This window comes from Bufo gargarizans, chromosome 3 (assembly GCF_014858855.1).
Source record: "Bufo gargarizans isolate SCDJY-AF-19 chromosome 3, ASM1485885v1, whole genome shotgun sequence".
Lineage (NCBI taxonomy): Eukaryota > Metazoa > Chordata > Amphibia > Anura > Bufonidae > Bufo > Bufo gargarizans.
Window position 1 is genome coordinate 282,016,397 of NC_058082.1, and position 72,089 is coordinate 282,088,485.

Sequence of the window (72,089 nt, forward strand, 5' to 3'; positions counted from 1 at the left end):
ATTAACTTCAAGTGGCTATGGCAGCACCAGGAACTCAGCCGAGATCCACACAGCAGCTATCCACAACTCCATAGTGGGGGAAACAACAATTAATAGAGAAGGTTAAATGACCATAATAGCCACACCTGGGGAAAGAAGGTGTGGCAAGCACCAGAAACGGAAAACATGTCAGATCAAACCACTTGTTGCCAGTCTCACCGATCTCCTGCCACCTGTCGCAGGGAAAGTCAGTGACAGCCTAATACTGCAATAAAGTTTTATTCTCAAATATCTTTCTATCTGGGCCCCCCCCCCCCCTTTTTATTCTGAGTAGGCATCTTCCTAAATATTGAAGTGGGATTGATGTTATATCGTGGAGATAACAAACTGTCTTTTGTATATTAATAGTGGAATGCCTGCACCAAAAATAAATTATTGGTTTCATTAGGGAGAGTGAATAATATTTAGTGGAGGAGATATTGCTCTATGCCTCCTCTGTGGTAGAGAGAGTGCTTGAGGGAATGTTTCCTCCTTGATGGTACCAGGAGCGCCGGCATCTTTGTTCAGCCTATAATGGGGTATTGTATCCACTGCAACAGCGCCTGTGAGTGAATGTTGGCTAAACTGTTGCTGGAATTCGCAGTTGTTGTAGGCTTTTTGTGGCCTTCCCAAGAATCAGCATAGATGGAACATAGGTATAAAATTGTATTGGGTGTATATAATCTTGACGAAGAGGGCGATTCAGCCCTTGAAACATAAAGACTGCCTGTTAATTAAGATTATCTTTCATCATCCACATCGTCCCTAATGTGCCATTGATCTCAGTCCTGGCAGCGCCTCCTGCAATCCTGAATTATTTTTCCAATTATTTGCCATACCTGTCGTATGCTCCTGAGCACTACAGAGGACCATGGCTGCAGTCTAGGACAACCACATACTGGTCGGGATTTTAAATAACCAGCCAGGCGTTCTACAGTGGCTACTCACAACATTATTCGGTAAGCATAATTTGCTTTTCTAACTACTGTCTAATAACTGATACCGCACATGCGGCGCCATTTTCTTCCTATTTGTATTTCACATAAATCATGTCTGATTGACACTGACATACATACATCTCCCTTTTAATTGTGAACAGCAGCACCGCAGTGTGCATGTGGAAAGGGTAAGGTATTAGACACACGGGCTGCAATAGTAGCGGCAGCAGAAGCACCATAATATGGAACATACAAGACAGTAGATCGGCTGTCTTTAGGTAGTAATAATAGTAATGGTAGTGGTAGTAGTGGCAGATGCATAATATTAATAATGGTGGAAGTAAGGGGTTAGTAATGTGGAGTGGCAGCTGAGGCGGTCGCGGCAGCAGCAGCCATATGGTACATGTTTTCAGGTAGGCAACATGATTGTAGGCAGGACGGCAGGCAGACAGCACCAGTGTCAAGAAGGGGCACCGTTAGCAAGGCCGATCTATTCATCAGCCTCAGGAGTGTGAAAATCCTCTTGAATCCAGGCTTGGAGTGATGAGTTGGACACTGGCGGAGGACAACTTGGTCTGTTTGGGTGACCCCCTACCCCCTATAGCACTGAAAACCCTCTCAGAGATGACACTGGAGGCTGGGTAAGAAAGAGGGAAAAACTGCTTCATCATGTTGAGGAGACTTAACTGGTTGCTGTTGCTGCTTGTGATGACAGAAGGTGGGTGAATGCGGGGGATGGAGAGGTTTCTCTTTTCAGACATGCAGGCTACGTACATAGTGTTTCCTGGTAATAACATAATTTGCCCTCTCTTTCGGAGGAAGAAAAACATTCCACCATTTTAGTTTGATAGCGAGGGTCTAAAAGCATGGCTATCCGGTAATCATCAAACTGCTTGATGTCAATGATACACCTGTCACTACATAAGCAATTGAGCATACAGCCATTCTGGCCAGAGTGCCCAAGGAGTTCTTTCTGGCTCTGCCACAACTCCCCCACTGAGACAATTAGGTGTCCTGCCTGGTGCCCTTGTCATCATCCTCTTGCTCCTGCACCTTCTCCTCTACCTCTTCCAGTAGGAGGCCCTCATTCTCCTTCTCCTCCATGGCAGTTTCTCCTTGTGGGTCCCCAACAGCTACAGAGCGAGCAGCAAGATGCTTTAGCTGTTCTTCTTCCACTGTCGTCCCCTTCTATGTAAACAAATGCTTCATAAAATATGAGGGGAATGAGATTGGACATGATACAGTTGTCCCTGATACATTTTCTGGTCTATTCAAAGGGCTTCAGCACTCCACAGGCTGTTTGGCTGCTGCAGGTCCAGAAGAGCGTTCCTCATCAAATAACAATGGCTGAAATGCAAAGACATTGCCAGCACCTTACACAAGCCAGTGTACTTTTTGAAAAAGTGACTAGGTTAATGATTTGCGTCTTGCAGGAAGCAATGTGTTGTTTCCTACAGGTTCAAGGTGACCATAATGTTGCCGCCATTGTCGCTAACCACCTTGCTCAGTTGGAGCTAGCAGGGTGACACCAAGCGGAATGTTTGCTGCTTTATGTACTTTAGCAACTGCGTGCAACAATGTACCCAGCTGCTGTTGGGGATGGGAGCGTGTCCATGGAGAAGGAGAAGGAGGTGGAGGAGGCGGGTGAGTGCCTGGTGTGTGAACCAGGCTGACACAATCATGGGGGGTCAAAAGGACCTTGCCTTATTGCCAGGATGCTGCCTTGATGCTGCTTCAAAAAAAGAATTGACACAATGGACGAGAAAGATATGTACTTTCCTTCCCCGTAACAGCTGCTCCAGGTGTCCACTGTGGCATGAACCTTACAGCACAGTGAGAATCGCAGAGAGCGGCCCACATTCTCCACCATGTGAGAGTAGAGTGCAGGGATGGAATACTGACTAGGAATCTTTCAGCTAGGCTGAGCGCATGCCATCTGTAGCTAGCCAGCGAAGACCTGTCCTAGGTTGCTAATATAGCTTATATGTTTATACAGCTAGACCTGCCAATAACCTTAATACAGTTCCTATTTTTGTGTGTTAAAGGCATGGGCAGAGTTATTTACGGTGACTTCATGTTTGGATGTCATAAAACTGTTATATATTGTGTTCACAGAAGCAGAAAAGATAATATGCCTTTAAGATTCATTATATGGATGTGAGGTAAGCTCAATGACACAGCAGAAACAACAGAAAGCATAGAGTTAAACTGTTGTTGCTGGGCAGGAGTCTTGACTAATCACAGCCAGCCTCACACACAGCAGGAATTTTGACTAATCACAGCCAGCCTCACACACAGCCTGTGTGGAAAATTCCCTAGCAGGAGCTGCTATAATCATTACACCAGAGGAGAGAAGCTGAACAGACATTCACTCCACTAAAAGCTGTGTTTTATGGAAGCAGAAAGGCCAAAATAGGTATTTAAAACAGTTATATAATGTTCCTACTGTTAATATAGTGATTAGAACTGTATACTGAACCAGTTATATGTGTGTTTACTTACAGTTCCACCAATTGCAAACTACAAATACTATACAAACAATTGCAACCATTCAAATTCCATATTGCATACAACCATACCAGATCGTACTCAACCAATCTGCAAATAGTTACTGCTAACTGCATACTGCAAATTGCGACCAAATTCAGCAAGTAAACTATTAGTTAGACCTCATATATACCTCTCAGAGAGATCATAAAGTGCTTAAATAACTTAAAGTGAGAGTACAGATACTCAAGAGAGAAATACTGTATATCCACCATTTTATGTTGAATGACAAGATTGAACAGTTGAACCACCATCTTATGCATACCACCATTTTGTGATACTTTATTCAACATGTGTTTTGTACATGGACTATCTGCTGTGGAGGCGGCAGTGTTATATGAAGAGAAGTTGAAGTTAATAAAGAAGTTATTTCAAGCATTTGGTGTGCTCTTTAAACCTACTGTTTCCATAGAACGATGCAAGAGGAATTACAGCGTAATAGACAGTCTGGTTACACTAAAAAGTCAGAGATGTCAAAATCCTTCTAATGCCACAGCGCAAAAGGCACTTCATAGTGCTGCGCCTGCCACGCCATCCGCTCCCTAAAGGCAGCAGACTTTGTTAACTGTTATGGCAACGACTGCACCGTCAGCAACTTGGTCAGTTGGGAATTAACCTTCCGTATTGGGCATGTAGAGTTGTTTTCTGGTCATGCATTCTGTTATCGATGGCTGATGATTGAGTAGAGGAGGAGGCGTCTGAGTGGGAGAGGAAAAAAGCGAGAACAACAATGTGAAAGACAACGTACTGCCCTTGGATGCATCCTGGCTGCCGCAAGGAAGACTGCTACTGTCTCTGCCCCCACCACCAATACCATGGCTATATGTGCTACTATTACCATCATCAACACAGCTATGCATGGGGTCTCCAGTCTCCTCCTGAACCTTCTGTTCAGGGCAGTAGAAATGCTGACTGCTATAACACAAGTTGTCAACACAGAGACTTTCTTGACTATATGCCGTAGGGCATGTTGGGGTTTTCTTGCCACTTCTTTTTAAAAAAGGAAGGCACTCCACTAGGAAGGGGCAGTGAAGACAGAGCAGTAGAGAGTGAAAGGCTTCTCTGGGGCTGCAAGGAAAGGAGCAGGAGGAATGCTGTGACCCCTGGCTCCACGGCATGGTGTCAGTTTCAGAAGTCACCTCCACGTCATCCTGTGCAGTGTTCCGAAATACACTGCAAAACACTGAAAGTGTTAATATCACTGCATTGCATGTATAATGTGTATGTACCACAAATCCCATAAGGTTGTATAGGGAGTGGGATGTCCTATGAGGCAAGACAGGACTCGCTCCACCCTTCCTCTCTAGGAGGAAAATTCTGGAGTTAATGGCTGACTGCCGAGGAGAGGCCACTTCAGAGCAGCAAGGAGCAGCTCCAGTACGGTAGGGAGATTTCACCCCCCTTGTTAGGCCTGGGCCTTCTGTCATATCTCCCGCTGTCTCACCTGTCATATCTCCAGCAGTTCCTGCCCTTCTGCATGCTGCTGTCTCTGCCAGATGGGGCAGGCGTGCGCCTTCAATATGCATCTTCCAGCCATGCTGCCTCTGTACTCTATGCCATGCTGGCATCCGATAGGGACCCACGCCCGCCGCATCCTGTCATTTATGCTTCCAGGGGTGCATGCTTCCTGCCTCCCAGCAAGGCCCATGGGTGGGGTTTAAATAGTTAAAATAGCAGCTCCCTCTCCTAGAAGTTACTATCAGTAATAGCAAAGGTGTTCTGTTCTGATCTTCTGTGTTTGACCTACAGTAGCCTGTTTGACCATTCTGTTTTTCTGCCGCCCGAATTGTCTGACCCTAAGCCTGTCTGATCCTCTGTACTGCTCTAATATCTGATACCAGCTTCTGACCTCTGGCTTGTCTCCGACCACGTTTCAGCTTCTGCCCACTTCTCACCACCGTGTCTGCTAATAGACTAAGGCTAGTTTCACACTAGCGTTCGTCGGTCCGCTCGTGAGCTCCATTTGAAGGAGCTCACGAGCGGACCCGAACGCCTCCGTCCAGCCCTGATGCAGTCTGAATGGAGCGGATCCGCTCAGACTGCATCAGTGTGGCGGCGTTCAGCCTCCGCTCCGCTCGCCTCCGCACGGACAGGCGGACACCTGAACGCTGCTTGCAGCGTTCAGCTGTCCGCCTGGCCAGTGCGGAGGCGAGCGGATCCATTCAGACTTACAATGTAAGTCAATGGGAACGGATCCGCTTGAAGAGGTCACCATATGGCTCAATCTTCAAGCGGATCCGTCCCCCATTGACTTTACATTGAAAGTCTGAACGGATCCGCTCAGGCATCTTGCGCACTTAGAAAATTTTCTAAGTTATTAATGCAGACGGATCCGTACTGAACGGAGCCTCCGTCTGCATTAATATGATCGGATCCGTTCAGAACGGATCCGATCAAGCGCTAGTGTGAAAGTAGCCTTAGTTCACACAAAGGGTACTTTCACACTAGCGTTTTTCTTTTCCAGCATAGAGTTCCGTCCTAGGGGCTCTATACCGGAAAAGAACTTATCAGTTTTACCCTAATACATTCTGAATGGAGAGTAATCCGTTCAGGATGTATCAGGATGTCTTCAGTTCAGTCTTTTTGATGTGCGCAGACCTTTAAAAATGTGAAAAAAAAATTGAAACGGATCCCTTTGTCCGTATGACAAACGGACAGACGGATCCATTCTTTCAAAGCATTTGTGCGACGGATCCGCATCCGGATCAGTCTACAAATTCTGTCCGTTTGCATGCAGATTGCCAGCGACGGAACTGCTTGCCAGATCACTCTGCTGCAAGTGTGAAAGTACCCTTACTGTGGTTCTTACATTTTACTCATTTTTTGCTAAAAATCTTTTTTCCAATTGGCCTTTATTGAAAATACGGATGGGGTATATTACATCTATTTCATTTAATGTTTGTGTGTGTTATTAAAAGATATCGACAGTATCCACTATAACAGTGACATCTACAGTACCCCACCACCTTAACAGTGACTTCCACAGCCCCCCACCCCTTAACACTGCCCCCCCACTGTGCCCCATCCATATCCTTAAAATAGGACCTCCACAGCAGCCCCCCCCCCCCCAACTTTGACCTTCACAGCAGCCTAAGCCTCTAACAGTGAGTTCCACAGCACCCCACCCCCTTGACAGTGACCTCCACAGGGGCCTGCCCCCTTAACAGTGACCTCTACAGCACCCACCCCTTAACACTGACCATAGGTTATAGTCCACTTAACTGTGACCTCTACCATTCCCGGCCCCCTTAACAGAGACCTCCACAGCCCCTTTAACAGTGACTGCCACAGTATCCCGCTCCCTAAAAAGACCTCCACTGTACCCCGCTCCCTTAACAGTGACTCATAGTACCCGACTGCCTTAACAGTGCCCTCACAGTATCCCGCTGTCACTTTAAAAGTGGCCTCCACAGTTCCCTCCTCCCTTAACAGTGACCTCCACAGTGCCTGCCCCTTTAACAGTGACCTCCACAGCGGCCGCCCCTTTATTAGTGACCTCCACAGTACCCTGTATCCTTAACAGTGATTTCCACAATATCCCACCCCCTTAACAGTGACCTCCACATAGCTCCGTTCCCTTAAAATGTGACCTCCACAACACCCCACCCCCTTAACATTGACCTCTACAGAACCCTGCCCCTTAACACTGACCACCATAGCGCACCATCCCCTTAACTTTGACCTCCACCGTTCCCTGCCCCCTTAACAGAGACCTCCACAGTGCCCGGCCCTTTAACAGTGACCTCCACAGCATCCTGCCCCCTTAACAGTGACCTCCATAGCGGCCCGCCCCTTTAACAATGACCTCCACAGCAGCCGCCCCTTTATTAGTGACCTCCACAGACTCTTTAATGGTGATTTCCACAACACCTCGTCCCATTAACAGTGGCCTCTACAGCAATCTGCCCCTTAACACTGACCTCCATAGCGGACCTTCCCCTTAACTGTGACCTCCACAGCAGCCTGCCCCTATGGTGGCTAGAGGTCTGGTTTTAGGGTAGACAGTCCGGCTTTCAGACTCCCTGTCCTCCTTACGGAGCAGGGCCTGGACGGACACAGGGATGTCCTTTTGAACAGTTCACTCTCAGACAGCAGCACTGTGCTGTCTGAGCGTGAGCTGCAGGGAGAAATTCACCGTCCCTCCCACCCGTGCAGCTGACAGAAGTTGATTTTTACCTTCATTCTTTCATTCCCCGTCAGCTGCGGAGTGGGAGGGGCGTGGTCTGACTGTCAGGGACGTGGATTAGTGGGGGTAGGGTTTTTAAGTCCATCTTTTGAGGGTGGCCTGAATGTCCACCCTACCTGCCCCTGAACTGTGACCTCCACAGCACTCTGCTCCCTTAACAGTGTCATCCACAGAGTCCTGCACCTTTAACCACTTCACATCCACCTATAGGATATAAACGTCCTATTGGTGGATGTTTAACTCTGAATGGACGTTCTGGAACGTCCAATCAGAGATTGCAGCTGCATGCTAATCGTACAGCTGCAGAGCAGGTTGCTTGCTGTCAGTGACAGCAGGGCAACCCAGAGAGAAGGCAGGGACATACACAGCGCTCACTGAGCTATGCACTTCCTGTCCCTGCCGGGAGAGTGCAGGAGCTGTCGGGTCTTTCACAAACCTCAATCAGCCCGGCACTGAGGCTGTACAGCACTGTATTCTGCTGTACAGCCTCTCTGGGGGGTGAATTTCCCCTGTAACTGGGGGTACTATGTCAGCCCCAGTTACAGGAAAAATCAATAGTGAAAAAAAAATTAAGTCAAATGTCCCCCAGAGGTCTTGTATGACCTTATGGGGAACACGAAGTGTAAAAAAAATCCCTAGATAAGTAATTAAAAAAAATATATAAATATAGGAAAAAATAAACAAAATAGACATATTTGGTATTGCCTCGTCCATGACGACCGGCTCTATAAATATATCACGTGATCCACCCTGTGTGATATACACCATAAAAATTAAAACTGTGTCAAAAAAAGCCATTTTTATCACCTTACATCACAAAAAGTGCAACACCTAGTGATCAATAAGGCGTATGTCCCACAAAATGGTACCAGAAAAAAACCATTCGCCTCATTCCGCAAAAAATTTGCCCCTACATAAGAAAATTGCTTAAAAAATAAAAAACTATAGCTCTCAGAACATGGAGATATTAAAACATCATTTTTTTGTTTCAAAAATGCTATTATTGTGTTAAAGTGGAAAATAAAATAAAAAATGTAGACATATTAGGTATCGCCATGTCTGTAACAACCAGCTGTATAAAAATATCACATGACCCAACCTCTCAGGTGAACGCTGTAAAAAAAATATATATAGAAACAGTGCCACAAAAAAGCCAATTTTTGTCACCTTACATCACAAAAAGTGTAATAGCAAGCGATCAAAAAGTTATATGCACCCCAAAATAGTGCCAAACCATCATCTCATCCCGCATAAAAATGATATCCTACCTAAGACAATTGCCCAAATAATAAAAATAACTATGACTTTCAGACTATGGAGACACTAAAACATGATTTTTTGGGTTTAAAAAATGTTATTATGCAAAACTTAAATAAATAAAAGAAAGTATACATATTAGGTATTGCCACATCCGTAACGACTGGCTCTATATAAATATTACATGACCTAACCCCTCAATTGAACACCGTCAAAAAAATAAAATAAAAACTGTGCTAAAGAAACCCCACTTTTTTTGTCACCTTACATCACTAAAAGTGCAACACCAAGCGATCAAAAAGGCGTATGCCCCCCATAATAGTCCCAATCTAACAGTCACCTCATCCTGCAAAAAATAAGCCCCTACCCAAGACAATCACCCAAAAAATTAAAAATTATAATATGGAGACTCTAAAATATATATTTTTTTGTTTAAAAAATGCTGTTGTTGTTTAAAACTTAATTTAAAAAAAAAGTATACATATTAGGTATCGACGTGTCCATAAGAACCTTCTCTATAAAAATATCACATGACATAAAAGCAATTTTTTTGTCACCTTACATCACAAAAAGTGTAATAACAAGCGATCAAAAAGTCATATGCACCCCAAAATAGTACCAATCAAACCGTCATCTCATGCAGCAAAAATGATACTGTACCTAAGACAATTGCCCAGAAAATAAAAAAAAACTATGGCTCTCAGACTATGGAGACACTAAAATGTAGATTTTTTTTCAAAAATGATATTATTGTGTAAAACTTAAATAAATAACAAAAAAGTATAGATATTAGTTATTGCCGAGTCCGTAAGAACCTGCTGTATAAAAATATCACATTACCTAACCCCTCAGGTGAACACCGTAAAAAAATTAAAATAAAAAGTGTGTCAAAAAAGCAATTTTTTTGTCACCTTACATCACAAAAAGTGTAATACCAAGCGATCAGAAAGTCATATGCACCTTAAAATAGTACCAATCAAACCATCATCTCATACAGAAAAAAATGAGCCCCTACATCCAGTCGCCCAAAAAAAAAATTGCTTTATTATGTAAAACTGAAACAAACAACCAAAAAAGTAGTCATATTTGGTATTGTCACGTTCGTAACAACCTGCTCTATAGAAATAGCACATAACCTAACCTATCAGATGAACACTGTAAATAACAAAAAATAAAAACTGTGCGAAAACATGTGCACCCTAAAATAGTACCAACAAAACTGCCACCTTATCCCGTAGTTTCCAAAATGGGGTCACTTTTTTGGAGTTTTTATTCTAGGGGTGCATCAGGGGATCTTCAAATGTGACATGGTGTCAAAAAACAAGTCCAGCAAAATCTGCCTTTCAAAAACCACATGGCGCTCCTCTCCTTCTGTGCCCTGCCATGTGCCCGTACCTCATATGTACGACCACATATGGGGTATTTCTGTAAACGACAGAATCAGGGCAATAAATATTGAGTTTTGTTTGGCTGTTAACCCTTGCTTTGTTACTGGAAAAATGGATTAAAATGGAAAATGTGCCCAAAAAGTGAAATTCTGAAATTTCATCTCCATTTTCCTTTAATTCTTGTGGAACACCCAAAGGGTTAACAAAGTTTTTAAAATCAGTTTTGAATACCTTGAGGGGTATAGTTTCTTAAACGGGGTCACTTTTTGGGAGTTTCTACTCTAGGGATGCATCAGGGGGTCTTCAAATGGGACATGGTGTAAAAAAAAAAAACAGTCCAGAACACCTAAAGGGTTAACAATGTTTGTCAAATCTATTTTTGGGTGGTTTCTATTATGTAAGCCTCACAAAGTGACTTCAGACCTGAACTGGTCCTTTAAAAGTGGGTTTTGGAAATTTTCTGAAAAATTTCAAGATTTGCTTCTAAACTTCTAAACGTCCCCAAAAAATAAAATGACATTCACAAAATGATCCAAACATGAAGTAGACATATGGGGAATGTAAAGTAATAGCTATTTTTGGAGGTATTACTATCTATTATAAAAGTAGAGAAATTGAAATTTGGAAATTTTTCCAAATTTGGAATTTTTTTATAAATAAAAATAAAAAAATTTGACTCACTTTTACCACTGTCATGAAGTACAATATGTGACGAGAAACCGATCTCAGAATGGCCTGGATAAGTAAAAGCATTTCAAAGTTATTACCACATAAATTAACAAATGTCAGATTTGCAAAAAATGGCTCTGACAGGAAAGGGGGAAATGGCCCGGATATGAAGTAGTTAAATTGACCTACAGCAGTGAAGAAAAATGGCTTGGTTGTTATGGAAACCTGGTTTAAAACTGTATGTGGAGACTAAGGGCATGCAAGCTTCTATTGGCTGATAAGAGTCATGTGAGCAGGTTTCTATTGGCTAATGCATTTTTTGGGAATATCTCGGGAACGGTATGTGTTCTGTCCTCCTTATGTGTGAAGGTACATAGCTTGACAGACAGCTAAACCTTTCCCAGCAATGAATTGACAATGGAGTAACGTCCAACTTCATCTTTATTGCAAGGTATATGGTAAAACTGAGAAACAGAAAAATAATGCACTTACTAATGTAGTCTGACATACAATATGCATACAGATTAGGGCTGCACGATATATCGAAAAAATAATCGAATCGCGATAATCGCCAAATGCGATATGGCGATTTGGCCGACCCGAAAATGCCGCGATTATATATGAAGGGGCCCCGCGCACATAACTGGCTTTTTGTGTAAAGTATTTTACTACTGTGTGAAACAAGCTCTCTCCTATTGATAAAATGGCCAGCCTCTGTACTCACTATTACGATGAATGCACTGCAGCGAACGGCAGCGATAGGGCCGGCGCGTGACTGACGTCACTTGGTAACGCTCCTGCTTCCTGAAGTGGGAGGAGCGTTACTAAGTGACGTCAGTCACGCTGCCGCTCGCTGCAGTGCATTCATAGTACTGTGACAGTGAGTACAGACTACAGAGGCTGGCCATTTTATCAATAAGAGAGATCCCCCACATAACAGCATCATCCACAGATCCCCCACATAACAGCGTCATCCACAGATCCCCCACATAACAGCGTCATCCACAGATCCCCCACATAACAGCGTCCTTCACAGATCCCCATAACAGCGTCCTCCACAGATTCCAGACATAACAGCGTCATCCACAGATCCCCCATAACAGCGTCCTTCACAGATCCCCATAACAGCGTCCTCCACAAATCCCCCATAACAGTGTCCTCCACAGATCCCCCACATAACAGTGTCCTCCACAGATCCCCACATAACAGTGTCCTCCACAGATCCCCCATAACAGCGTCCTCCACAGATCCCCCATAACAGCGTCCTTCACAGATCCCCATAACAGCGTCCTCCACAAATCCCCCATAACAGTGTCCTCCACAGATCCCCCACATAACAGTGTCCTCCACAGATCCCCACATAACAGTGTCCTCCACAGATCCCCCATAACAGCGTCCTCCACAGATCCCCCATAACAGCGCCCTCCACAGATCCCCCATAACAGCGTCCTCCACAGATCCCCCATAACAGCGTCCTTCACAGATCCCCCATAACAGCGTCCTCCACAGATCCCCCACATAACAGCGTCCTCCACAGATCCCCCACATAACAGCGTCCTCCACAGATCCCCCACATAACAGCGTCCTCCACAGATCCCCCACATAACAGCGTCCTCCACAGATCCCCCACATAACAGCGTCCTCCACAGATCCCCCACATAACAGCGTCCTCCACAGATCCCCCACATAACAGCGTCCTCCACAGATCCCCCACATAACAGCGTCCTCCACAGATCCGCCACATAACAGCGTCCTCCACAGATCCCCCACATAACAGCGTCATCCACAGATCCCCCACATAACAGCGTCATCCACAGATCCCCCACATAACAGCGTCCTCCACAGATCCCCCACATAACAGCGTCCTCCACAGATCCCTCACATAACAGCGTCCTCCACAGATCCCCCACATAACAGCGTCCTCCACAGATCCCCCACATAACAGCGCCATCCACAGATCCCCCACATAACAGCGCCATCCACAGATCCCCCACATAACAGCGCCATCCACAGATCCCCCACATAACAGCGCCATCCACAGATTCCCCACATAACAGCGCCATCCATAGATCCCCCACATAACAGTGCGTCATCCACAGATCCCCCACATAACAGTGCGTCATCCACAGATCCCCCACATAACAGCGCCATCCACAGATCCCCCACATAACAGCGCCATCCACAGATCCCCCACATAACAGCGTCCTCCACAGATCCCCCACATAACAGCGTCTTCCACAGATCCCCCACATAACAGCGTCCTTCACAGATCTCCCCACAACTATGTCATACCCAGCGCGTCAGTGGCTCATATGGGAAAATCCAAGCAAATAGACCCCTAGCACAATTCCCTTAAAATATCACATTGCATATCGTTATCCACAGATTCCCCACATAACAGCGTCATCCACAGATCCCCCACATAACAGTGCGTCATCCACAGATCCCCCACATAACAGCGCCATCCACAGATCCCCCACATAACAGTGCGTCATCCACAGATCCCCCACATAACAGCGCCATCCACAGATCCCCCACATAACAGCGTCATCCACAGATCCCCCACATAACAGCGTCCTTCACAGATCCCCATAACAGCATCCTCCACAGATCCCCATAACAGCGTCCTCCACAGATCCCCCATAACAGCGTCCTCCACAGATTCCAGACATAACAGCGTCATCCACAGATCCCCCATAACAGCGTCCTTCACAGATCCCCATAACAGCGTCCTCCACAAATCCCCCATAACAGTGTCCTCCACAGATCCCCCACATAACAGTGTCCTCCACAGATCCCCCATAACAGCGTCCTCCACAGATCCCCCATAACAGCGCCCTCCACAGATCCCCCATAACAGCGTCCTCCACAGATCCCCCATAACAGCGTCCTTCACAGATCCCCACATAACAGCGCCATCCACAGATCCCCCACATAACAGCGCCATCCACAGATTCCCCACATAACAGCGCCATCCACAGATCCCCCACATAACAGTGCGTCATCCACAGATCCCCCACATAACAGTGCGTCATCCACAGATCCCCCACATAACAGCGCCATCCACAGATCCCCCACATAACAGCGCCATCCACAGATCCCCCACATAACAGCGTCCTCCACAGATCCCCCACATAACAGCGTCTTCCACAGATCCCCCACATAACAGCGTCCTTCACAGATCTCCCCACAACTATGTCATACCCAGCGCGTCAGTGGCTCATATGGGAAAATCCAAGCAAATAGACCCCTAGCACAATTCCCTTAAAATATCACATTGCATATCGTTATCGCAATTTTTAGGGCCCTAATCGAAATCGCACAAAATTCCCATATCGTGCAGCCCTAATACAGATGCAAACCATGTGAAACATACCGGCGGTGCTACTGTAAGCTTAGATGTAGAGGATGGATCAGGACACTACCAGACCGTGTGGATACATCTGTAATGGTGGCTGTGAATGACTGCTATGTGCAGGGCTGATGATGTCACTAGAGTTTATAGGCTACAAGTAATGGAAGCTGAAGTGGGTCCAACTTCTAGTGTGAAGAGCTGCAGTGTATATAAAATGGCCATTAGATAGTGCAGTTACACAATGAACAGGGAATTATGAATTATAAAGCATATTAACTGTGAATAAATTAACAATAACAACTGCTGAAGGCATGACAGTTTGTCCTAGAGATCTTAGACCCAGTCTAAAACATTCCCAGACACCTGATGTACCTTTGTGCCAAATTTCGTGATTGTAAATGCGACGGTGCGGATTCATTTTGCGGACATACATACATACACTCAGCTTTATATATTATATTGAGCTATTCTGTCACTAACCGTTAACAGTTTTTCTGTGTGATTGATACTTTCACTTTGTGCCGGTCATCTAATAAACCTTATCTCTAAACTATTGAGAGGTCATAAAGGCTTATTTAAGCCACATTCTTATCAGTAAGATAAGAACTGAGCTGTAATGAGTGTCTCTAAGGTCAGAGAGCAGAGATAAGGAATCGGTCTGCTCCTGGTCTGACAGAAAATACAGAAAATCCAATGGGTGCTACTAAAGCATGACGGCTATGTACACACCAATTTAAAAAATATATTTTTAGCTCAAAATGAGTACAATGCAATAATTCATAAAATTGCCCCCAAAGGTTTACATAGACTTGAAAGTCAGGGAGGCGCAATAAAATGTCTTTCCCTTTCCACCAACACACTGAAGACACTGCTAAAGACAATTGACTTTGGAAATAATGCAGTATCGGCACCACTAATGGATTTGGGCCTAATGTGTGCAGGTTCAAATATGCAGATTCAGAAAAATGTTTTCGGTAGTGTAAAATGCAAGTTGTCAACCTAGTATCAACCCACTATGAGATTATTCCCCCACCAACACATGAACTGTCTGGAGATGCACCAACACGGATTTTGGCCGAGTATTTCACACTGTCACTGCTATGCTCTGTATTATAAGACACACGTAGATTATTTTTCCAAACCCAAAAAAATATTTAAATTTTGCACTGTATGGAGATGCACCGACCCGGATTTTGAACTGGTAGGCCATGTTTTCACTCAGAGATTTAAACTGCTACGCTCTGTATTGTAAGACACACATATATTGCTTTAATCCCAAACCCAAATTTCAAGATGTCAAAAATTTTAAGATGCCCTGACACAGATTTTAGACTAGTATTTCAGGTGTTTTCACAGAGATTTCAAATGCTATCTATCTTCTGGGTAGTATAATGTTTTGTACAGTTTTGAGCTTATCCCCCACACACACACACAAAAAAGTATTTATTTTACAATGGGGGGGGGGGGGGGAATGTTCTTGCAGGTAGCTGCTTTTGAAGTGAAGTTCTGCAGCAGCTGTGTTGTAAGGTCAGTAATTGCAGCTAGAAGATACTGACAGGCACACCCAGCCTCAGCTCCTCACAGTGCCTGATGGCTTTCCCTATTCTACACAATTCTCCTTCTTTCTAGCCTTTCCCTTCACTGTGCCTCACGCTAGAATAGTGACTGTACACTGTCCCAGTAGTTTTCTGTCAGACACTGCATAGACCCATCCACCCCCATTCACAGATGAACAAAGAATTATGTTCTACTCATTCTACAAGGGCACCTCCTTGCATGCTGCAGCACTAATTGGCTCATCCATGCTATCTGTTAGCCTGTGAGTCAATCAGGGCAAGTCTCCCCCACACTTCCTCTTAGGATTATGTTAGCATCCTCCTTTTTGCTCCCTAGTGCTTTTTCCCGCCGACATGTGCAGTAAAATAGCACTGCACGCCTTTTTACTGGATTTGATTAAAATGAACTTGAAAAACTTCTGGTTCGCCTGCCAGATGAAATTTTGGGAAGTTCGTAATAAACCCAGTTTGTAATGAACGATCCGATTAGCTCATCTCTAATCTGAGTGAAGCACAAGCCCAAGATAGCAGGTATGTTGCCCAGGAGTTATGATAGTACCACAGAATGAAATTGAAATATCAGGTTTAGGTAGGTTATTAGATGGAGGAAAGTTACATTTTTGATTCAGTGTCCCAAAGAGAGAGATCATAATGTTAAAAACAGCTGCCAGATAACTACTAGTGTTTTGTAGTACTATTAGAGTGACATCGCTGTTGGACGTCATCGACTCATCATCAGAGAGATGGAAATACTGAAAACCAAATCCACTGATGGTCTGTCTGATAATGGCTCTGTAGAGAGAAAAGATGAGGACCTAGAACTGAACCCTCATCAAGGGGATGAGGAGAAGAAGTAGAGCTGGCAAATGATACAGTGAAGTAGCGGCCAAAGAGATGGCAATAAAACCAAGAGAGACCAGTGTCCATAAGGCCAATAGAGTGGAGCATGATGAGGACAATGTTGTGGTCTACAGTATCAAATGCTGCAGAGAGAACCAGAAGAATCAGTAGAGAGTAGTTGCCATTCCTTTCTCTGTCAGAAGATCACTAGACACTTTGGTAAGGGCAGTTTCTGTAGAGTGTAGAGGGTGAAATCCAGATTGAAAGGGGTTGAGAAGGGAGTTTGTAAAAAGGTAACTTAATAGGCAGGAGTTTAGAGATGAAGTAGAATTTAGAGACACATCAGAACACAAGTCAAGTCAAGAGATTTTTTTTTTTTTGCAGTGGGGTTATAAAAGAATGTTTAAAAGAAGAATGTTTTAAAAGAATATGCCAGAAGAGAGAGGTTAAATATTGTAGTTAAGTTACTAATGACAGCCGGGAAGAGGGATTGGAGAAGGTGTGAGGGAATAGAATCACTACTGCAAGTGGTTGGTTGAGAAGAAGAGAGGAGTCTGAAGCATAAATTTATCATAGAGAAATTCTGCAGATATTCGTGATTTTCTCCATAAACATTCGCTAATCTAGAGCACCACTGAAGAAACCGTGTGTGCCAGGGTTGCCGCAGTCTGTGTTGAGAAGGTCAGAAGGTAGTGGGAGCTGCTTCATCCAGGGCGGTTTTGAGGGTGCAGTTATAATGATTTGCAGTCAGATCTGGACAAGAGAGGAAAGAGATTAGGACCTGTGTTGACAAGTTGTTGGGAGATAATGGAGTGTAGGTTTCTGTATGTGTGAAAGGTAGGAATGCCATGAGAAGAGAAGATTGTGGTCAGAAAGCAAGACGGATTAGTTCATAAAGTCAGAGACTGAGCAGAGGCAGAAGAAGGCTAAAGCAAGAATATTGCTGTCTTTGAGGTTAAGGCAGAGATAATAAGTTGTGAGAGACCAAGAGAGGATGTTATAGAAAGAATGTGAGAGACAATTGGGATATTGGATCATCAATGGGGATGTCCAAATCACCCAAAATAAGAGTTGGTAAATTGGACATAGGACGTACCGGTACGCCCTATTTCCCGAGTCCTTAAGGACCGAGGACGTACCGGTACGTCCTGACTTAAAATCGGAATTCCGGCGCCGCGGGGGTTAATCGGAACGGGATTTCGGCTGAAATCATTCAGCCGGCATCCGGTAACAACGCGGGGGGGGTCATTTGACCCCCCGTATCGGCGATCGCAGAAAACCGCAGGTCAATTCAGGCCTGCGGTTTTCTGCGTTTCCGGTCCATTCGGGTGTCCTGTGACCCGATGAACCGGAAAAAGACTGCGATCGGTGGCGTAATTATACACCAACAATCGCAGTCCGAGGATTTGGAGAGGCGGTGCTGGCCCTGGTGCTGAACACTGCTGTCCAGGGTGCTGATTGGTGCAGGGGAGAGAGGCGCGAGATTCAAACTTTCTGCGCTCCTCTCTCCCCTCCTCTTCCTGTCCAGCACCCTGACCGTGCAGCATCATCCAGCACCAGCTCCTGTGTCCCCCTAATCGGCATCCATCACCCACCTGCACCCATCGCCACCCAGGTAGGTTAGGGTCAGTGAGGGAGAGGCACCGTTAGGCAGGGAAAGAAGGGAAAAGTTAGTTAGGAAAAAAATAAAAATAAAGTACTTTTATTCCAAACTTCCATCTATCCATCTAACCCTAACCCAGACCCCCCCTGCCACTTTCCCCCCCACACCAGCCCCCCCCCCACCATAACTTTTATTCCAGCATTCCCTTGTTCAGGTCCCTTGCCGCCAGATCCACGTTCGCTTGTGGGACCGTGCGGAAAAATCAACGCGGCCTCCCTGCCTACCCCCTCCAGGTACCTATCCCCAGGGGTGAGACCCGTGCACTTACCAGTGGAAACCTGTTGCTGGTCAGGTATAAGGACAAGAGGGATGTCCTTATGCTGTCCACAATCCACGGTAATAGCACCACCCCAGTCTCTGTGCGAGGTACCGCGGCAACGGTCCTCAAGCCCGATTGTATCGTCGACTACAATCGGTATATGGGAGGAGTTGATCTCTCTGATCAAGTCCTCACGCCATATAACGCCATGCGCAAAACCCGGGCATGGTACAAAAAAGTTGCGGTCTACTTGGTACAGGTTGCCATGTACAACTCTTTTGTACTATCCCGAAGCGCTGGCAGCACAGGGACATTCCTCCAATTCTATGAGGCAGTCCTCAAGGACCTGATCTTTTCGGACCGGGAAAGAGCAGACTGGAGTACCTTGGGAACTGGAGGTGCCCGGATCGTCCCTGGCCAACACTTTCCAGGTGTGGTCCCCCATACTGGAAAGAAGGGACGAACCCAAAAAAAGTGCAGAGTGTGTCACAAGAGGGGGATACGGAAGGACACCACTACTCAATGTGACACGTGCCCCGATCATCCGAGCCTCTGCATTATCGATTGCTTCAGGGAGTATCACACTTCCATGGAGTACAACATTTTTATAATCGACAACAGTTCACTAGAGAACATAAAACACTATGGCTCTCAGACTTTGGAGACACAAAAACAATTTTTCTTTCCCCAAAAAATATTAGTTTTAGTGCAGGCATCCTCAAACTGCGGCCCTCCATATGTTGTAAAACTATAACTCCCAGCATGCCCAGACAACCTACAGCCATCAGCAGGGCATGGTGGGAATTGTAGTTTTACAACATCTGGAGGGCCGCAGTTTTAGGATGCCTGCTTAGTGTCTCCAAAGTCTTAGAGCCATACATATTGGGCATCGTCGCGTGCGTAAAAGTCGTCGCTATAAAAATAACTTTTGACCAAATGCCTCGGATGAACGGTGTTAAAAATATAAAATAAAAACTGTGCCAAAACACCCATTTTTGGGCAAAATTTCAATTTGAATCCATTTTGCCGGTAATAAAGCAAGGGTTAACAGCCAAACAAAACTAAATATTTATTGCCCCGATTCTGTAGTTTGCAGAAACACCCCATATGTGGTCGTAAATGGCTATATAGCTGCACGGCAGGGCATAGAACGAAGGGAACTCCATACGGTTTCTGGAAGGCAGATTTTGATGGACAGTTTTTTTTTTGACACCATGTCCCATTAGAAGCCCCCCCTGATGTAGCCTAGACTAGAAACTCCAAAAAAGTGACCCCATCTAAGAAACTACACCCCTCAAGGTATTCAAAAGTTACTTTACAAACTATGTTAACCCTTTAGGTGTTCCACAAAACTAAATAGCGAATGTAGAAACAATTTTAGAATTTAATTTTTTTGTTACATTGCCTCAAAAAAGAGTAATAAAGAGCAACCAAAAATCAAATTTACCCCAAAAATAGTCCCAAAACAACAACCACCTTATCCCGTAGTTTCCTAGATGGGGTCACTTTTATAGAGTTTCTACTCTAGGGGTGCATCAGGGGGTTTGAAAGGGTACATGGTGTAAATAAACCAGTCCAGCAAAATCTGCCTTCCAAAAACCATATGACGTTCCCCTTCTTCTATGTCCTGCCGTTTAGCCAAATAGTAGTTTACGACCACATATGGGGTGTTTTTGCAAACTACAGAATCAGGGCAACCCATTTTGAGTGTTGTTTGGCAGTTAACCCTTGTTTTACTCCTGGAAAAAATTGATTATATTGGAAAATTTTCCAAAAAATAGAAATTTCAAAATAGTTTCTCCATCTCCTATTAACTCTTGTGGAACACCTAAAGGGTTAACAAAGTTTGTAAACCCAGTTTTGAATACCTTGAGGGGTGTACTTTCTTAGATGGAGTCACTTTTTTTAAATTTCTATTCATGGGGTGCAACAGGGGGCTTCAAATGGGACATGGTATAAACAAAACCAGTCCTGCAAAATCTGCCTTCCAAAACCCATATGGTGTTACCCTACTTCTATGTGCTACCGTTCGGCCAAACAGTAGTTTACGACCACATATGGGGTGTTTTCGCAAACTACAGAATCAGGGCAACCCATTTTGAGTGTTGTTTGGCAGTTAACCCTTGTTTTACTCCTGGAAAAAATTGATTATATTGGAAAATGTTCCCAAAAATAGAAATGTCTAAATTGTTTCTCCATATGCCATTAACTTATGTGGAACACCTAAAGGGTTAACAAAGTTTGTAAGCCCAGTTTTGAATACCTTGAGGGGTGTACTTTCTTAGATGGAGTCACTTTTTTTAAATTTCTATTCATGGGGTGCAACAGGGGGCTTCAAATGGGACATGGTATAAACAAAACCAGTCCTGCAAAATCTGCCTTCCAAAACCCATATGGTGTTCCCCTACTTCTATGTGCTACCGTTCGGCCAAACAGTAGTTTACTACCACATATGGGGTGTTTTCGCAATCATGGCAACCCATTTTGAGTGTTGTTTGGCAGTTAACCCTTGTTTTACTCCTGGAAAAAATTGATTATATTGGAAAATTTTCAAAAAAATAGAAATTTCAAAATTGTTTCTCCATCTGCCATTAACTCTTGTGGAAGACCTAAAGGGTAAATAAAGTTTGAAAAAACAGTTTTGAATACCTTGAGGGGTGTATTTTTTGGGAGGTTTCTATTATCTAAGCCTCACAATATGACTTCAAACCTGAACTGGTCCATAAAAAGTGGGATTTTGACCATTTCGGAAAAATTTCAAAATTTGCTTCTAAACTTCTAAGCCTTGTAACATCCCCAAAAAATAAAATATCATTCCCAAAATGCTACAAACATGAAGTAGACATATGGGGAATGTAAACTCATCACAATTTTTGGGGGTATTACTATGTATTACAGAAGTAGAGAAACTGAAACTTTGAAATTTTCTAATTTTTCAAAAATTTTGGTAAAAATTGTATTTTTTTATGCTAAAAAATTAACTTTTTGGACCCAATTTTAGCAGTCTCATGAAGTAAAATATGTGACGAAAAAACATTCTCAGAACGGCCTGGGTAAGTCAAAGCGTTTTAAAGTCATGAGCACTTAAAGTGACACTGGTCAGATTTGCAAAAAATGGCCTGGTCCTTAAGGTGAAAATGAGCCTGGTCCTTAAGGGGTTAAGGGTTAAAACCAAGTTTACTACTAAAGTGGTTAAAGTGTTCACTGTGATACTGACTATAATCTATGCTAGGGTTTCTCAACTCCGGTCCTTGGGACCCACTTTCCAGTCATGTTTTCAGGATTTCCTTAGTATTGAGCAGGTGATATAATTAGTGTCCATGCATCAGGACTTACCACAGGTATTCATTCTGTGGGATATTCTCAAATCCTGACCGATAGGTGGGTCCCAAGGACCAGAGTTGAGAAACCCTGATCTAAGCACTATGTAAGCCAAAAAAGCTACTTATCAGTTAGGAAACAATTAACTGCCAGTTTCTTTGTTACAGTTGTTGGGCTATGGTCTGTTCCCATTTTCCCCTGATTATCAGAGAGTCTGCTAGTAAGCTAAAGTGAAGACCTGTGGTGTGTGCTCCTGCCAAGTAGACCAGGGCAAATTTTGCTCCAGGAAAACTCTATTCCTGTGAGTGAAAGCTGCCAGAAAAATCAACTTTACTAAGGATTAAACATCTGAGAGAAGGAACCATTGGAATTTTGCAGATTGTTGAGGACCATGGAGGCCGTGCTTGGATTTAGTCAGTAAAGGTAATGCAGTCAAACTGCTTAAGACTTTATTGTCCGTGGTTTGGGTTACTTGCATCTGGTACCCGCCCACACAACCATGGTTGTCTTTGTACTTTTCCTTTAAGTCCTGATTAAACCAAATGCATTAATGGCATCATACAACATGGCTACTCCGTGAAGCCATTGACTGGATTATCCTTGCACTGAGCAGAGGTAGACAAGCAAGTTATGGATGTAGTTTATCCTTTAGGTTAGTCAGTTGCATAAATAATTTTTAAGCAACAAAAAGCCAAGCCACTTTGGCAGCCTAATGGCTTGACAAGTGGTTGAATTAAATCTTACTCATGAGTTCCGAGAATGGTGCTATGTTGATGCTTGCGGTAGTGTGTATGCACCAGCATCAGGTTGGATGTTGCCGAAATTTGAAGCACTACTATTATTGTTTTCAGTAAATATTGCTTTTGCTACTGAAAACAAGCCCCGATTGTGCTTGAAATAATATTCTGGGTGAAGTTTAACATATTGCGGATGGTAACTATTGAACTTTCATGCTGATATTTCTAGGTAGCACCCACAAAAAGCTACCAAAATTACTACTATAACATACTGAGATGTTGAATTAAAGGGGTTTTCTAGGAGATAAATATTGATGGCCTGTCCTCTGTATAGGGCCCGACACGTATGTGCGCTAAGAGCTTCCAATACTTATTCATACTCATTTATAGTCGGTATTGAACCACTTTTATCTACAATGACCCCCATTTCTTAGCTCTATTGTTTGCATATATAATGGTGTGCAGCCATTTTGTTTTTTGAAATTATGTTTGCTTCATGGATATGCACCTGTGATTCTGAAGGTTTTAGTCTAAATTTTCTTGCAATATATTGGGGGTGGCACCCCTTTTAGACTGGACACGCCCATCTACCTGGGACTTCTGAGCAGAGTACTTTTGTAGCTGGTTCCTACACAGCCCTGAATATTGGAGGCTTTATTAAGTCCAAAGTGAGACAGTATCTTTAGTGATAGGGACCCATCTGCGGAAGCCACCTTGACGCCTGGTAGATGGGCCCGACGCGTATGTGCGCTAATAGCTTCCATTACTTATTCATACTCATTTATAGTCGGTATTGTACCACTTTTATCTAGAATGGCCCCCATTTCTTAGCTCTGTTGTTTGCATATATAATAGTGTGCAGCCATTCTGTTTTTTTGTAATTATGTTTGCTTCTTGGATATGCACCTGTGATTCTGAAGGTTTTAGTCTAAATTTTCTTGCAATATATTGGGGGTGGCACCCCTTTTAGACTGGACATGCCCATCTACCTGGGACTTCTGAGCAGAGTACTTTAGTAGCTGGTTCCTACACAGCCCTGAATATTGGAGGCTTTAGTAAGTCCAAAGTGAGGCAGTATCTTTAGTGATAGGGACCCATCTGCGGAAGCCACCTTGACGCCTGGTAGATGGGCCCGATGCATATGTGCGCTAAGAGCTTCCATTACTTATTCATACTCATTTATAGTCGGTATTGAACCACTTTTATCTACAATGACCCCCATTTCTTAGCTCTATTGTTTGCATATATAATGGTGTGCAGCCATTTCGCTTTTTGCAATTATGTTTGCTTCATGGATATGCACCTGTGATTCTGAAGGTTTTAGTCTAAATTTTCTTGCTCTGTATAGGACATAAATATCTGATTGGTGGGTGTCTAATACACAGCACCCTGCCTATCATTTGTTTGAAGACTCTGTGGTGCTCCAATTAGTGCTGCAGCATCCTTGCACCTTACCAAGCACAGCACTATACCTTGTATAACAACTCTGCTTGGTATTGCAGTTCAAGCCCCTTCACTTGATTGAAATAGGTCATGTGACTAATCAACATGACATCACTGGCCTTACCACTTACCAAAGCACCGCAGACTCTTCAAACTGCTGATCAGCAGTGTGCCGGCAGTTGAACTCCCACCGATCAGATGTCGATGAACTATCCTGAGGATAGGTCAGCAATATTGAACTCCCGGAAAAACTCCTTACATGTTTTACTTTTTAATCTTCTGCTTATTAAGATTTGAATTACTGGGAAATACTGGTTAGTACATTGGTTATGGAGTGTATGCAAGATACTTGTCCATATGAGTAGTACTATATGTGCACAGAGTTTATTTATTGTTTTTTCTTTAAATTGATCAATACCTTTTCAATATAAATGATAGTATATTGTCATAAATAAATAAAAATACATGTTTTTAAAATTGTTAAATCTGGCCTGAGGTCTTGTGATAGATCCAATAGTTGTGTGTACTTTGGCCACACAATGTGGCTATGTCACTTTTTTGGGTGTGGAAATTACTGGATAGGACAACTCACAAAGATAGAATGCCTTTTTGGGCTGGCACTATAGCAAGATCTACCTGCAGTCTCTTTCTCAGTGACACGAATAGAGCAAATTGCACATCTGTGATGTCCATAAGGTGTATATACAGTACATTGCTCTCATATAGGAATACATCGTTTATTCAATATAATGTAACGTAAAATTAGCAGTAAAAAATAGAAGAAGAAAAAATGTTTGCTTTTTAACTTTACAAATTCTATAGCACAAATTCTGTATTACATGCAGGATCATAACAAACTATAAGAATTGATAAGATACAAGTAGACACTATAAGAAAATGAACATATTGTAAATGTTAGGGGAGTTGTCCGGGCTACAGATATTGATGACCTTTCCTCAGGTTAGGTCCTCAATATCAGATCTGTGTTGTTCCGACACTGAGCACGCTTTCGATCAGCTTTTTTAGGCAGCTATGGCACCAGAAACTATACAGTGTACAAAGCGGAAGCAAAAGGCTCCATGCGTTGTGCAGTTTCTGGCACATTCGCATACTGCTGCTCAGCTCCCAGTCGCTGCTATCTGCTGAGCATGGCCATTCTGTGTATATGGAGCTGTCGGCTTCCAACTCTGTAGAATGTATAGTTTGTGGGGCCGCAGCTGCCTGAAACAGCTGATCAATGGGATAATCAGTGTTAAAACAACACAAATCTGATGTTTATGCTTTATTCTGATAGGTCATAGTTATCTATAGCTGAACAAGTCAGTAAAGCTGTCAATTAGGCCACTGGCTAAATATTTTTAGGTATATTATGTGTTTTATAATCCTTCATATCCAGTGCTTGAGGAACAGGGTATTCTATGTTTTCAGTCTTCTTGCAACAAATTATATTTTTCCTAAAGAATATAAAAAGAATATAATTTTACAAAGGAGTTATGGAGTTTTAATTTCTAACTTCATTCATGTGTAATAAAGCTTTATTTTTTTTTCAAGTAAAGCAAATTAATTAATGAATGAAATGTATCAGATGCACCCTGTAGTACAGAATTTTTTTTCCTACTAATTAAAACTTTCCTGGTGTTTTTAGAGTGTGGCCGTTTTACACTGGTGAATTGGCCAAATCGGCATTCACAAGAACGCTTGTTTGCCACCATTGCATGGCAGCATTTGAAGGCAGATCATATCTTTTAAGCTGGCCTAAAAATGCTATTGTCAGCAGAACATGTCAAGAACAAGCATTCCTTTGAACAAGAAATGATCAGCTTGTAATATAGTTTATTGCCATTCATTTTGGTGCTAAAATCCACTGGTCTGGTCACCGATTTTATTTTTTTTCTAAAACGAATGCCTTCATCTGTAGTTCTCCCCCATCAGATGCCCATTTAGATTAGCCTCTTCATTCTGCTACTATGCCCCCCACTCTGTTCTGGCAATATTCTAATGGATAGCAAAGTTACAGGGGGGGAAGAGACCTCAGCTCTCCTCATGAGGTGTATTCTTCTCCCTGTCTGTGATGCTGCCCAATCACAGTGGACCGCTTCACAGATTGGGAGAAGACGAGCTGTTCTTTCAAGATTTGGTAAATCTCATGAGAATAGGCTATATAAGTACAGTGAGTACTATGTTCACTTATATAACCTGTTCTCGTGAGATTTGGTTCACAAGTCAGCTGCAATTGAAATTGCCTTCTGCTAGACCCTAGGCGCTCTGTTTTATTACAGGTCCATTACTGTATCAGACCTTGGGTGTCACAACCAGACATCTGAGAAACTCTGACAGATGCCTTTCAGAACCTCCTCCTTGAGCTTTCTTTGTTTTGGTTTTCAGTTCCTCATCTCGTTAGCCTCTCTCAGCTGTCTTGTAGTTGGACTGATTGCATCCCTTTAAATTCCTCCCCATAATGCATTAGTGTGCGGTTTATACAACTTCCTGGAGTGTGTGTGCATGCTGATCCTATTTCCCAGTCTTCTACAAGATAAGTGTTGTACATTCATTTGTGATTTTATGTTTGCTGGATCCCAGGTGACCCTGACTCCCTCCGTGTCTAGGGTAGGGAGCCGGTGGTCGTGTCCCCTCACTATTATAGGGTGTTCAGGTGTTATACAGTCGAGGTACGAGGATATGCGATCATCTACCATTGGGATGTTCGCATAGGCTGAGCAGTCAGGGAGAGTGCCAGGTCTTATGCAGGGGTCTCCCTTTTTGTTCCTTAGTTTTGGATCCAGTGAGTCATATATTCATTTTGTATTGTCTTGTTTCCTGTACACCTTCCGTGACATTGGGATCATCACAGAATCCCAGTGATCATACATTTTATCACCATTTATCAACTAGCAAAGGCTAGAAGTCCTATTATGTCTCCATACCAAATGTTTAAAGTGGTTCTCCAAGACTAAACTTTTTTTAAAGACCTCTTCTGAGTGGCTGGACCTGCAGTTGGGTTCATACTAACCTGGTCCCTGCCATTGGATTCTAGCTGCATTGCAACAGGCTGTTGATTCCTCGAGACCCGAGCCCTGCAGAGATGGCTCAGGAGCAATGCAGCCAGAATCCAGTAAGTATAAAGATAAGTATAAACCCCACCGTGCATCCAGTCACTCTGAAAAGGTCTGTTCAAAAAGCTTAGTCTTGGATATCCTCTTTAAGGTCTAATTTCTTTTTTAGTAACACCCCCCCCCCCCCTTTATTTATGCTTTATCTTAAAGGGAATCTGTCACTCGGTCAATCGAAGGAAGTCAACCAGCATTTTGCTAAGAGAATTTGTCACTAGTTTATTTTGCCTTTAGAGCAACAAAAAACTGGTGACAGGTTCCCTAGGGTTTCTACCACATCGTTTTGACAAATTTAGCTGTCAGACACTAGCGGTCCGCTAGTGCAGGGGTGCACAACCTGCGGCCCGGGGGCCACATGCGGCCCTTGATACTATTCTGTGCGGCCCCCAACCATCTGGTAACAGACATGTATGCCTATGTCTTGTGGCTGCTCACATGCATTTTTCATGTATTTCTCCCATTAGATGGGAGTCCTAGAAGTGCAACTAGACATTAATGGTATATAATGTGTGTTCAATATGCCATAAGTACAATATTTCAGTTGTTAATACACCTTTAAATTTAAATTGCGGCCCTCGTCATTGGTTCAGTCTGGCAATGTGGCCCCCAACCAGGAAACGTTGTGCACCCCTGCGCTAGTGTCTGCTCTACCAAACAATACTATTATAATAGCTTTTTGTGCAGCTGTTTCCATAAAAAAACTAACTTTTATTGATATGCTAATGAGCCTGTAGGTGCTATGCAGGCGTCTTTTCAGCACCTACAGCCGATGACCGAGATGTCTATGCAGACAGCAGTCAGACATTCACTACGCCGAAGACAGACGCGCATGGCGCAGGCGCGAGAATTCGTCCGCTGACTCAGAGGTAGGATCGCATTCCAGAGGAGATGGGCGGGCTGGAGGGACGCGCTGGGCGGCATTTTGTGAAGGTAGACTGAGCCTCTAGGTGCTGAAAAGACGCCCCCATAGCACCTAGAGGCTCATTAGCATACCAATAAAAGTTAGTTTTTATGGAAACGGCTGCACAAAAAGCTATTATAATAGCATTGTTTGGTAGAGCAGACACTAGCGGATCGCTAGTGTCTGACAGCTAAATTTGTCAAAACGATGTGGTAGAAACCCTTTAAACAAATGGCAAATTCAACAGCAGAACCTACCTTTACTGTAAGGAGCCAAGTACCCATGTGTCCATCACAAGGCCAGGACAGAATATTATCTAAACTTTATACTGGTGCCTGGCTCTTGCCTTTATTGTTTACTTTTTTTACTCACAAATTTTTATTAGAAAATCAGAGCATACAACATCTTCCATAGTGTCACAGTACAATGTAAACTTCTCATCCAATGTCTTCTATTTTGGGAGTCTGTACTGTGATGCCCAAATTATATTGTATGTCATTGTACTGTGACACTATTGTTTACTTTTTAATATTTTTTTCAATAGGCAATTGTCTTTTTTTTAACAGGCAATTGCTGCTTCCCATGGAAATGAATGGCAGGCTGTTTTGAGACATTTTTAGGAACTGATTTCTAAAACTGAAATATGCTAAAGTCAGTGCCAACTGTGAACTGGCTCTTAGAGGCTGTTCTACCACATGGAATTATTTTCTTGTCATTAATCATATGCAATAAATGTAATATTTAGCATGAAAACTTTATTTACCTTCCCACAATGAATGTCCCAATAAGACAAACCACAAAGGTAGCTAACAGGATTGAAAGGATGGAGGTTATGACAATCATACCCCCACTACGCCGCCCAGGCCATGTGTCAATTGATGATGATACCTTTCCTGTTTAGTAGAGAGAGAAAAAATATAATTAATACAAGAAAATATATATGTTCACTAATAATCATCCAAAATTAATTATGCCACTTTACATCCCTCTAAACACTCACCATAGATGCAGACCACTCAACTGCTATGTGGCTTGTGGAGATAAGGGGGCCAGTGCTATACTATTTCTCCTGCTTTAAGATATAGAGCCACCACTAGTGGAGCTCAGCACATAGGGATTTTCACAGCTTCCATTGAGTTTAATAGTTGTGAATAAAATCACATACAATGAACTTCCCCTAGTGGTGTTGCCGGTTTTATCATGTACTGTGCTGTATGAGGGAAAATGGGGATTTAGAACTGTCAGTTGTATGGTGTAAATGTAAGTGCAGTATATTACAGCTACAGGTCTGTATTACTAGTATAAAAATGTTGTGCTGTACGACTATTCAGAATGCTGAAAGCATACACCTGACACATTGTATTCAAGAGGAGAATGCTCGCCGAGCCTAACTGTGCAATGACTGACAGGCTGAGGAGTATGCAGCCTATTAATATCTGCCCTGAGGGTTGGGGAGAGGCAGTGGAAACATTCTGCACATGAATACACCAAATTCAAAGTATGTGACCATTGTATTTTTTCAGCATTCCTAATAGTCAAACAACACACCATTCATTTGTGCTGTTTTGTCTACTAGTAGTATGGACCTGTAGCTGTATTGTGCTGCCCATACATAGGACGGCATGGTAAGTTGACAGATCCATGTTAATCCATTCAAGACCCATGATGTTCAAATGCAAGGACGGGGGCCCATTCCAAAACCACTGCTTTTAGGCACCGAGATAGCTTGTCCCATTCCTGTGCAGTAGCAAAAAAAAAAAGCTTACATGTTTTTTTAGTGTGTGATAGTATCCTCTGGAGGTGTCTTGTTGGGGAATCCATAACCTTGTACAGTCGTGGCCAAAAGTTTTGAGAATTACATAAATATTGGAAATTGGAAAAGTTGCTGCTTAAGTTTTTATAATGGCAATTTGCATATACTCCAGAATGTTATGAAGAGTGATCAGATGAATTGCATAGTCCTTCTTTGCCCTGAAAATTTACTTAATCCCCAAAAAACCTTTCCACTGCATTTCATTGCTGTCATTAAAGGACCTGCTGAGATCATTTCAGTAATCGTCTTGTTAACTCAGGGGAGAATGTTGACGAGCACAAGGCTGGAGATCATTATGTCAGGCTGATTGGGTTAAAATGGCAGACGACCTGTTAAAAGAAGGGTGATGCTTGAAATCATTGTTCTTCCATTGTTAACCATGGTGACCTGCAAAGAAACGCGTGCAGCCATCATTGCATTGCATAAAAATGGCTTCACAGGCAAGGATATTGTGGCTACTAAGATTGCACCTCAATCAACAATTTATAGGATCATCAAGAACTTCAAGGAAAGAGGTTTAACTCTTGTTAAGAAGGCTTCAGGGCGTCCAAGAAAGTCCAGCAAGCGCCAGGATCGTCTCCTAAAGAGGATTCAGCTGCGGGATCGGAGTGCCACCAGTGCAGAGCTTGCTCAGGAATGGCACCAGGCAGGTGTGAGCGCATCTGCACGCACAGTATGGCGAAGACTTTTGGAAGATTGTCTAGTGTCAAGAAGGGCAGCAAAGAAGCCACTTCTCAAAAAAATAAAAAATAAAATAATCAGGGACAGATTGATCTTCTGCAGAAAATATGGTGAATGGACTGCTGAGGACTGGGGCAAAGTCATATTCTCCGATGAAGCCTCTTTCCGATTGTTTGGGGCATCAGGAAAAAGGCTTGTCCGGAGAAGAAAAGGTGAGCGCTACCATCAGTCCTGTGCCATGCCAACAGTAAAGAATCCTGAGACCATTCATGTGTGGGGTTGCTTCTCATCCAAGGGAGTGGGCTCACTCACAATTTTGCCCCAAAACACAGCCATGAATAGAGAATGGTACCAAAACACCCTCCAACAGCAACTTCTTCCAACAATCCAACAACAGTTTGGTGAAGAACAATGCATTTTCCAGCACGATGGAGCACTGTGCCATAAGGCAAAAGTGATAACTAAGTGGCTCGGGGTCCAAAAGTTGACATTTTGGGTCCATGGCCTGGAAACTCCCCAGAGCTTAATCCCATTGAGAACTTGTGGTCAATCCTCAATAGGCGGGTGGACAAACAAAAACCCACTAATTCTGACAAACTCCAAGAAGTGATTATGAAAGAATGGGTTGCTATCAGTCAGGAATTGGCCCAGAAGTTGATTGAGAGCATGCCCAGTCGAATTGCAGAGGTCCTGAAAAAGAAGGGCCAACACTGCAAATACTGACTCTTTGCATAAATATCATGTAATTGTCGATAAAAGCCTTTGAAACGTATGAAGTGCGTGTAATTATATTTCACTACATCACAGAAACAACTGAAACAAAGATCTAAAGGCAGTTTAGCAGCAAACTTTGTGAAAACGAATATTTGTGTCATTCTCAAAACTTTTGGCCACGACTGCACACAGCAGTGTAGCAGAGTATGGATTCCTAAGCACAATAGGAACCTGAACTTAAAGGGGTTGTCTCACTTCAGCAAGTTGTATTTATCATGTAGAGAAAGTTAATACAAGGCACTTACTAATGTATTGCGATTGTCCATTTTGTCTCCTTTGCTGGCTGTATTCATTTTTCCATCATTTTTCCATCACATTATACACTGCTTGTTTCCATGGTTATGACCCCCCACCCTGCAATCCAGCAATAGAGGTTGTGCTTGCCCAACCTGCTCCCGCAGTCTCGGCCACCAGAGAGACTGGCACTTTTTCTTATAGAGTGCAAGCTCTGCCACCACTGCTGGACTGCAGGGTGGTTGTAACCATGGAAAGGAGCAGTGTATAATAGGATGGAAAAATGAATCTAGCCTGGTAGAGCAGACACTAGTGCCTTGTATTAACTTTCTCCACAGTACATAATAAATGCTACTTGCTGAAGTGACACAACCTTTTTAAGGTGCCTATTTCACTAGGAAAAACTTTTTAAAAATGTGTAAAGGTTTAGGTACACTTTAACTGCAGTTGGTACTACTGTAAGTCAGGTACTATATTATATGAGCATTATTGATAGCAACATCACACTTAAAACGGTTGTCTTGGTTTCTTTTTCCATGCTCACTCCCCACTGCTCTGTTCGAGTTCCCTGGCTCTCTTCCATGGACTTCTGGTTCCCACCTTTCACCTTCTGCATGGACAGGGTTACGTGCACCACTGAAGTCAATGACACATAACCCAGCAGTTAGTGTTGAGCGAATTGATTCGTTCTAACACTTCATTTTAATAGGTCTCTGTGGAGGCAAAATTCGTTTCATCCCAAAGACGTCTGTGAATTAATTGGGTATTCATTTCGACATCTTTAAAAACATTTCAAATTAGCGATCCACAATCTGAAGTCAGGTTTGGTACCGAGGTACCAGTCAGTAGCAAACCTGACTTTGGATTCTGAATTTTAAATGCTTTTAAAGATGTACAAATGAATACTGAATTCATTCACCGAAGTCTCGAGCGACTTTGGCCTCCACAAAGGCAATACATTTCAATGCTGTACGGAGACAGGTCTCCGTACAGCATTAAAATTAGGTGCTTGAACGAATCAACTTCGGATCTATGCTGAAGCTCGATTCACTCAACACTACCAGCAGTCATAATGGGTTCATTCATCAAACTGGTGTAAACTGTAGAACTAGCTTAGTTGCCCATAGCAACCAATCAGATTCCACCTTTCATTTTCCAAAGGAGGTGTCAGTAATGAAAGGCGGAATCTGATTGGTTGCTATGGGCAACTAAGTCAGTTCAACGTTACACCAGTTTGATAAATGACTCCATTAGTGCCATAAATGTGCAGTACCTTACTGACTTTCCAGGTACGACCTTGGTTCTACACCTTTTCTATGGATCTCTGGCTTTCTTTCTCTCAGAGGTAGTTGTCTCGGTTCGGCTGCTTCTTCAGGCAGCTTTTAATCTCAGAGTTGATGGTTCTCTAGACGAGATTTCTCTTAACGTCTACTTCACAGTGGCTCACACATGCACGTATCGCCTCTAGCTCTGTTCAGCTAAGACTCCCTACCATTAGCAGGATAAGCCCATTACACTGGGAAACTATGCTAAAGCTGCCAATGTTAACTATTTGTTGCCCATACATAACCATGTTGGATACACAGTGCATATAGAAAAAAGTGCTTTTACAACAAATCACAACATTTAAAGGGGTTGTCCGGGTTCAGAGCTGAACCCGGACAAACCTCCATTTTCTCCCAGGCAGCCCCCCTGACAGGAGCATCGGAGCAGTTCATGCTCCGATGCTCTCCTTTGCCCTGCGCTAAATCGCACAGAGCAAAGGCATTTTTTTGAGATCCGGTGACGTACCGGGGCTCTCCATGGTGACGTCACCGGCACTGATGGGCGGGATTTAGCCCAGTAAAACGGCTAAAGCCCGCCCATCAGATCTGGTGACGCCACCGAACACACTGCTGGGCGGAAGTTTCCGCCCGGCAGTGTGTTATTATAAATAAAAGATCAGGGGGTCTGCCTGGTTGAAAATACGGGTATGTCCGGGTTCAGCTCTGAACCCGGACAACCCCTTTAACTCTTAGCAAACAATTAACTCTTAGCAGTGATCTGTTGGGTCATTGCAATATTATTTGGATTGGAAGGGTACAGATTTTGGATTGGGTCCCTAGAGTTTAGTACGTTACACCTTTTTACTTGTATTAAGGATAAGTCTGCACACAGGGCAGCACTTCCCAGATAAGATGTCCAGACTCCAGACATTCTCTTACACAGATGCTAAATTCTCAGATCTTTTACCTCCATGACCCTAACAATCAGAAATAAGGATAAGGACTCGGTCTATATTAGGAAGTCCCAGGTCCTCCCAAAAGGCAAACGTAGGGCTACAACGTGATGTGAACAGTGCGCTAGAATAAATACAGCATATTCATAGCCAGTCATTACATTATATTACCTTGGCTGAGTCTGATTATGGGAGACCAGCTAGTTTGATCCACTAGGTCCATATTAGGATTGACCACAACAAACTTAACTCTGAAAATAAAAAAATACAAAAAACATCTATTGTTATCTTTTCTTACGACATTTTGAAATGTTGAGCAAATACTGTTTATTTACCAGAAACCAAGTGAGCACAAAGCTAGTACGACTACATGGCTGCTGTATGGCTCCTGGTTTGGAGCCTTACTGCTAAAATAATACCATAGCTGCCAAAGAGGAAAACAGGACCATCCTTACCAGTGGAGATAGCTGGGTGAACAGAGCCATAATTTATTGCTCCAATCCAAACTCTATAACAGGAAACTAGTTAGTACTGGTCTACTCATAAAGGGCAAAGGGACCATTTTGGCCCCTTCAGACTGAAGGGCCTCAGCCAGACTGCAACCACCGTACCCCTATATTTATGCCATTGCAGTTTTATTTAACTTTAAAGGGGTTTTCCGAGATATTAACACTGGAGATAGGTCATCAGTATGTGGTCGGTGGACATCCGAAACCCGGGACCCTGCCAATCAGCTGTTCGAGAAGGCAGTGGAGCTCGCAGTAGCCCCGCGGCCTTCTCACTTCTTTCACTAGGTCGAGTGACGACATGTTCATCTGTCACGTGGAAGTGAGGGTTGAGCTGCAATGCCATGTACAGCCGCTGTACAATATATGGAGCTGTGCTTGGTGAGCTGAGAGATGGCTGATGCCTTCTCAAACAGCTGATCGGCGGGGGTCCCAGGACGACCTATCATCCTGAGGAAATCTTGGAAAACCATTTTAAGTGATATGCTTTTTTAAGCTATGTGTCACTTCAGCAAGTGGCATTCATCATGTAGAGAAAGCTATTACAATGTAATACTGTAATTACTAATGTATTGTGATAATCCATTTTGTCTCCTTTGCTGGCTGGATTGATTTTTTCCATCACATTACACACTGATCGTTTCCATGGTTATGACCCCCCTGCAATCCAGCAGCGGTGGTCGTGCTTACACACTATAGGAAAAAGTGCTGGCCTCTGGGACCGTGAAAGTGCACGTAGGCTGGCGCTGTTTCCTATAGTCTGCAAGCATGACCACCACTGATGGATTGAAGGGTGGTCGTAACTATGGAAGCAAGCAGTGTATAATGTGATGGAAAAATAAATTCAGCCAGCAAAGGAAGCAATATGGACAATCACAATACATTAGTAAGTGCCTTGTATTAACTTTCTCTACTTGATAAATGCTATTTGCTGAAGCGAGACAACCCCTTTAACCCCTTCCTGACATATGACATAATAGTACGTCATGGCGGCAAGTGACTTGCCGCATTTTGACGTACTATTACTTCATGGTGATCGGGCAGGCATCGGAGCCGTGCCCGCCCGATCACTGCAGGGGTCCGGTAGTCCCTGATAGCCAGGCCCCTGCTGTATTCGCCGGCATCGCTGTAAAAGCCGATGCCGGCGTATTAACCCGTTCTATGCCGCGGTCAGCACTGACCGCGGCATAGAAGGTGCATGCGGGGGGCGGGGACCCGATAGGTGACAAGGCAGCCCGCTGCATCGGGACCTGCCTTCTACGGGTGCCCAGGAGATCCAGCCTCAGGCTGGGTCTCCTAGGCAACCTGTTAGTGTATTACTCTGTGTAATACACTAACAGGCAATGCATTACAATACAGATGTATTGTAATGCATTGAAGAGGGGATCAGACCCTCAAAAGTTGAAGTCCCAGAGTGGGACAGAAATAAAGTTAAAAAAAAAGTCCCTTTACCCTCATTTTCTAATAAAAAAAATAGGAAAAAAGGAAAAGACACACATTTCCAGTATCACCGCGTCCGTAACGACCGGCTCTATAAATATATCACATGATCCACCCTTTCTGATAAACACCATAAAAAAAATTTAAAATAAAAACTGTCAAAAAAGCAATTTTTGTCACCTTACATCATAAAAAGTGCAACACCAAGTGATCAAAAAGGCGTATGTCCCACAAAATGGTAGTGTAATAATGAATGATCAAAAAATCATATGTACCCAAAAATGGTACCAATAAAAACCTCAACTCTTCCTGCAAAAAACAAGCCTCTGCAAAAGACGATCAGCAGAAAAAATAAATAAAAAATGGCGTTCAGAAAATAGAGACAAAAACTATTTTTTTTTCAAAAAGGCTTTATTATGTAAAACTGAAACAAACAAAGAAGACATATTTGATATCATTGCGTCCGTAACAACCTGCTCTATAAAAATAGCACATGATCTACCCTGTCAGCAGTGATGAGCAGCAGGGGTTATATTCGAATTCGCAATATTTCGCGAATATTTTGTAGAATATTCGTTGAATATTCGTGAATTTGAATATATTTTTGCTCAAAAAATCGGCAAGGTAATTATTGCGTAATATGCGAAAATATTACGCAATCAATACAGACGTGAGTCAAAAACTAATATATAGCACTATAGAATATAGTGCTATATATTCGTTTTTTAGAATATTAGTAATTTTTTTCCATCTGAAGTTATGATTCCTCCCTGCTTAAGTTGCTTGCCCTCACCCAGTATCATCGCCCCACCAGTGGCCCCCCTAACCCAGTATAATCATCCCCAGTGGCCTCCTCACTTACCCATCATTGCTGGAGCTCTGGGGAGTTGGCGGTTCTTACAATCTAAAAGTTCAATGCAAATTTTCCAATACGTTGCCTGGATGGTTCTAATTGCAGTGAGTCCCAAAGTGAAGTGGATCCTTATTCACAAAAACAGTACATGTATAAAGAGGGGCCGCACAAAATTCCAAACGAATAGAACTGATGTGCGTCTTCCACCAACTTTCAGCAAGCACACACTAGCTTCGTTAGGCTCCCATAGTGAAAATCCGTATTTTAAAATTCATAAACATGGTTTATTATACTCACATACAAATGTGATAAAATGCGCAATGATAAAATCAACACAGATCATTGCGCATTTTATCACATTTGTATGTGAGTATAATAAACCATATTTATGAATTTTTAAATACGGAGTTTCACTATGGGAGCAATATTTAATAATCTGTAGGAGGCACAACAAGAACAACTGTGCAGAGGACCTACTGGTCGGCTTCCTTTTGAGGAGCATATTCTACTTATACGCTTGTGAGTATAACATAGAGAGGAAGAACGGCTGGTTGTTGCAGAGCTTCACTATGCACGTGTCTTCTTTATAATCTCACAGGATGTTAATTGAAAGAAACGCCTAACAAAGCTAGTGTGTTCTTGTACGGTTATTACACACTGAATGCGCACATCTCCCCACGACAGGGCCAAGCAGTGTAAACGTCATCACACCTGGCCCTGTCAAAGTGCAGACGACACAGCAGTTGCAGAGAGAGCAGACCCTCTAGGTGTAACGGCAACACCCCCTTTGCTCCTAGAGGCTCATTTGCATATATAAAACATAATTTTTCTCAGCAATACCGGCACATATGAACATGGGACCAACACAGATGCCTTCAACTGCCAAGCAAATATGCTACAGGTCAGCCAGTTTCATAGGTACAAATCTGCTGACAGAGCCCCCTTAATGTCTTCTTCTTAATTAATAAGTGGGCTAAATTGAGGAACAAAGCTGTTTTCCCCAAAAAACATCAACACAGACAGAGCTGGTTATGGAGGAGCTGCTCCTATTCGCTTCGCTGAGAGCAGGTGATGGGTGGGGTCTCAGATACTGATGGTCTATTCTGAAGATAGGCCACCAATATAAAAATCCAGGACAACCCCTTTTAGTATCATACAATCATTCAACAGTCTATACTTACTGGTATTGACCAGGAGAAGGTAAAGGTCCATTGCAGTTGGAAGTACCAGAGCAGGATGTATCATTACCAACTCGAATGAATTGAGCTTCATTGTTGCAGGGGTAAGTGCTCTCAGAGTCTCCAAGAATGCGATAGTAGGCCGAAGATGCAGATAAAGAATAAAAAGGAGCAGTTGACAACTGAGTATCTTTCAATCCTGCTGCAACTAAGGACACATAACAGCAAAACAATGAAAATGATAAAACAGTTCAATCTTTTTTTTATTACCATGTTCTAATTCTTATTGAGGATTGTAGGAATTCTTTACCTGTACTGTTAGCTACAATTAACCATACTGCATTATTTGAGGTAAAGACGCACTGTGGCTTGTCAAGAACAAATGTTGTAGCTGTAATCTTTCCTGTTAAAGATTTGGCAGTCAGTTGTGGGGTATAAAAGGAATAATCTAAAAAAAAAAAAGAGAAACACAGATAAACATCTTTCCTTCTATTTTGGAGTTCTGTTACAGTATTATGCCAGAGGATCATGCCCTCACCCATAGGTTTATGGCAGCACACGGAGGTTGCACAACATCCTATTATGGAGCCACATAACCTCCATGTGCAGCCACATAGATTCCATTGGTTGCATGACACATATTTTTCTGTAATAATCTGTACAGATCTTTTATATTTGAGCTTTCATTAGAAGGTGTGCAATACCCCAGATTGGGTATCTGCAAATTTTATTTTCTATGTCATACACATACACTGTTACACCAGCAGATGGTGTATGGGTGGCACTGAGCCACTGAGAATGGAGCTAACCACTCTCCCGCCCATCCCTTTTGATATGAATAGGCTGGTCTTACTTCCTGTCAAGAATGAGAGCTAGCTAGGCTAGTGAGGAGACAGGGAGCATGTCCATCAGCATGTGCTCCATAGGGCCACAGGACCGGAAATTGTCTTGTCTGCGAGGAACATTGCTCCATGGAGACAGAAAGCGCCAAGGGCTGCAGTAACCCATCAAGCTATGATGTTGCAATTAGCAGAATGACCAGCTATGACAGCTTTACAGTCCCTGTTACAAGCTGAGGGGATAACTAGTTCACCACAGTTAAGGACAGGCAAACCGAAAGCCTGCCTTATATAATAGACATCTACGGCCACAAGAGTCAGTTTATAGCGATAGTGAGGGGAATCAGGAGAAAGGGGCTTTGTCAACTAGCATATTTCTGAGTGCCATCAATTGGCATCTAACCAGCCACCATACTTCATCATCTGGTGACAGAGATTGCACCATGTACTTGATATTGCTGGATGTACTAAGTAAAGAAAGCCATTTGATGTTCTCTTAGTATGCCCGAGTCCTTCACACTTTTCCCCGCACCAAACCCCAGGAAGCAAAGGCCTGAGGGAGTGCACCGTGACACAACATCTCATAAGGGTTGACTACCACTCCCATCCTCTGCACTGGCTGCTCAGGGTATCTCTCTGCGGGTGTAGTTGTCGTTTACTTTTACATCTATTTACAGTCATGTGAAAAAATTAGGACACCCTTTGAAAGCATGTGTTTTTTTGTAACATTTTTAATAAAAGGTTATTTCATCTCCGTTTCAACAATACAGAGAGATTAAAGTAATCCAACTAAACAAAGAAAACTGAAGAAAAGTCTTTTCAAGATCTTCTGTAAATGTCATTCTACAAAAATGCCTATTCTAACTGAGGAAAAAGATAGGACACCCTCACATGTATTCCCTCTTAAATTGGCTCAGATCTCACACAGGTATATCACACCAGGTGCACATAATTAGTAGATCGTTACTCTGCATGTTGAATGAGGCTTGCCCTATTTAAACCTCAGACATTTAGTTTGGTGTGCTCCTGACTGTTGAAGTGAGAGTGAGCACCATGGTGAGAGCAAAAGAGCTGTCAGAGGACTTCAGAAAAAAGATTGTAGCAGCCTATGAGTCTGGGAAGGGATTTAAAAAGATCTCAAAAGATTTTGAAATCAGCCATTCCACTGTCCGGAAGATAGTCTACAAGTGGAGGGCTTTCAAAACAACTGCCAACATGCCCAGGACTGGTCGCCCCAGCAAGTTCACCCCAAGAGCAGACCGCAAGATGCTAAAAGAGGTCTCCAAAAACCCTAAAGTGTCATCTCGAGAACTACAGCAGGCTCTGGCTACTGTTGATGTAGAAGTACATGCCTCTACAATCAGAAAGAGACTGTACAAGTTTAACTTGCATGGGAGGTGTGCAAGGAGGAAACCTTTGCTTTCCAAGAGAAACATCGAGGCCAGACTGACATTTGCCAGAGATAAAGTTGACAAAGACCAGGACTTCTGGAATAATGTTCTTTGGACAGATGAGTCCAAAATTGAATTATTTGGACACAACAGCAGAGGACATGTTTGGCGTAAACCAAACACAGCATTCCAAGAAAAGAACCTCATACCAACTGTGAAGCATGGAGGTGGAAGTGTCATGGTTTGGGGCTGCTTTGCTGCAGCAGGACCTGGTCAGCTCACCATCATAGAATCCACGATGAATTCTACTGTGTATCAGAAGGTGCTTGAAGAACATGTGAGACCATCAGTTAGAAAATTAAAGCTGAAGCGGAACTGGACCATGCAACATGACAATGACCCAAAACATACTAGTAAATCAACCAAAGATTGGCTGAAAAAGAAGAAATGGAGAGTCCTGGAATGGCCAAGTCAAAGTCCAGATTTGAATCCCATTGAGATGCTGTGGGGTGACTTGAAAAGGGCTGTACGTGCAAGAAACCCCTCAAACATCTCACAGCTGAAAAAGTTCTGCATTGAGGAGTGGGGTAAAATTTCCTCAGACCGATGTCGAAGACTGGTAGATGGCTACAAGAACCGTCTCACTGCAGTTATTTCAGCCAAAGGAGGTAACACTCGCTATTAGGGGCAAGGGTGTCCTATCTTTTTCCTCAGTTAGAATAGGCATTTTTGTAGAATGACATTTACAGAAGATCTTGAAAAGACTTTTCTTCAGTTTTCTTTGTTTAGTTGGATTACTTTAATCTCTCTGTATTGTTGAAACGGAGATGAAATAACCTTTTATTAAAAATGTTACAAAAAACCACATGCTTTCAAAGGGTGTCCTAATTTTTTCACATGACTGTATATTGATTGGATGATTATAAAAAAAGACATCCTGTTCAACAGAGTAGTAATTTGAGCTTCTGTCTCTCAATTTATCATTGTGGCCAGGAGGGATCCAGCAATGGTGATGAGCTGTGAGCAACGTACAAAGATCCTCTCAAATTTCCATTTCATATGGATGCCAAGCACAGCACACAACTTTCAAATTAAGGGAAGACATGTTACCACTTCTGATGTGTCTGTTTCAGTCAAATAAGTTTATTCAACATGAAATAGTTTATTCTTTTGACTCTATATTGTGTTATTCCTCTAATATTCCTGCTAGAAGTTTATGAATAAAGGTACAACTGGTTGTTACTATTTGTGTCCCTGCACAGTCTATCACTATCCAATCAGTGCTGCCAAGTGCATGGACAGACTGTTACGGTGGGGAGTAGGGGAACCCCCCCACCGTACAATGATGAATGGTGGGAAATGAGAATAGGCCTGGAAACCAGGATAAGGGAAGCAGGTCACCTCCTAAAGCCACCCCAATCCAATCCCTGACATCCTAACTGTATGAGCCAGCCTCGTGGGTAGGGGGGCTCATAATCTGGAACCTGGGCCCTTCTGACCCTAATGATCCCTGAAATAGGAGACAGGAATAAGAGACAACCGGTACATCCACGACACGGATGAACCGGTGTCTCCCACAGGCCCAGCAATAGAGGAAGGGAAAGTTGGAAAACTGGAGGTAGTTATCTATTAAAACTTAGCGTTTATTTCATTCTAGGTTAAGAGAGTACAAACAACATATAAAGTGCTAAATGTGTGCACACCACCAATCGTGCAACAAAAAAATCTATAAAAAAACGGACAATATTGCCATAGGTGCCCAGTAGCAGCACCAACCACACAGCCAAACTTCAAAATCTCCCAATCGGGTATAAATTCCACAACATATAAGGAACGGTCTTACCGGTAAATGGAAGTCATCTGGATATCGTCTTGAAGTTCCAGTGGTCAAATTTTAAACAAAGGGCAGGGTCCTAGGACAAAACTCTGTCCCTGGATTGCCATGTCAGGTCTAGAATTCCCCGATTACCTCCTAATACGAAGTCATCACCCTGACAAGGGCGGCCCCGTTCGCAACCTCTCCCTAAAAGATAAGAGGCCCTGGACGTCCCTGCCTCCGGATATTAGTAACTAAAGGACCCCTAGAAGCAGAATAAATTACTACGCGTTTCGTCTACAATGTTGATAGCCCTAGACTCATCAGGGGATTAAGGGCTTAAAAGGGGTTGTCCGTTTACATCTGATGCATATCTAATGTGCTATAAACGTCCGGGAGGTGGTTCTCTATCTCTGAATGGACGTTTCTGAACGTCCATTCAGAGATCGCAGATGCACGCTAATCGTGCAGCTGCAGATCGTGTTGCCCGCTGTCAGTGACAGCAGGGCAACCCAGAGAGAAGGCAGGGACAGTTCCCACCGAGCGCTGAGTATACAGAGCAGAAAGTGCTATGCGGGGCCGGGAGAGTGCAGGAGCTGTCGGGTCTTTCACAGACCTCGATCAGCCCTGCACTGAGGCTGATTCCCCAAGTAAGGAATTTAAAAAAAAATTAAAAAATTGAAACAAATCTCTAAAATAGACATATTTGGTATTGCCGCGTGACATGATCCACCCAGTCCGATAAACACCATAAAAAATAAAAAGTAAAAACCGTGTAAAAAAAAGCCATTTTTGTCACCTTACATCACAAAAAGTGCAACACCAAGTGATCAAAAATGCGTATGTCCCACAAAATGGTACCAATAAAGCTGTCACCTTATCCCTCAAAAAATGAGCCCCTACATAAGAAAATCGCTCCAAAAATATAAAAAACTATAGCTCTCAGAACATGGACACATTAAAACATCATTTTTTGTTTAAAAAATGCTATCATTGTGTTAAAGTGAAAAAAATATACATAATAGGTATCGCCGCGTCTGTAACAACCAGCTCTATAAAAATATCACATGACCTAACCCCTTGGAGAAAAACCGTAAAAAAAAATTATGATAAAAACTGTTTAAAAAAAAGCCATTTTTGTCACCTTACATCACAAAAAGTGCACCACCAAGTGATCAAAAGGGCGTATGTCCCAGAAAATGGTACCAATAAAACAGTCACCTCATCCTGCAAAATATTAGCCCCTACATAAGAAAATAATAATAAAAAAAAAAAATATATAGCTGTCAGAACATGGACACATTAAAACATAATTTTTTTGTTTCAAAAATGCTATTATAGTGTAAAACTTAAATAAATACGAAAAAGTATACATATTAGGTATTTCCACGTCCGTAACGATCTGCTCTATAAAAATGTCACATGACCTAACCCCTCAGGTGAACGCTTTAAAAATAAAAACTGTGCTAAAACAACAAATTTTTGGGTCACCTTGCCCCATAAAGTGTTATAATGAATGATCAAAAAATCATATGTACCCCAAAATAGTACCAATAAAACTGGCACCTTAGCCCCTAGTTTCCAAAATGGGGTCACTTTTTGGGAGTTTCTACTGTAAGGGTGCATCAGAGGGGCTTCAAGTGGGACATGGCATCTAAAAACCAGTTCAGCAAAATCTGCCTTCCAGAAACCATGTGGTGCTCCTTTTCTTCTGCACACGGCCCTTACATCAGTTTACGACCACATGTGGGGTGTTTCTGTAAACCGAAGAATCAGGGTAATAAATATTGAGTTTTGTTTGGCTGTTAACCCTCCATGTGTTAAAAAATAAAATGTATTAAAATGGAAAATCTGCCAAAAAAGTGAAATTTAAAAATTTGATCTCCATTTTCCTTTAATTCTTGTGGAACACCTAAAGGGTTAACAAAGTTTGTAAAAATCAGTTTTAAGTACCGTATTTTTTGCCCCATAAGACGCACCTAGGTTTTTGAGGAGGAAATTAAGAAAAAAAATATTTTGAACCAAAATGTGTGCTTTTGGTGGGATTTGAACTAATGGTAGCCTGTGAATGACACTATTATGAGGGTCTGTGGATGGCAATGTTATGGGGGTCTGTGGATGGCACTGTTATGGGGGTCTGTGGATGGCACTGTTATGGGGGTTTGTGGATGGCACTGTTATGGGGGTTTGTGGATGGCACTGTTATGGGGGGTTTGTGGATGGCACTGTTATGGGGTCTGTGAATGGCACTGTTATGGGGGATCTGTGGCTGACACTGTTATGGGGGTCTGTGGATGGCACTGTTATGGGGGTCTGTGGATGGCACTGTTATGGGGGTCTGTGGATGGCACTGTTATGGGGGTCAGTGGATGGCACTGTTATGGGGTTTGTGGATGGCACTGTTATGGGGGTTTGTGGCTGACACTTTTATGGGGGTCTGTGGCTGACACTGTTATGGGGGTCTGTGGCTGGCACTGTTATGGGGGTCTGTGGCTGGCACTGTTATGGGGGCATCTGTGGATGGCACTGTTATGGGGCATCTGTGGATGGCATGACACTGCTATGGGGGGGATCTGTGGATGACAGATAAATAGCATCTTATGCTATTTGACATCCACAGATCCCCTCTATAACAGTGTCAGCCACTGTGAATGACCCCCAATACAGGGGCTGGGGGCTGGCATCTACACTAGTTTTTAAATGGCAGCGGGGGCCCAGTGCAGTAATTGTATTCCATTGCACCGGGCCCCACTCACTGTACTAATGGTATCTGTAACTGCAGGCATGCAATGGTTAACTATAGATATGTTCGATCCAGCACTGAGCAGCCTATACTTACGATACTTACGATCATAGCAGGCTGGATGCTGGAGGCAGGAGGCTGGGCGGGCGGGCACTGGCAGCGTAACTTCCTATGTCACGTGCCTGTGCCGCCTGCTTCATTCATAAAGTGGGCGGAGCAGGCACGTGACGTAGGAATCTACGCTGCCAGTGCCCACCCACCCGCCCAGCCTCCTGCCTCCTGCCTCCAGCCTACTATGATCGTAAGTACAGGCTGCTCAGTGCTGGATCGAACATATGTATAGTTAACCATTACCTGCCTGCAGTTACAGATACCATTAGTACAGTGAGCGGGGCCCGATGCAATAGAATACAGTGACTGCACTGGGCTCCGCTGCCATTATAAAACTAAAGGCTGGCCCCCAGCCCCTCCTCCCTCCTCGCTGATACACACTCCGGCCGTGCTGTGCAGCTTGCGGTCAGTGGTGTATCAGTGTAAAAATGGCAGCCTTCACCCCATAAGACGCACTGCCATTTTCCTCCCACTTTTGGGGGGGGGGGTGCGTCTTATAGGGCGAAAAATATGGTAACTTCAGGGGTGTAGTTTCTGGGGTCATTTATGGGGGTATCCACTATGTAAGCCCCACAAAGTGACTTTAGACCTGGTCATTAAAAAGTGGATTTTGGCAATTTTCTTAAACATTTTAAGAATTGCTTCTAAAATTCTAAGCCTTCTAACGTCCTAAAAAAAAAAAATATGACATTTCCAAAATGATGCCAACATAAAGTACACATATGGACAATGTTAAGTAAGAAATATTTTATGAGGTATCAGTTTCTGTTTTAAAAGCAGAGAAATAAAAATTTAGAAAATTGCTAATTTTTACAAATTTTTGGTAAATTTGGGATTTTTTCATAAATAAAGGTGAAATATATTGACAAAATTTTTTGAGTATCATGAAGTACAATGTATCACTAGAAAACAATCTCTGAATGGCTAGGATAAGTAAAAGCGTTCCAAAGCTATTACCACATGAAGTGAGATAGGTCAGATTTGCAAAGTTAGGCCTGGTCAGGAAGGTGGCAAATGGCCCGGATGTGAAGTGGTTAAGCTCCTACCCCTTCTATAAGTGATAGCTGCGCAGGAGATCAAAACATTGCTTAAATACGGATCTATAAGTAAAGTCTCCCAATGTTTAGAGACCTGGGTAGAAGTAGTATCAAAAGTGGAGGTCCAACGCACAGGGAAACGCCTTGCATTCATGCTGGACAAACAACACCAAAAGACCAGACATGAAACAACAAGACGTACAACACACCCTTAACATAATCCCACACCAAACATCAACACAGATAAGGTAGGGAACATAGAGGATACAAAAGGGATGACAAACTATGTTCAACAAGGTGGCCCTCAAGCTGGACAGATGGAAAGGTAAAAGATGGCAGCATAAATCCAGCTCCACCATAAGCTAAAGTTAACTAAAACCTCATGCTTCAAACACCAGTACTATACAAACCAAGAGGCTGCACCCAGCTCCACCTGCTCACACCTTAATCCCATACACACCAGAAATGGGAAGGGAACCAGGCTTAAAGGGAAAGTGTCGAAACATGCAACAAACTACACGTTGCCACTAGCAACAAGCATGCGCGGCTAAAGTGTCACGGTCCACTACCACCAGACCATGACACAGCCGTGACACAGACCTTCAACTGTTAACAATCAGTTGTACTTTGAGTCATACATTGCTAGCAGGGATAATAGAGGAACGGCACAACATACATTCATAAGAAACTGTGTTCCAGAATTGTTATTTTACGAGGAATTCAAGAAATTACTAAAACAGAGATGTCAGGAGGTGACAGGACCTATTTATGTCCCTTTTTTAGGTGTCACTTCTTCCAACAGTGGGAATTGTTAAATGGTATTACATAGCAACATATTGATACACTATTAATAACTAGAATTCATACAAGGATTCCTTCATTCCCCCATCTTGTTGATAGAAAACTCAACTGCATTAATAGAAACAGAAGAAAAGCAACCAAAGTATAGATAGTAGGGACATATACCGTATCTGTTTTCTGCAGAAAGTATATAGGGGATCATTTACTAAAAATTTTCTGGTGTAGAAAAGCAGCAAAGTTGGTCGCAAGTGCGTTTTACAACAAAATTTAGCTTTTTCCGACAACCTCACCACTTTTCCAAAAATTTGTCAGGGTGTGGGCGGAAGGAGGCACTCCTCTTGTGGCTTTACTCATTTAGCAACATGTGCTCACATTACAGCAGAGCTCCTGGGTGCATTAATATACTGTTCTGGTGCATGGACAGCGGAAGATGTCACTAATTTAAAGGTGTGCCTTTTAATAAATTGGTCGGATCTTCCACCAGAGGGGTTCTTACTAAGACTTGGGTGTCAAAAAATGATCTCATAGTGAAGCTAGACAGCAGAATGTCACCACCAGCTGAACTGCAATTCATTTTCATGTGTTATCTTGTGTAGAAAATTGCCCAGGCTAAATATTTAATATAATCTGCAATGCAAAAAGCAACACACGTCTGTGGAAGCTGGATTCTATCACAGCAAAATTCCAGCATTAAAAGAAATAATAAAAACATACCAATTAGGGCTCGTTCACGCGACCGTATGTCTTTTTCAGTGTTTTGCGGGCCGTTTTTCCCGGATCTGTTTTTCCGGTTCCGTTCCGTTTTTCCCGTATGGCATATACAGTATACAGTGATTACATGGAAAAAATTGGGCTGGGCATAACATTTTTAATAGATGGTTCCGCAAAGACGGAATGAATACGGAAGACATAGGGAGTACATTCTGTATGTGTTCCGTTTTTTTGCGGACCCATTGACTTGAATAGAGCCAAGGAACGTGATTTGCGGGCAATAATAAGATGTTCTATCTTTCAACTGAACATAAAAACGGAAATACGGAAATAGAATGCATACAGAGTACATTCCGGTTTTTTTGCGGAACCATTGAAATGAATGGTTCCGTATACGGAACGCAAAAAACGTTTGTGTGAAAAAGTCCTTATAGTGTGAAAATGATGTTTCGTGAATGTACAATAACACTTTTTGCATCTATGCTAGGTATACTCATACATAGACTATTAGAGTACATGTACACGACAGTGTTTTTCTGTGTTTCCGCACCAAATCCACATTAGAATCCACAGGATACTTGCAGATTTTGAAAACTGCACTGAAAATCTGCATCAAGATTTGAAATGCTGTGGATTTCAAAATCTGCATCAGGTGTCAATTTCATCACAGAGAAAATGTCCACTCCGTGTAGATGAGAGTTTGTTGATTACAACTATTTAGCAGGAAACTGTATTATGCTGCGGATTTTTCGCACAAAAATCTGTATGAAAAATCCATGTGTAATATGCTTATAACCTTAAAAGGGGTTTCCCGTTCTTAGAAAACCCGGCCGGCGCACATTCGTGTGCATGAGCTCTAAGAGCATCCTCTACCAACTTTCCTCCAACTCTCCCTGGAAACTGTCAAGTATTGTTAGTGTAACTTATCCATGCATTATATGACTTGTCCCTGGGGAGGAAGGGGGGGGGGTGCCACACTAAATTATCGGTGCCCTCTGCCATTCTTTCAGGATTGCAGTTTATTCTGTTTTTAGTCATTTGAATCCACATCACCTACATAAGGAATGCCCAACCTGCAGCCCTCCAGCTGTTGCAAAACTACAACTCCCAACATGCCCTGATAGCTGTTGGCTGTCTAGGCATGATGGTAGTTGTAGTTTTGCAACGGCTGGATGGCCCCAGGTTAGGCACCCCTTATCTAGATTATGAAATCCAGACATTAAACAGCTTAATAACATAACACGAATGGCACTTACAGTACCCCTGTACTTTGAAAAACTTTTGATGTCATAGAGACATATCAAAGGTTTTGATTGGTGGGGTCTGAGCGCGGAGACCCTGCCGGTGGTAGAAAAGAGGAGGCAGAAGAGCTCACACAAAGTGCTGATCATCTCTCTGCAGGAGAGGAAGCAAGACGGACTTGATTGAAAGTCTGTGAGCCAGTCTTGATTCCGTCTCCTGCACTGATGAGAGAGAGCACTCTGTGTGACCACTCTCTTAGTTTTACAGATCATCGGGGGTCTCAGCACTCGGACCCATGTTGCTAAGCCATATCAAAAGATTTTTCTAAGTGCAGGTACACTTTAAGGTTCATTACGTGATCTATTTTGCATGCATAATGAGACGCTTGAATAGTGCTTAATTTAGACATTAGTGCAAAATTCATTTAAATACAGAATATTTTAAGGTCCAACTTTCCAGGTTGTAAAATATAATACAAGTTGGGGTCTTAAACAGTTAGGATGAAACAGATTACTGGAGCAGTACAGATGCAGCCGAGCTAACCTTGATGGTTAACAGTCACGTTAAGTAAAAAATTGCACAAAAAGGTTAACTATTAACTCTTTCATTGTATTTCAATGACTTTTGTCAAAAGATGGCACGAGATAAAACTGTGATGTGTTATCAGTTTTAGCTTGGCTACAATTAGCACTTCTGTTTTCCTGGTCAAAGAGAGGGATCTATCTAAGGAACAATGAGGGACATTGGGTCAAAAGTAGGGTCTGTCCCTTCCAAAGAGAGACACAAGAGAGTAATGCGGATAAGAATTTGTGATTAATACACTACCTGCAGCCACGGCGGATAATGTGACAAGCAGCCACAGCTGAACGTGGAAAGACATTTTACAGATCTTCTTTCTTGAAGTCCTGCTGAGCAGAATCACGAAAGTAACGGTGGCTAAACTATAAATGCTAAAAAGCTTCCCTGTAAAATGACCCCACGTCTAGTAAGATGCTTCACATTTCTACATGCTTCACATTGATAAAAAAGAAAACACGTCTTACTTGTTTTTCTCTCTGCAAGCCATTGTACTAGTGTCCTGTTAGCAAGAGGCTAACATTTGCGCATTCTTTTGTTTCCACTGAAATGTCACCAAACCTGTCTAGTCATCTGAAACGTTTTTTTCCCTGGGGCGAAAAGCTTCACACGTTTCTGTCTGCTGTGTTTTTACAAATGCTTAAAATCCTGATTAGAAGGCAGATGTGAGCAGCCAGAACATTATAGGTAGAATTTATTACGGGCTCATGCACACGACCGTTCCGTGCATTGGGGACTGCAATTTGCGGTCCCCAATGTACGGACGACATCCGTGCGGATTCCGCAGGCGGATCCAGACCCATTCAACTTGAATGGGTCTGTGATCCGTCCGCTCAGCAAAAAATAGAACATGTTCTACTTTTTTGAGGTGCGGAGGCACAGAGAGAAACCCCACAGAAGCACTCCGTAGTGCCACCTTTCAGATTGAATGTGGTGAACACAAAGCCGGCGCCCGCATATTGCGGCCCACAATACGGGCATGGCCAGGCAATGGCCGTGTGCATGAGCCCTAAGGGCTGTTTCACACTAGCGGATCCTGTGCGTGTCAGCCGCAGCGTGAATGAGAGACAAGCAGCGCTCCCGACAGCAGAGACTCGGAGCAGTAACATGACTGATGATGCGCTCTGCCTCTCTGTGATCTCTTTCCTACAAAATCACAGTGACAACTTTATCTCACTGTTGTTTCGTAGTAAAGAGGTTACAGAGAGGCACGGAGCATTATCAGTCATGTTACTGCTCCGTGCTTCTTATGTCCGCAGTAGGTCTTGGCTGTCATTCAAGCTGTGTATAAAACAGCCCTAAGGGTCCATTCACACGTCCGTAAGTGTTTTGCGGATCCCATCATTATGCGCACCGCACATCGCTGGCACTTAATAGAAAATGCCTAATCTTGTCTGCAATTGCGGACAAGAATAGTACATGTTCTATTTTTTTCGGGAATGGAATTGCGGACCCGGAAGTGCGGATCCGCAATTCTGTATCCGGGCATCACATCGTGCGGCCCCATAGAAATGTAGAAATGAATTCCGTTCAGCAAAATGCGGAAGAAAATTGCGGACGCGTGAATAGGGCCTAAGACCGGGGCCTGAAACACAGCCTCATGCACACTACCATTGTTTGGGTGCACTCCCGATATTAATTTTTTGTGGTTTGCACACAGACAAATTGGTTTCGAAAAAATGCGGACAGCACATGAATGTCACCTGTGTGCTGTCCGCATCCATGTGGCCGTTCTGCAGATTACAGTCTGCTTTGTTGACAATAATAGGCAGTTCTATTCGAAAATGCTCCGGTATCAACGGTTTGCAGACCACAAATTTTATATGGTCATCACGTGCATATAGTCTTAAAGGGGTTGTCCCACGAAAAATATTCTATAGTATTCACACCAGCACCTGGGTCTGAATACTTTTGTAACTGCATGTAATTAAACATTTAGATTAGCCACTGAGTTATAAAATGGAAGGTATGGTGCCACCTGCTGTTTGTTTTTGTATTATTTCTTTGTCCTACTTACTGCTCATTTTCCTCCTTCACCTGCCTCCTGATTTGTGATGGGGAGAGAGCTGCAGAACAAAGACACGCCCCCTGAGAAAGGACACTCCCCTTCACCTGCCTCCTGATTTGTGATGGGGAGAGAGCTGCAGAAGAAAGACACGCCCCCTGAGAAAGGACACTCCCCTTCAGCTGCCAGCGTAATATATATCTAGCAGAGCAATTGGACCAATGAATGGAGTGATCTCTGGATCCATGTGAGGTACGGGGCTGGTTCTAGCTTTGTTAGAAAGAGCTTGTCATGTGCTATATGATTTCTGCATAAGAAAAACAAATCCCTGGCTTGAGATTTTTCTGTTTCATTGCAATGTTTTTTTTCTGTAATAGGTTTTGATTCAAAGAAATATACCATAGGTTATTGGCTTCAAAGGCAGCTCCAAATTATTTTTTTCTCCTGGACCTTTGAGGCCCATTATGGTATCAGAGCCTGGGCCCATCTGTGGATCCTCTGTGGGCCTTTCTGATGCTGCATAGAGGAACAGTCCTTAAAAGTTGCTCAGTGCACTGGTGGGGTGGTGAGGCACTGTCTGCAGTGTCAGACTGGGGTTCCTTGGGCCCACCAGAGGAAATTATTGTCAAGGCCCAACCCATATATTATCAATAAAGTCTAATAGGTTTCTAATCACAGGGGTGCACAACCTGCGGCCATTGATACCATTCTGTGCAGCCCCCACCCATCTGGTAACAAGCATGTATGTCTTGTGGCTGCCAACATGTATTTTTCATGTATTCTCCCATTAGATGGGAATCCTTCTAATGGTGTATACTGTATGTTCAATATGCCATAAATACAGTATTTCAGTTGTAACTACCCCTTTACATTTTATTTTCGGCTCTTGCTGCTGGTTCAATCTGACAAAGTGACCCCCACCCAGAAAATGTTGTGCAACCCTGCGTGTGGCTCCAGAGGCAGCTCCAAATAGGATTTTTATCCTGGACCTTTGGGGCCTACTATAGTATGAGAGTCTGGGCCCACTGCAGGTTTCCTTGGTATTCTTTTGATTCAGTCCAACAATGAGTGTCTGCAACTTTTGTGTTTGGACTTTTTCACCATTTACTCTATAGTCTCCCATATTCAGAAATGCCTTATCATGGCAAAGGCCAGGCACTACTACCAACTGCAGTCAGAACTATTGGGTAATGCTCACTCTGCTTTGTGTCCAACTCTCTTTGGCAGGAAGAGGGATCTCCTCTTAGGCATGTCCCCTGATTGCCTTTCCAGGTGGGTCACCTGCCAGATCAGCACCCCTCCCCATACTTCTGTCAACATGGCGCCTGTCTTCTACTTCCTAAGTAGAAGGGAGAAAAAAGAATGGAAAGAAGGTTCCATCCTCTGTTCCTGTAGCTCTGCTGTTGTTGCTGCTATCTGCTGGTGAACCAGACACATTACATGAAACATAACAGTTGCATGGAAATACATATACACATTTTGTAGGATCAGAAAATAAATGCATAGATGGTGTTATGTCAACCACATGAGATAGTGGGGGAGGTGCAAACGGTCGTAATGCCACTCTGGGGCATTATGTGGGCATTACACATGATAAATCAGGGCCATAGCCTGGTTCATAATATAGAGAGGGCACCTCTAGAATCTTACACATAGGGCTGAGTTCACACAGGCGAGTTTTCCGCACGGGTGCAATGCGTGAGGTGAACGCATTGCACCCGCACTGAATCCAGACCCATTCATTCCTATGGGGCTGTGCATTTCTATGGGGCTGTGATTTTCACGCATTACTTATGCATTGCGTGAAAATCACAGCATGCTCCATAGAAGTGAATGGGGCTGAGTGAAAATCGCAAGCATCCGCAAGCAAGTGCGGATGCGGTTTGATTTTCACGCATGGTTGCTAGGTGACAGTTTATTCATTGTATTATTTTCCCTTATAACATGGTTATAAGGGAAAATAATAGCATTCTGAATACAGAATGCTTAGTAGGTGATCAATTGAGGGTAAAAAAAAAAAAATTAACTCACCTTCTCCTCTTGATCGCGTAGTTCCCGGTCTCTTCTTTACTTCTTTAATGATGAATTACCGGATAAAGGACCTGTGGTGACATCAGATCACATGCTCCAATCACATGGTCCATCACCCTGGTGATAGACCATGTGATCTGACGTCACCACAGGTCCTAGCCGGTAGTTCATCATTAAAGAAGTAAAGAAGAGACCGAGAACTACGAGATCAAGAGGAGAAGGTGAGTTCATTTTTTTAACCCTCAATTGATCACCAACTAAGCATTCTGTATTCAGAATGCTATTATTTTCCCTCATAACCATGTTATAAGGGAAAATAATAACATCTACACAACACCGAACCCAAACCTGAACTTTTGTGAAGAAGTTCAGGTCTGGGTACCACAGTTGTTTTTTTATCACGCGCGTGCAAAACACATTGCACCCGATAAAAACTGAACATCGGAACGCATTCGCAGTCAAAACTGACTGCAATTGCGTACCTAATCGCGCGGGTTTGCCGCAATACACCGGGATGCATCTGGACCTAATCCGGACACGCCCGTGTGAACCCAACCTAAGTGGAACATCAAGTGTGATATCATACAATGTCATTATGTTATGGTTCCCCAGCCACCTGTTACCATGGCAACACAGTAAATGCTATATGCCCAACGACTTTAACCCATTCAGGACACAGCTTTTTTTTTTTCCCATCTTTTATTTGTTTCTCCTTCACCACCTTCCAAGAGCAATTTTTATTTTATTTTTTGTTTAATGTTCTCAATGCCATATAAGGGCTTGTTTTTAGCAGTACAATTTGTATTTTTTTTAAAACAAAGTCCAGCTCGAAAGAGGGGATCCTGTATACTCATCTACGCAGGCTCTTACATCTACGGAGCGGTTATTTTTAGCCCCTTGGGGGACTTGAACACTTGATGTTTTGGTTGCTTATCCCATAGACTGCAATAGAATACTATTGCAGTCTATGGGATTCTGAAGCTCTGTATTGTGCATGGCTTTTCAGGCAATTAGCCATGACAGGACAGGCAAATTTCACAAGGCCCCAGGCTATCATGGTAACTAATCGGAGCCCCGCAATTATGTTGAATGGGTTCTGACTGGAGGACAATTTTATTGTATATACAGTGGGATGCGAAAGTTCTGGCAACCTTGTTAATCGTCATGATTTTCCTGTATAAATCATTGGTTGTTACGATAAAAAATGTCAGTTAAATATATCATATAGGAGACACACAGTGATATTTGAGAAGTGAAATGAAGTTTATTGGATTTACAGAAAGTGTGCTTTAATTGTTTAAACAAAATTAGGCAGGTGCATAAATTTGGGCACCACAAAAAAGAAATGAAATCAATATTTAGTGGATCCTCCTTTTGCAGAAATTACAGCCTCTAAACGCTTCCTGTAGGTTCCAATGAGGGTCTGGATTCTGGTTGAAGGTATTTTGGACCATTCCTCTTTACAAAACATCTTTAGTTCATTCAGGTTTGATGGCTTCCGAGCATGGACAACTCTCTTTAAGTCACACCACAGCTTTTCAATTATATTCAGGTCTAGGGACTGAGATGGCTATTCCAGAACGTTGTACTTGTTCCTCTGCATAAATGCCTTAGTAGATTTTAAGCAGTGTTTAGGGACGTTGTCTTGTTGAAAGATCCAGCCCCGGCGCAGCTTCAGCTTTGTCACTGATTCCTGGACATTGGTCTCCAGAATCTGCTGATACTGAGTGGAATCCATGCGTCCCTCAACTTTGACAAGATTCCCAGTACATGCGCTGGCCACACAGCCCCACAGCATGATGGAACCACCACCTTATTTTACTGTAGGAAGCCAGGTGTTTTTCTTGGAGTGCTGTGTTCTTTTTCCTCCATGCATAACGCCCCTTGTTATGGCCAAATAACTCAATTTTAGTTTGATCAGTCCACAGCACCTTATTCCAAAATGAAGCTGGCTTGTCCAAATGTGCTTTAGCCCACCTCAAGCGGCACTTTTTGTGCTGTGGGCGGAGAAAAGGCTTCCTCTGCATCACTCTCGCATACAGCATCTCCTTGTGTAAAGTGCGCCGAATGGTTGAACGATGCACAGTGACTCCATCTGCAGCAAGATGATGTTGTAGGTCTTTGGTGCTGGTCTGTGGGTTGACTCTGACTGTTCTCACCATTCGTTGCTTCTGTCTATCCGAGATTTTTCTTGGTCTGCCACTTCGAGCCTTAACTTGAACTGAGCCCATGGTCTTCCATTTCCTCAATATGTTCCTAACTGTGGAAACAGACAGCTGAAATCTCGGAGACAGCTTTCTGTATCCTTCCCCTAAACCACGATGGTGAACAATCTTTGTCTTCAGGTCATCTGAGAGTTGTTTTGAGAGCCCCATGTTGCTACTCTTCAGAGAAAATTAAAAGAGGAGGGAAACTTACAATTGACCCCCTTAAATACTCTTTCTCATAATTGGATTCATCTGTGTATGTGGGTCAGGGGTCACTGAGCTTACCAAGCCAATTTGAATTCCAATAATTAGTTCTAAAGGTTTTGGAATCAATAAAATGACAACAATGCCCAAATTTATGCACCTGCCTAATTTTATTTAAACAATTAATGCACACTTTCTGTAAATCCAATAAACTTCATTTCACTTCTCAAATATCACTGTGTGTGTCTCCTATATGATATACTTAACTGACATTTTTTATCATAACAACCAATGATTTATACAGGAAAATCATGACGATTAACAAGGTTGCCCAAACTTTTGCATCCCACTGTATACTGGCAGGCGGAAGCTGTTTTACTGTATATATATTGCATATACAGTACAAATCGCGCTGGATTTTTTGCCTAAAAACATCGGCACCCCGCGGCCTTAATGAAAGGTTGGATTATGGGTGCTTCATCTAATGTAATGTTGGGATGGACCCATGCAAAACATCCAGGTCCCCTTTAACAATCCATTTCCCCCCCCCCCTTGACATTTGGTGCACCATGCAGCAGCTTGTGCGATCGTCCCTGGTCGCCATAACCCTGCAGGAAATACTAGTTTTATCTTGCTGTGATTTTGTGTTACAGCGTTACTATGGACGCATCTATTAGGAAGCGCTCCATAAGGCTGCCGATCTGTTGATTTAATCTCCTAGGCAACCCTCCCTCCGCATTACCTCTATCTTGACTGGGATTGGCCGCCGCTATCACGTGATGCCGGCGCCGGCCTCTGACGTTTTTTCGCGGCGCATGACGAATTTTCGCGCGGCGCATGCGCATGACGTCAGACGCCGGCGTGGACGATCGCAGGGCGGTCTGACCAATAGAGGCGCGGATGGGCTCTATTTAAACCCCATAGAGGTATGTATCGACGTGGCTGGTAGATGTAGAGGAACCCCTGAAGTTAGAGGGACATCACCTTTAGTGAGGACCACCGTATCCCACACACCAACGAGCAGTGGACCATCTTTTCCCCTGCATTTTGGCACTCCAACACCAGGGGTGTCAATATATTGGCTCTTATTCTATCTTATTTAAAAGAGCCTTCTTCATCCCCATTTTTTTCATCGATTTGATCACAAGGTGTCTTTTTTGTCACTTGTGGTCGCATATGGTATATGCTGCTGTTTTTTCTGTGTACCAACTTCCCCTGAGGAGTCGACACGACAGAAACGTGCCACGTCGGGAGGTCTGAAGAAATTGCATTTTAATAGTGCTAGTGATCAGGTCCATAACCAGGGACAGGTATCCAGACAGGGCGTCCTGAAAAGGGCGAACTCTGTGTAGATAGGCAGTATGGGAGCAGTCCCCTTCCCCCGTTTTTAAGGGTGAGATAGGGTACAGGAACACCACTCCTCCTGACAATCTGCCAATACAAGATACCATCCGGTCCAGGCAACAAACAGAGCCCTACTGATCCTAGCCACCTGGTTGGTCGGGTAAGACTGCTTGCGTCCCCACAGGCGCAGCAGGTCCATTTTTTTACCTTTTCTCTACCAGCGGTGGGGTACCTATTTGGACCCCCTAAATGTTTGTATGTCATATTGATGCATCCCTAGGTGTGTTTTAATGTATACTCTATAAAAGTTATATTTTAATAAGGATATTTCCCCACCCTTCTTGTGTTGGGCCTTTACGCATATTGAACCTTGAAATATCAGTGAGGCTTGGTTAACCACTAGCCCCAATCAATTATTGTCACTTTACACTGGTATGGCAGGGTTCTTGGCGACAGGGTTCGACGCAGAGAACTGGCTGCATGAGGCCAAAGATATTTTTTCCGATAAACAGTTCCATCAGAAAAAATACCTACCCTCTTTTCAAACTGCTTTTGTGGACCTCACCCAGGTCTATAAGGAACAGATCACATCTTGGTGGGAGGTGCAAAGCCTGGACAACTATATTAAAAACAATATTGTCCCTAGGGGGCTGCGTATCTCTCTCCTCCCAGCGGCTCGCTCACGGCATCCTGGTTTTCTTACCAAGTGGGAACATGAAGCCACCAACAGTTCCCTCAGACTCATGAGGCTCCTGCTGGAGGAGGAAAGAGTTACGCTAGCCACCCTCACCCAGAAACTGACAGAATATACGGAGGTAGTGCAGACTTTTTCGCAAGAAGCGGAGTTTCAGAACAAAGAAAAACAGTTACAACTGACATTGGAAAAATACCAGTATCATCTCAAAGAGAGGAAACACCGTCAGTTTATTAGAGATCTCTCGGACTTCAAAGAAAATCGTATATACTCGTCCCTGGGTAATACTAGAAGGGAGGCGATACCTAGTAACTCCGAGAGATCCTCTACTGAGACTGAGGTGTCTGACTCTGATAAAGAAACGGTCCCTAAGGCAAACAAATACCCCAACAGAGGCAACCCCAGAAGGGGTAGATCCCGGGGTGCATATAGAGGACGGGATAACCGTTTTTTAGGGCAGTCCAACCAAATCTTGGACTACCAACTTCGCAGCAGCACCCAACAACCTCCAATTTAGTTCAGGGACCTCAAGTTATCAATCTCTCCTCCCGCTCACTCAGCCCGGACGAGATCAAAACCCTGGAATTAGGCCTTTCTTTTGTGCCCACCCCTAAATTCGATAGATTTTCATCCGTCAAAGATATCAATCTATTTATTCGCAAACTCAGGTGGCACAAACACTTCAGACACATGGATCGGCGCCAGTGCCTTGAACTAGGGATCCCGACTGACCTACTGGCTGATGTACAATTACTGCAGTCACTAAGTACTGAAGAGGGTCCCACCCAGGGCAAGGGCCCATTCACTAATCTCAAGTTGAGAAGTACAAAGATGCCACCCACTGCGAACGAAGTGTCTTGTATTGACGTATTCCTAAACATGGTCACCAGGGATCTGGAGGACCTAAGAGTGTCCACACACTATTCCAACTGCGCTGAGTCTGTGACCACTGCCATCTCTACACTAGCAGATGACCCCCATATTGTCATTAAACCTGCCGACAAGGGGGGTAACATTGTGGTCATGGACTCAGCGCAATATACGAATATGTGTAGGGATATACTAAAAGACACAGAGACGTATGAAATCCTTGACAGGGATCCCACAGAAGGTTATAGGTGGGAATTGAAAATGATTCTGGAGGAAGCTAAGGCTTCCAACATCATCACATCTGATGAATACGCCTTCCTTTTTCCAGCACACCCACGCAGGTCTACATTTTACAGCCTCCCCAAGGTTCATAAGGGGGTCCGCCCCCTCAAAGGGAGACCCATTGTCTCCGGGGTGGACAACCTTAATCAGAACCTTGGAATATATATTGACCGGATATTGGCACCCTTTGTGGCGGCTCTCCCCTCCCATGTCAGAGACACCACCGATCTCCTCAAACGTTTGGAGGGTCTGACATTGGAGGAGTCATGCCTCCTTTCCAGCATCGATGTGGAGGCGCTTTACTCGTCCATACCACATCATCTGGGCCTAACCGCCGTGGAACATTTTCTTAGATCACGGGGTTGTCAGTATCGCGCCCACAGCCAATTTGTCCTTTGCATCCTGAAATTCACACTCACACGAAACTTCTTCTCCTTTGACGGTAAAACCTACCACCAGCTCAGGGGTAAGGCGATGGGGAGTCCCTGTGCCCCGTCGTATGCCAACCTATTCCTGGGCTGGTGGGAGGAGACGTTGGTTTTCAGGGAGGATGAAGCATTGGACACATTTGAAATTGGCCTGTGGGCGCGACACATCGACGATATTTTCATTCTTTGGAATGGAGATCAGGCAGGCTTTGAGGCCTTTGTCCAGCATCTCAATCAGAATCAGATTGGCATGCACTTCACATGCGAATCGCATCCCACTACCCTACCTTTCCTGGATATAAAAATTTCCAGGAACAACAGGGGTGAACTGGACACTTCAATTTTCAGAAAAGCCAGCTCCACAAATTCCCTCCTGAGGTGGGAAAGTAACCACCCGCTCCCGCTCAGGAGAGGGATTCCCAGGGGCCAATATCTACGTCTCAGACGTAACTGTTCAGATAAACATGACTTCGTCACACAGGCAGTAGATTTGAGGAGGAGGTTCCTGTCAAGGGGGTACCCCGATCACGTCTTGAGGTCTGCGTATCAGACAGCGCTATCCCGCCCAAGATCCTCCCTCTTGACTCCGAATCAGTCTTCCACCCCTCAGGTGAAAACTCTGAGAATCATCACAAACTTTGATAGAGGGTCTAAACAAGTCAAGCACATCATACAACGTCACTGGGAGGTCCTCAAAATGGACCCGGACCTGAAAGACGTGCTTGGTGACCAACCGCAAATCACCTATAGAAGGGGACCCAATTTGCGCAACAAACTGGTACACAGCCAGTATGCACCCAACCTTGCAAATTCCACTTGGCTGCGGTCCAAAGTTGTGGGCAGCCACAGATGTGGTAACTGTGTAGCATGCAGATATATACAAACTACAAAAACCTTTGTAAGCCATGTTACAGGGAAACAATACTCCATCCCACATTTCATCAACTGTAAATCCAGAGGGATTATATACCGTATCCAGTGCGAATGTGGGATGGAGTATATAGGGAAGACGATACGAGAATTTAGGAGGAGGATAGGGGAACACCTGGGGGACATCTCTCACAAAAGGGACACCCCATTATCCAAACACGTACATACCACCCATAATGGCAGTGCCTCTTTGAGATTTATGGGCATCGACCTGGTCAAGTCTCCTCCCAGAGGGGGTGACTGGGACAGGCTCCTCCTCCAGCGCGAATCGCGCTGGATTTTTTGCCTAAAAACATCGGCACCCCGCGGCCTTAATGAAAGGTTGGATTATGGGTGCTTCATCTAATGTAATGTTGGGATGGACCCATGCAAAACATCCAGGTCCCCTTTAACAATCCATTCCCCCCCCCCCCCCCCTTGACATTTGGTGCACCGTGCAGCAGCTTGTGCAATCGTCCCTGGTCGCCATAACCCTGCAGGAAATACCAGTTTTATCTTGCTGTGATTTTGTGTTACAGCGTTACTATGGACGCATCTATTAGGAAGCGCTCCATAAGGCTGCCGATCTGTTGATTTAATCTCCTAGGCAACCCTCCCTCCGCATTACCTCTATCTTGACTGGGATTGGCCGCCGCTATCACGTGATGCCGGCGCCGGCCTCTGACGTTTTTTCGCGGCGCATGACGAATTTTCGCTCGGCGCATGCGCATGACGTCAGACGCCGGCGTGGACGATCGCAGGGCGGTCTGACCAATAGAGGCGCGGATGGGCTCTATTTAAACCCCATAGAGGTATGTATCGACGTGGCTGGTAGATGTAGAGGAACCCCTGAAGTTAGAGGGACATCACCTTTAGTGAGGACCACCGTATCCCACACACCAACGAGCAGTGGACCATCTTTTCCCCTGCAGTTTGGCACTCCAACACCAGGGGTGTCAATATATTGGCTCTTATTCTATCTTATTTAAAAGAGCCTTCTTCATCCCCATTTTTTTCATCGATTTGATCACAAGGTGTCTTTTTTGTCACTTGTGGTCGCATATGGTATATGCTGCTGTTTTTTCTGTGTACCAACTTCCCCTGAGGAGTCGACACGACAGAAACGTGCCACGTCGGGAGGTCTGAAGAAATTGCATTTTAATAGTGCTAGTGATCAGGTCCATAACCAGGGACAGGTATCCAGACAGGGCGTCCTGAAAAGGGCGAACTCTGTGTAGATAGGCAGTATGGGAGCAGTCCCCTTCCCCCGTTTTTAAGGGTGAGATAGGGTACAGGAACACCACTCCTCCTGACAATCTGCCAATACAAGATACCGTCCGGTCCAGGCAACAAACAGAGCCCTACTGATCCTAGCCACCTGGTTGGTCGGGTAAGACTGCTTGCGTCCCCACAGGCGCAGCAGGTCCATTTTTTTACCTTTTCTCTACCAGCGGTGGGGTACCTATTTGGACCCCCTAAATGTTTGTATGTCATATTGATGCATCCCTAGGTGTGTTTTAATGTATACTCTATAAAAGTTATATTTTAATAAGGATATTTCCCCACCCTTCTTGTGTTGGGCCTTTACGCATATTGAACCTTGAAATATCAGTGAGGCTTGGTTAACCACTAGCCCCAATCAATTATCATATACAGTACAGACCAAAAGTTTGAACACACCTTCTCATTCAAAGAGTTTTCTTTATTTTCATGACTATGAAAATTGTAGATTCACACTGAAGGCATCAAAACTATGAATTAACACATGTGAAATTATATACATAACAAAAAAGTGTGAAACAACTGAAAATATGCCATTATCTAGGTTCTTCAAAGTAGCCACCTTTTGCTTTGATTACTGCTTTGCACACTCTTGGCATTCTCTTGATGAGCTTCAAGAGGTAGTCACCTGAAATGGTCTTCCAACAGTCTTGAAGGAGTTCCTAGAGATGCTTAGCACTTGTTGGCCCTTTTGCCTTCACTCTGCGGTCCAGCTCACCCCAAACCATCTCGATTGGGTTCAGGTCCGGTGACTGTGGAGGCCAGTTCATCTGGCGCAGCACCCCATCACTCTCCTTCATGGTCAAATAGCCCTTACACAGCCTGGAGGTGTGTTTGGGGTCATTGTCCTGTTGAAAAATAAATGATGGTCCAACTAAACGCAAACCGGATGGAATAGCATGCCTCTGCAAGATGCTGTGGAAGCCATGCTGCCTTGATGCCTTCAGTGTGAATATACAATTTTCATAGTCATGAAAATAAAGAAAACTCTTTGAATGAGAAGGTGTGTCCAAACTTTTGGTCTGTACTGTATACATTAAAAAAGCTACCCCCAGCCTTGCCTGTAGTGAGCGCTTACCCACTCACACAGGCATCGCTCCCTGCGGCTAGTTAATCACACAGCAAGCACCAGTACAGGGGGAGAGCTCACTGACAGCGCTGGCTATTGCTGGAGCAGGAAAAAAGTAAAGATATTTATTTCTATATTAATTCATATTTAATCTATAATAACTGTATTGCCCCAATACTATATGAAGGAGCAGTGAGGGCAGACACCTGCCAGCTCTCAGCACAGCCCGTCTCCCTAATACAGCACTGCGCCGTTAGGAAGATGGATGTCCCTTAGCAATGGCTTTAAAAAGATTGCTGCTAAGGGACATTTCAGCCCTAGTTTTTTCCTAAAAATAACTCGATCGTCTGACAGTCCTACACCCAAAGCACTAGCACACTCAGATCAGCCTACACCACTCCTTTTAGTATAGATGGCTCGACCACTTCATATAACAATCAACTACGTTTTGTGTCACCCCCACTTCCTTATAGATTGTAAGCTCTTGAGAATAGGGCCCTCACTCCTAGTGTTTCAGTTGTATATTAGCCAGTAGTCTTTTGTTTTGTACAGTACATGAACCCTCTGAATTGTAAAGCGCTGAGAAATATGGTGGCGCTATATAAAAAAAGGTTATTATTAGGGATGAGCGAATTGACTTCCGAAGTTGATTTGCATAATACTTTGCTTGAATACTGTATGGAGCGAGCGCTCCTTACAGTATTGGAATGTATTGGCTTCAATGAGCCGAAGTTATTAGTTTGCGAAGTCTCGCAAGACTTTGCATAATTAATTTAATTAATTAATTACTACTGTAAAAAAACATTTCCCGAACTCAGGTTCGGTTCCAAGTGGTACCATGGACCTGAACCAGAGTTCGGGAAATGTTTTTTTACAGTAGTAATTAATTTATGTAGTTATTATGCAAAGTCTCGCGAGACTTCGCAAACTAATAACTTCGGCTCATCAGAGCCAATACATTCTAATACTGTACGGAGCGCTCGCTCTGTACAGTATTCAAACAAACTATTAGGCTACTTTCACATTAGCGTTTTTTGCGGATCCATCATGGATCTGCAAAAACACTTCAGTTACAATAATACAACCGCTTGCATCTGTTATGAACGGATCCGGTTGTATTATCTTTAACATAGCCAAGACGGAACTGTCATGAACTCGATTGAAAGTCAATAGGGGACGGATCCGTTTTCTATTGGGTCAGAGAAAGTCAGTCATGACGGATCCGTCTTGCTCTGCACCACTGCTTGCAGCATTATTCTGTCCGCGATGGGAGCTCTACCAAACGGAATGGAAAGCATTCTGGTGCATTCCGTTTTGGTCAATTTAGTTTTGTCCCCATTGACAATGAATGGGGACAAAACGGAAACATTTTCGCCAGCTATTGAGATCCTATGACAGATCTCAATAGCGTAAAGGGAAAGCGCAAGTGTGAAAGTAGCCTTATATGAATCGACTTGGGATGTTTCATCCAAAGTCGATTTGCTCATCCCTAGTTATTATTATTAAAGAGTAACTAAACCTTTGAATGACATTTTAATATGATGTCCCTAATGCCCTAAAAAAACTTTTTCCAATATACTTTATTTATTACATTTGTATTTTTCTTTAGTGTTTAGTGTTTTTCCTACCTAAAGCGCACCATCATTGTGTGCTTAAAACTCAGTTCTCTGTACACTGTCAGCACTTAGCTTAGCGGAGCAGGCACAGGCAGGAGACCACCCATGTGCTATGCCAGGAGTTAGTAATGCAGCGTCCCACTAGCTTATGTGGGCACTGCAAAAGCTTGTTTCTGTCATCTGTAATATCATGCTGTATTATTTTCTTATGTGAAATCCCTTTTACAAGGCTGTCAGGTGCATTACATGCATTCCACCGCTAGATGGGGTAGCACCACAGTATATACAGGTCCTTTTAAAAAAATTAGCATATTGTGATAAAGTTCATTATTTTCTGTAATGTACGGATAAACATTAGACTTTCATATATTTTAGATTCATTACACACAACTGAAGTAGTTCAAGCCTGTTTGTTTTAATATTGATGATTTTGGCATACAGCTCATGAAAACCCAAAATTCCTATCTAAAAAAATTTGCATATCATGAAAAGGTTCTCTAAACGAGCTATTAACCTAATCATCTGAATCAACTAATTAACTCTAAACACCTGCAAAAGATTCCTGAGGCTTTTAAAAACTCCCAGCCTGGTTCATTACTCAAAACCGCAATCATGGGTAAGACTGCCGACCTGACTGCTGTCCAGAAGGCCATCATTGACACCCTCAAGCAAGAGGGTAAGACACAGAAAGAAATTTCTGAACGAATAGGCTGTTCCCAGAGTGCTGTATCAAGGCACCTCAGTGGGAAGTCTGTGGGAAGGAAAAAGTGTGTCAGAAAACGCTGCACAACGAGAAGAGGTGACCGGACCCTGAGGAAGATTGTGGAGAAGGACCGATTCCAGACCTTGGGGGACCTGCGGAAGCAGTGGACTGAGTCTGGAGTAGAAACATCCAGAACCACCGTGTACAGGCGTGTGCAGGAAATGGGCTACAGGTGTCGCATTCCCCAGGTCAAGCCATTTTTGAATCAGAAACAGCGGCAGAAGCGCCTGACCTGGGCTACAGAGAAGCAGCACTGGACTGTTGCATGTCATTCGGAAATCAAGGTGCCAGAGTCTGGAGGAAGACTGGGGAGAGGGAAATGCCAAAATGCCTGAAGTCCAGTGTCAAGTACCCACAGTCAGTGATGGTCTGGGGTGCCATGTCAGCTGCTGGTGTTGGTCCACTGTGTTTTATCAAGGGCAGGGTCAATGCAGCTAGCTATCAGGACATTTTGGAGCACTTCATGCTTCCATCTGCTGAAAAGCTTTATGGAGATAAAGATTTCATTTTTCAGCACGACCTGGCACCTGCTCACAGTGCCAAAACCACTGGTAAATGGTTCACTGACCATGGTATTACTGTGCTCAATTGGCCTGCCAACTCTCCTGACCTGAACCCCATAGAGAATCTGTGGGATATTGGGAAGAGAAAGTTGAGAGACGCAAGACCCAACACTCTGGATGAGCTTAAGGCCGCTATCGAAGCATCCTGGGCCTCCATAACACCTCAGCAGTGCCACAGGCTGATTGCCTCCATGCCACGCCGCATTGAAGCAGTCATTTCTGCAAAAGGATTCCCGACCAAGTATTGAGTGCATAACTGAACATAATTATTTGAAGGTCGACTTTTTTTGTTTTAAAAACACTTTTCTTTTATTGGTCGGGTGAAATATGCTAATTTTTTTAGATAGGAAATTTGGGTTTTCATGAGCTGTATGCCAAAATCATCACTATTAAAGCAATAAAAGGCTTGAACTACTTCAGTTGTGTGTAATGAATCTAAAATATATGAAAGTCTAATGTTTATCAGTACATTACAGAAAATAATGAACTTTATCACAATATGCTAATTTTTTTTAAAGGACCTGTATAGTGTAGTTCAGGCCTAGTTAGGGAGTTGGGAGTTGGTGAGAGAAGCAGGAGATAGAGTGAGGAGCTAGGGGGAAGGAGAGGTCCCCTCTGCTCTCAGCTCTCTCTCTCGGGCTCCACAGCCCAGAGGAGCCATCGTGGATCTCAGTATGAAGCCAGGAAGATAGGCAGAAGGAAAGTCTACCTGTAACGGAACGCCTGCCACCCCGACTGGGTACCTCCGTTGATGGATGCTCCTGTGCTTCCCGAGGGCTCCAAACACTCTACTTGACACCATAACCACCACAGACCCCACAAACCACCGCAGCTTGGTTGGGGGCTCGCTGTCTTCCTTCAGAGAGCAATGCAGGAACAAGGAACAGGAACACCTCTTACAAGAGCTAGGTATTATAGCCAGGGGAGTATACAGCGTATAGCAATCCCCACACACATGAGATGAGGCTCTATGTTAAAGGTAAAACAGGAACTCTTTATTGACCACACAAGCATTATACATAAAGTGGGTAATCTAAAATATAACATTTATTGATAATGCAGATATCTGCATTATCAATAAATGTTATATTTTAGATTACCCACTTTATGTATAATGTCTTTACCCTTGGTAATCTGGAGTGCTTGACTCACATCGGTTTGACCTCCTTTATCAGTACACATAGTTTACTTACCACCACACCTGGTTGGGAACTGAGGACATAACATAGGAGCCAATTCTTTACAGTTTTACAGTTTAAACATAAAAACTATACCTTCAACAAACACAATGACATTGCCGGTGACGCAATCAATAACACAATAGGCATTGTCTGTGATGCAATTAACAACACAATGGACTCTGCCTGTGATATATTTAACAAACACAATGGACTTAATCACTCACAGACAGAAAATACACATTTTTCCCAACCACAGAAAACACCCCAAAACACCACATATACCCATAAAAGTCACATTCCCTGATAGCCTCGATCTGGTTGAACAACCTATCCAAAAATCACCCAGATCGGTTCAGGAGTTTCCTGGAAGTCCTATTTTTGCCCCACCGTGCACATGGTCCTATGCCCAAAATAGTTCCATACACTCAACGGCAAAACACTGCTGGGCAATTTAAGATGGCTGCCACATGTGGACTCTGTTCCAGTAAAAAGTCCAAGCGGCAGAAACAGTGCCTCTAAAATCCAATATGCCCAAATAGTGTCCCAGGTGCCATAGTCACAGGGAAGAGGCTGGCAAGCAGGTCTCTCCAACTCCCAGGGACAAAGGTGCTTTCGTCACACATCTTCCCTCCCAGGGGGAGACTAACCAGGTACCTGACCTCCTGTCGGTCAGTACCTGAGTTAGTCAAGAAGCCCACCCACAACCAAGTACTGCACCTGTAGTTCTTGGGGGTCCAGCTTTTTTCGGTCTGTCCTAGGCTGCAGAGGGTACGTCTGCTGCCCCTGATCTCCCTTGTGTTCCCAGGCATGGAGCTGTAGGTACGTGGTGGGCAGAGACCAACTGCGCTCCGCCCTGGTGCCGACGCATCCACTAGGGTAGCCTGTGGGGAGTCAGGCTCTGGACAAGAAGACAGGGGAGGGCAGAGGCTCTTCTGCTGGAAGGAGGGCAGTGGGTATAAACGTCTCCTCCACTATCCCCAGGACTCAGTTGAGCAGCTGCTGCTGTCCCCTCTCTCTGAAACGTACACAGCCGCTGGGGAATGGGACTAGGAGTCTCCACTCCCTGTAGGACACACTGCGACTGGGGAGAGAGACTGTTTGTCTCTTCTCCATTTACAAAATACTGCCGCTGGGGAGTCAGACAGACTGTATGGACTCCGGGTAATGCTTCTTGGGGATTAACCGCCTGCTGCTGCTGGGACGAGGGACCGACAATCTCCTCTCCCTGAAATCCTGTCTGCCGCTGGGGACAGAGACCAGTTGTCATTTCTCCCTGTAAGGTAAGCTGCCGCTGGGGAGTCAGACCGACTGTCGGGACTCCGGGTAACGCTGGCTGTAGTTGGGGATCTGCGCTGGCTGCCCAGCATCCCTGTAGGGCCGGTGGAGAGACTTCGGTCCCATCTCTACCTGCCATCTGGAGGTCTTCCCAGAACCAGTCAATGAAGTTCCCTACATTGGGAGCTGGTAGGGACGCAGGGAGTATCGCCGCCCAGTCTTCCCAGTTGTAGGATGGCAGATCTGGCTCTGCTTGTCGGGTAGGTTTGGGCTAAACGGAGCTGAGCAGGTGTTGGTAGGTCTGCTCCAGCTCCCACTCCTTTGTTACCAGGTGGCTCATGTCTTTGCTCACCTCGCATCTGTCAGCATAGACATCCATGCCCATCCGGTAGTCGTAGATGTCCCAAAACCTAGCCTCCTTCGTGCTGCCAAGATCTATGTCCTTCTCCAAGGTCTCCCATAGTAACCCAGGTCCATCATAATCCTTCCCTTCGGGAAAGTCGTGCTCAGCCGTCCAGGGGGGTGGGGGTGTGTGGGGGGGGGGGGGTTATTGTTGTACTTGTATAACGAATTTTCTTAAAAAAGCAATAAAAATTATCTGATTCAAAAAACTTGAACTTGAACTACCTCAACTGAGACTGAAGCAAGGCAAAGAGCTGAATATCAGTGAGTACCTAACTAACTCCCCTAGCCTGACACATTACTACCAGCACAGCCTGTTACTGAGATTCATCACATCGAACTTGCATGTGTATTAGAGACTGCTTTATTACTGGATGTAAACTGTTATAAAAAAAATGGTTATAGTAAAGTTCTCAGTTGGATTTAAACCTGCCTCATTCTTCTAACTTCATACTACTACCGCTCTCATCATTTTGCACGATCAAGGTGCTGGCGTCATGACGTTACTTAATTCAAGGGCCCAGCCACACAAGCACTCAGAAACCCAATCACTATCAAGGGCACCTCAATCACCACCTGGCCGGTGTCCCCTGTAATAGAGTGTGCCCCGGAGAATCCAGTGCTGTTCTCCCCTTCACTGTTGACCCAGGGAAGTGTCTGCTAAACCGCGAGTAACCGATGAACTGGTTGTATGCATCAGCCCCCCGTGAACCTTATGTGTTCTACCCCTGCGGTCTGGTACGTTGCAGTAATACTATGGGGAGCATGGGCAGGAGCAGCAATGTTTGCTCCTGCCCGTACTCACAGTGCTGCTGCGGCCCCATTCATAAATTTGACACTCCGTACACCACTGAGCTGTCAGCGGTGTACGGATAACTACGTTTTAAGCGCACAGTGAATGGTGTGCTTTAGGTAGGAAAAACACAAAAAAAATACAAAATGAATAAAGTATATTGGAAAAAGAGTTTTTAGGGCATTAGGGACATCAGATTAAAATTTCATTCAAAGGTTTAGTAACTAAGAATTTTAGCTCTGCTGCTGCATTTTTTTTTATTCTATGTTTACTAAGTGTTTCAAAAAGTAACAAGGGGGGAACTAACTCTCCTTGAGACATGACTTGGATATTAAATAAGCCAGCACCTCATCTGCAGACAGCTGTTTCGGGGTGATTGCCCCTCATCAGTGCAGAGAGTACTGGCTTAACTGGGTAGGAGGCCTGTGTCCGAGCAAGGGGGGAACTAACTCTCCTTAGGGAGAGAGCACCTTAATTAGTGTGAGGAGACTTATAGGCCATACATGCTCCTCTGGAATTCTGGGAGGGAAGGGATGCAAATGAGCTCTTAACAAGCTCTACCTCTAATGCCACCAGATGTAAGGCAGCTATCCTATAAGTCAATATTCAGCTCTTAAAATAAGCCTTGAGACATGACTTGGATATTAAAAAAGCCAGCACCTCCTCTGCAGACAGCTGTTTTGGGGTGATTGCCCCCTCATCAGTGCAGAGCAGAGAGTACTGGCTTAACTGGGTAGGAGGCCTGTGTCCGAGCAAGGGGGGAACTAACTCTCCTTAGGGAGAGAGCACCTTAATCAGTGTGAGGAGACTTATAGGCCATACATGCTCCTCTAGAATTCTGGGAGTGAAGAAATTCAAATGAGCTCTTAACAAGCTTTGCCTCTAATGCCACCAGATGTAAGGCAGCACTGATTAAGGTGCTCTCTCTCTAAGGAGAGTTAGATCCCCCTTGCTCGGACACAGGCCTCCTACCCAGTTAAGCCAATAATCTCTGCTCTGCACTGATGAGGGGCAATCACCCCGAAACAGCTGTCTGCAGATGAGGTGCTGGCTTATTTAATATCCAAGTCATGTCTCAAAGCTTATTTTAAGAGCTGAATATTGACTTATAGGATAGCTGCCATACATATGGTGGCATTAGAGGCAAAGCTTGTTAAGAGCTCATTTGCATTTCTTCCCTCCCAAAAAGTAACAAGGCATGTTAAAAACAAACTCATAAAAAGGTGAAACAAGGTTATACTTGAGTATGCAATAACATGAGTATGCAATAAAAATAGTTTCAATATGCATGTCATTTATGCAATAGGGAAAAATATTTGTAAAGGTTGTTTTTCAGCCACACATTCCAAGAGCCATAACTTGAGGGCTTAATTTTGTGGGCCAAGTTGTATTTTTAATGGCACCATTTAATTTACCATGTCTTGTATTGGAGAATGGGAAAAAAAATATTTGTGAAATTGAACAAAACCCTAGAATTCCATCTAGGTATTTGTGGTTTTCATATTACAGCATTCACTGTGTGTTAAAAATGACAAATTTGCATAGTTTTTATTTTACTACTTAAAGGGTTTCTGTCACCAGATTTAACCCTATTAAGTTAGCTGATATTAGCGATGTGCTAATGTCAGCTAAACCTAACTAGCCTATTCCTACTTTTATATATGCCCCCGTTACGCCAGAAATCTAACTTGTATAATATGCTAATTAGCCTTTAGGAGCAGGGGGGGGGGCGTTGTTCCTGCTCCTAGAGGCTCCGTTCTCCCACCTTTGTCGCCTCTCTCCAAGTCCTGATAGACAGGGCCAAGCAGCTCTTGCTTCTGTCTGCCAGCCCTGTGCTCTGGTGAAATCTCGCGCCGTTCAGTATTCAGCACAGGTGCTTAGAGGAAGCTGGCAGCCTGAGAGTGTCTTCCCCTCACCATTTCACCAGAGCACAGAATCCCTTTAAAAAAATAAGACCCTTTGAAAAAAATCTAAATTTCTTTGCATCACCATTTTTTTTCTTTTCTGTCTATAGAGCTGCATGAGGGCTGCAGTTTTTATTGGCAACATTTTTAAAGGTAGGTACGGCTTTTTCATCACTGTTCTTCAATATTTTATAGGGAGGGCAAGATGAACAAAAAATTGCAAACCATATTATTTTTTAATTATGGCGTTGCGTGTGAGGGCCGGACAGGAAGCGGGTGCACTGCGGGAAAATGCGCGTGCAAAGCATTTCAATGCGTTTTGCACGCGAGTGAGAAAAATCGGCATGTTTGGTACCCAGACCCAAACTTCTTCACAGAAGTTCGGGTTTGGGTTAGGTGTTGTGTAGATTTTATTATTTTCCCTTATAACATATAAGGGAAAATAATAGCATTCGTAATAGAGAATGCTAAATAAATTAGGGATGCAGGGGTTAAAAAAAGAAAAAAATAATTTAACTCACCTCATCCACTTGTTCGCGCAGCCCGGCTTCTCTTCGGTCTTCTTCTTTGATGCCCAGGTGGAAAAGGACCTGTGGTGACGTCACTGCACTCATCACATGGTCCATCACATGACTGCGCGAACAAGTTGATGAGGTGAGTTAAATAAAAAAATTTAACCCCTCCATTCCTATTTTACTAAGCATTCTGTATTAAGAATGCTATTATTTTCCCTTACAACCATGTTATAAGGGAAAATAATAATGATCGGGTCCCCATCCCAATCGTCTCCTAGCAACCATGCGTGAAAATCACACCACATCCGCACTTGCTTGCGGATGCTTGCGATTTTCACGCAACCCCATTCACTTCTAAGGGGAATGCGTTGCGTGAAAAACGCACAATATAGAGCAAGCTGCGATTTTCACGCAACGCACAAACAGCGTGAAAATCACCGCTCATGTGCATAACCCCATAGAAATGAATGGGTCTGCATTAAGTGCGGGTGCAATGCGATCACCTCACGCATTGCACCCGCGCAGAAATCTCGCCCGTGTGAAAGAGGCCTTGTTCACATTTCCATACGTAGGTGAAAAAGCGTCTTTATCAGTGAAGATG

General features: G+C 43.7%; 1 protein-coding gene across 1 annotated transcript; it reads right to left on the reverse strand.

Annotated features, from left to right (window-relative positions):
* Positions 1-25,525: 25,525 nt before the first annotated feature.
* UPK3B (uroplakin 3B) lies at positions 25,526-49,468 on the reverse strand. The gene is made up of 6 exons (XM_044285607.1): positions 49,402-49,468; positions 38,196-38,333; positions 37,889-38,093; positions 34,080-34,159; positions 28,952-29,081; positions 25,526-25,631 (listed from the first exon to the last, which is right to left on the reverse strand). Exons 1-6 carry the CDS (start codon positions 49,454-49,456, stop codon positions 25,526-25,528), a joined length of 714 nt encoding a protein of 237 aa, XP_044141542.1. The 5' UTR covers positions 49,457-49,468.
* Between the last annotated feature and the right edge of the window lie 22,621 nt (positions 49,469-72,089).

Coding starts and splice junctions, on each gene's coding strand:
- UPK3B (XM_044285607.1), bottom strand. CDS start 49,456: ATGTCTTTCCACGTTCAGCTGTGGCTGCTTGTCACATTATCCGCCGTG. Junction 38,334..49,401: donor ATTATCCGCCGTGGCTGCAG/GTAGTGTATTAA, acceptor TTTTTTTTTTAG/ATTATTCCTTTTATACCCCA. Junction 29,082..34,079: donor CATAATCAGACTCAGCCAAG/GTAATATAATGT, acceptor TCTACTAAACAG/GAAAGGTATCATCATCAATT.